This window comes from Arvicola amphibius, chromosome 5 (assembly GCF_903992535.2).
Source record: "Arvicola amphibius chromosome 5, mArvAmp1.2, whole genome shotgun sequence".
NCBI lineage: Eukaryota > Metazoa > Chordata > Mammalia > Rodentia > Cricetidae > Arvicola > Arvicola amphibius.
Genome location: NC_052051.1, coordinates 8,164,308 through 8,235,446, shown reverse-complemented (window position 1 = coordinate 8,235,446; position 71,139 = coordinate 8,164,308). Strand labels below are relative to the sequence as shown.

The 71,139-nt window shown below is 46.7% G+C and overlaps 2 protein-coding genes across 2 annotated transcripts; one reads left to right on the top strand and one right to left on the bottom strand.

Moving 5' to 3' along the window:
- Nucleotides 1–32,037: 32,037 nt before the first annotated feature.
- LOC119815492 (1,25-dihydroxyvitamin D(3) 24-hydroxylase, mitochondrial) lies at nt 32,038–47,322 on the bottom strand. The gene is made up of 12 exons (XM_038331637.1): nt 47,065–47,322; nt 46,712–46,902; nt 45,820–45,913; nt 43,457–43,553; nt 40,528–40,619; nt 39,470–39,581; nt 38,051–38,196; nt 35,067–35,233; nt 34,237–34,315; nt 33,440–33,637; nt 33,222–33,341; nt 32,038–32,104 (listed from the first exon to the last, which is right to left on the bottom strand). Exons 1-11 carry the CDS (start codon nt 47,320–47,322, stop codon nt 33,231–33,233), a joined length of 1,545 nt encoding a protein of 514 aa, XP_038187565.1. The 3' UTR covers nt 32,038–32,104; nt 33,222–33,230.
- Nucleotides 47,323–62,121: 14,799 nt separating this feature from the next.
- On the top strand, nt 62,122–70,302 carry Pfdn4 (prefoldin subunit 4). The gene is made up of 4 exons (XM_038330672.2): nt 62,122–62,149; nt 67,429–67,536; nt 68,410–68,550; nt 70,116–70,302. Exons 1-4 carry the CDS (start codon nt 62,126–62,128, stop codon nt 70,245–70,247), a joined length of 405 nt encoding a protein of 134 aa, XP_038186600.1. The 5' UTR covers nt 62,122–62,125; the 3' UTR covers nt 70,248–70,302.
- The last annotated feature ends 837 nt before the right edge of the window (nt 70,303–71,139 follow it).

Below are 71,139 nucleotides of genomic sequence, written 5' to 3'. Positions count from 1 at the left end.
AGGTGTGTCACTGGGGGTGGGTTGTGAGTGTTTGAAAGTCCATGTCATTCCCAGATAGTGCTCTCACTCTGACGCATGATTGTTGTCTCGAGCTGGCTCTCAATTACTGTTCCCGCTCCATGCCTGTCTGCCCACAGCCACGCTCCCTGCTGTGACGATCCTGGATTCGCCCTCTGAAACTATAAGCTCCTAATGAACTTTCTTCTCTGTGTTTCCTGGACCACGAGGCTTTTTCTCAGTAATTGAAAAGTAACTAAGACAAGTTTCACAGGAAGAGTTGTGACTGCACTGTGTGTCACTGTGTGTGTGGTGGGGTGGTGGTGGTGGTGTCTATGGAAAAATGTTGAAGTTCCAAGAGATGTTTTGAAATGACAGATTTTATACTATGCTGAGGGGCTTCCTGCGGCCAAGGCTCTCAGGACTTGCTCGATTCCTGAGTCTTCCACCATCTTCGTCAGGGATGAAATGTTTCAGTTTTACGGTAGCAGCCACACAACATCCCACACACACAATGTGTACAAACACATGGTCATGATTCCATGGCTTACACTGTGGTGATCCCTTCACAGTGGTCACCACTCTCTCCTCGGAAAGACCTTGATCCACATCTGGCTCTCCAGAGGCACATCTCTGGACCCCCACTTATTAGCTAGGTCCTCTTGTCAACGTACTGAGGTCTCTGTGCAAAATGACCAAGATGCCTGAGCTGTCTGAGACCATGAGAGGATTAACCATGTAGATACATCCTAGCACAAAGACCCATTGGTACTGTGACCCAGTGAAGGATTTCACACCTCAGTTCTTATCTTATGGAAGGAAAGAATTCAGCCAAGAGACACAGTTTATTTATGTAAAGTTTATTTAGTAAAGGAGAGAGAGAGAGAGAGAGAGAGAGAGAGAGAGAGAGAGCCTGAGCCCCCCAGAAGGTAGTCCACAGGGCTGGGTTCTTCATGGCAGATTTTTAAAATGTTTTATTGACTATTTATGAGGTAGGTGTCATATTCATGAGGGTGAGGTGACCCCTTCTCCCTCCTAATCCATGATAGTGCAGAACCCGGCCCCCCATACTTAGGGTATTTGTCTCTATGATTCCTTTACAAGCCTGGAAGGAGCACTGGAGGATCTCTAAGGTGAATGATGGATGATGTCAGAGAAGACATTTTTAGCTTGTGAGTCACAGAAATTGAAAAAGTGACCTCCATTTTATTTTTTATTTTATTTTGGTTTTTGAATACATGGTTTTTCTGTATAACAGCCATGGCTGTCCTAGAAATCCTAGTGTGGCCTCAAATTCACAGAGACCCATTTGCCTTGGCTTCCCAAGTGCTGGGATTAAAGGCCTGTTCCCCTGTGGCTTGGCCGCATCTTTCTTTTGATATCATGGGGTCCACACAGCTGCAGCATCAGGGACAATTAGCTGTAGAGGGGTGTCCTCATGGTCAGGAGACACATGGACTGGGGCTGAGCTGAGCCTCTTCATTTCCCTCGTGTTTAACTCCCCGCATACGTGATCTCAGTGCCACTCACTAAATATCATCCCCTTGGTGTCAAACCCACCAATTTCCTTCTCATTGCAATGTTAGCAAAGCCCCATCACAGACCTTAGGGACTGTCCAATTGATGAGGTGAATATTCCCGTGAGAGGAATATGCCACATCTGTGCTGACCTTCAACTGAGTTAATCGAATACAGATGGTATCAGTGATACAGGGTGGTCTTCATCTTTGAGTGCAATCCACAGACTGGGTGAGCCGATGTCATTGGCTAGTCTAGTAGGCTGCTCTGAAGAAGTAGCACTTGACCTTTGACCTGCAGCAACAGTGTGTGCTCCCTGGGCAGGCACACTGCCAAGAGTCAGCTAGGGATTATCAGTCACGGGTGTGTCTCAGTGGGGAGAATGGGGCATCCCCAGGCAGGGTCACTGAGGTTTTGGGGATGGTTGTTTTCTCCAGGTCATTGCGGTCACTGAGTGTGGAGAGCGTCCCCGCCTGTCACTGGGATAGACTGATTGTGATACAAAGTTCCCTCCCGAGTCAGTTTGTGTTTGCTGAGGGAAAGTGCCAGGTGTCAGGGCACTGAGTGCAGAGCCAGGAGGAGACGATAGGCAGGCAAGGGTCATCAGGTCCACAAGAAGTGAAGCAAATCTGCTTACTGAGGACCAAGTGTGCAGGCCAAACGTGTTGTCAGGGATGCCATTGCCAGGCGAGGAAACTGAGTCATGGAGATTCTGCAGCAGACCCCAGGACAAACCACCATGGTAGAGAAACACCCAGATGTAAGACCACAACTCTTTCTGTTTATGAGACATGTTTATGTAGCCCATGCTGATCTCAACTGTCTCGTGTAGGATGACTTTGATTTTCTGATCCCCACCTTCCAAGTCCTGAAATTACGAATGTAGCCATCAAGCTCGGTTTCATGCAGGACTAGGGACCAAAGCCAGGCTTTCACACTTGGTAGCCAAGTACTTGACAGACAGAGCTCCATAGCCAGGCCAAACCTGCCTTGCTTACTGAGTGGTGAATGGAACTGACAGCCAGGCTTAGGCTCTGATGCTGTAATGTCACAGAGTGACCATGGGGAGCGGGACTTAAGAGCCCAGAGAGACAGACGAGGAGTGATCATTCAAAAATCCGAACTGAACTTCACAATGACCCACGCAGGGATGTGAGAGCAGAGCTCGAGCCACCACAGGAGAGGGTGGAAGCTGAGAGTTGGATAGTTTCCCATTAAGGTCCGGAAACTGGGTGCTAGAATCCTGAAGGAGAAAGAGAGGAGTTCAAAGCAAGCCCTGTGAGCACACAGTGGGGAAGAGCCTGTGAGAAACCTTGAAGTCAAAGATCTATGAACATACATATTTAATTATTATTTATGAATATGGGTGCTTTGTTCAGATGATGTCTGTGCACTGTGTGTGTTCCTGGTGTTTGTGGAGGCCAGAAACTGGCACTGGATTCCCTAGAACTTGAGTTTAAATGATTGTGAGCTGCCATGTTCTGGGAAACAAACCCTGTCAGCTGTGAGAGCAGCAGGTGCTGTTAACCATATAGAATTTCATCTAGTGAAGGAGTTCTCACCTCGTTTATTATCGTCTGGAAGGAAAGAATTCAGTCAAGAGACATAGAGAGTTTAAAAAGAAGTTTCTCTAGCAAAGCAAAGGAAAAGAGAAACACATACAGACTGATGGAGAGACCATGGAATATTAGTTTAAGATGTATTACATTCATTTATGCTGTGGAACATTTTTTCAATGATGCAAAGATGTGTTACATTTGTTTAACTCTCTGAAGCTGTTAAAACACCTAATTGGTTGGATAAGGAGCTGAATGGTCAGTAGCTAGGCAGGAGAGAGATAGTTAGGTCTGCTAAACAGAGAGAATAAACAGAAAGAAGAGAGGCGAGTGGGAGAAGGAAGAGAGCGAGAAGGGAGAGAACACCCAGGGCCTTGTTCCCAGCCGCCCAGCCAGCTATGGAGTAACAATTAAAAGACAATATAGAGTAGAGAAAGGTGAAAACCAAGAGGTTAAAGGTAGATGGGAAAATTTAAATGAAGAAAAGCTGGCTGGAAACAAGGCCGGGCATTCATAACTAGGAACAAGACTCCTTGTGTTTATTTGGGGGTAGACGGGCAGTTCCCCGAAGTGCAAAACGTAACAGTGAAAAACAACCAACACACACACACACATACACACACATACACACACATACACACACATACACAGAGAGAGAGACAGAGAGACAGAGACACACACATACACATACACACACATACACACACATACACACACATACAGAGAGAGAGACAGAGAGACAGAGACACACACACATACACACATACACACACATAAACACACACAGAGAGAGAGACAGAGAGAGAGACAGAGACACACACACATACACACACACATACACACAGAGAGAGAGAGAGACAGAGAGACAGAGACACACACACATACACACACACATACACACACATACACACACACACACACAGAGAGAGAGAGAGAGAGAGGAGTGAGAGAGAGAGAAGCAGACAATGAGTGAATCTCACAGAGACACAGAGAGCAACAGAGAGGGCACACTATGTTTTCAGTGTGGATTTTTAAGGAATTTCAGTGAATACTAATGAGTTGGGTAGCACATCATGGAGGGAGGGGTCTGAGGTAACTCTTTCCGGCTCTTAAATCGTGATGAAGCAAATCTCACTTTTGGGTATTTCTATCCAAAATTCATTGAGAAGTGTACAGAGGGCATTGTGGGAAAGTACAAGGCAAACACCATCCCAAGGAAACACACACGCACAGATAGCACCGTGGCAACTGGGAAAGTGCCCCACATCTTTCTTTTGATATCGTGGGGTCCACACAGCTGCAGCATCAGGGACAATTAGCTGTAGAGGGGTGTCCTCATGTTCAGGAGTCACATGGACTGGGGCTGAGCTGAGCCTCTTCATTTCCCTCGTGTTTAACTCCCTGCATACGTGGTCTCAGTGCCACTCATGAAATATCATCCCCCTTGGTGTCACCCCCACGAATTTCCTTCTCGTTGAAGTGGAAATAAACCTCAGAGATGGTAAAATTGATGAGAAGAGTAGTCTCATGAGCCAAATGTGTCACATGTGTGCTGACTTTCAACTGAGAAAACCAAGGACAAATGGGAACGGTCATATAGGGTGGTCTTCATCTTTGACTGTAATCTACATACTAGGGTGAGCAGATGTCATTGAATATTCTAGTAGGCCACTCTGAAGAAGTAGCTTTTGACCTTTGACTCATAACAACAGAGTAAGCTCCCTGAGCAGGCACACTGCCAAAGAGTCAGCTAGGGTTAATCAGTCACGGGTGTGTCTCAGTGGGAAGGAGGCAGCATCCCCGAACAGGTTCACTGAGGTTTTGGGGACAGTTGTTTTCTCCAGGTCATTGCGGTCACTGAGTGTGGAGAGTGTCCCCGCCTGTGACTGGGATAGACTGATAGTGAGATACAAAGTTCCCTTGTCAGTGCCTGTGTGCTGTGGGGGAAATGCCAGAGTCAGGGCACTGAGTGCAGAGCCAGGAGGAGACGATAGGCAGGCAAGGGTCATCAGGTACAAGAAGAGAAGCAATCTGCTTACTGAGGACCAAGTGTGCTGGCAAAACGTGTTGTCAGGGATGTCTTTGCCAGGTGAGGAAACTGAGTCATAGGGATTCTGTAGCACACCCCAGGACAAACCATCATGATAGAGAAATATCAAGAATTTTTTCCATTTTTGAGACAGGGTCTCATGTAGCTCAAACTGATCTCAAACTTCCTGTTTAATGTAAGATGCCTTTTAATTTCTGACCTTTCTGCTTTATCTTCCTAGTTCTAGGATTCCTTTGTATCCCACCCACACTCAGTTTGTATGTTCCATGGGATGCAGTCCATATTTTAGCATGCTTGCTAAGAAATCACTGTTCCAACTGAACCATGCTGTAGATAATGAGATGCAAAGTCCCCTAGAATACTTATGGGGATATCAGATGCTGTGACCCTGATGGAGACCCATTTGGTTTGCTCTTACTAAGGCTTGTATGCCTGTGACCTTCAGTTCCCTAATGACCTGACAACATACTCACAGGCATGCATGAGGAATATGTTTGACAAGACCATGAGAGATAGAAGCCCAGGCTTTCGTGATTGGTAGCCAAGTCCTTCACAGACAGAGCTCCATGGCCAGTCCAAGCCTGCCTTGCTGAATGAGTGTGTGAATGGGACTGGCAGCTAGGTTTAGGCTCTGATGCTGTAATGTCACAGAGTGACCACAGGGAGCTGGACTTAAGCACCCAGAGAAACAGTCCAGGAAGGACCACGGGAAAGAGCAATCTGAGCTTCACAATGACCCAGGAAGAGAGAGCACACAGGGAAGTGACAGCAGAGCTGGAGTCACAACAGGAGAGGGTGGAAGACCAAGGTTTCCGGTTTTCCATAAAGGTCCAGAAAGTTGGAGCTAGAATCCTGAAGAAGAAAGAGAAAAGTTTAAAGCAAGCCCCGTGAGCACACAGGGAGGGAAGAGCCTATGAGAACCCTTGAAGTCAAAGATCTCTGAATATATACTTAATGTATTATTCTATGGAGATGGCTGTTTTGTGTGCATGGTGTCTGTGTACTGTGTGTTCCTGGTGTCCATGGGGGCCATAAGACAGCATCAGATCCCTTGGAACTCAAGTTTCAGATGGTTGTGAGCTGTCATGTGCTGTTGGGAAATAAACCCTGTTAGTTGCTAGAGCACCAGGTGCAGTTAACCACATAAATTTTTTCTAGTGAAGGATTTCTCACCGCAGTTCTTACCTTATGGATGGAAAGAATTCAGCCAAGAGACATAGGCAGTTTAAAAAGAAGTTCACCTAGCACAGCAAAGGAAAAGAGAAACACAGACAGACTGATGGAGAGATCATGGACTATTAGTTTAAGATGTATTACATTCATTTATGCTGTGGAACATTTTTTCAATGATGCAAAGATGTGTTACATTTGTTTAACTCTCTGAAGCTGTTACATTGCCTGCCTAAAACACCAGATTGGTCTGATAAGGAGCTGCATGGCCAATAACTAGGCAGGAGAGAGATAGTTAGGTCTGCCAAACAGAGAGAATAAATTATAAAAAAAAAAAAGAGAGGCGAGTGGGAAGAGCAAGAAAGGGAGGAGGGAGAGCACACCTAGGCCAGGTACCTAAATTGTGATGGAACAAATCTCACTTTTGGGTATTTCTCTCCAAAATTCATTGAGAAGTGTACAGAGGGCATTGTGGGAAAGTACAAGGCAAACACCATCCCAAGGAAACACACACTCACAGATAGCACCGTGGCAACTGGGAAAGTGCCCCACATCTTTCTTTTGATATTGTGGGGTCCACACAGCTGCAGCATCAGAGACAATTAGCTGTAGAGGGGTGTCCTCATGGTCAGGAGACACATGGATTGGGGCTGAGCTGAGCCTCTTCATTTCCCTCGTGTTTAACTCCCTGCATACGTGATCTCAGTCCCACTCACTAAATATCATCCCCTTGGTGTCAAACCCACCAATTTCCTTCTCATTGCAATGGTAGCAAAGCCCCATCACAGACCTTAGGGACTGTCCAATTGATGAAGTGAATATTCCTGTGAGAGGAATATGCCACATCTGTGCTGATCTTCAACTGAGTTAATCGGATACAGATGGTATCAGTGATACAGGGTGGTCTTCATCTTTGAGTGCAATCCACATACTAGGGTGAGCCGATGTCATTGGCTAGTCTAGTAGGCCACTCTGAAGAAGTAGCTTTTGACCTTTGACCTGCAGCAACAGTGTGTGCTCCCTGGGCAGGCACACTGCCAAGAGTCAGCTAGGGATTATCAGTCACAGGTGTGTCTCAGTGGGGAGCATGGGGCATCCCTAGGCAGGGTCACTGAGGTTTTGGGGATGGTTGTTTTCTCCAGGTCATTTTGGTCACTGAGTGTGGAGAGCGTCCCCGCCTGTCACTGGGATAGACTGATTGTGATACAAAGTTCCCTCCCGAGTCAGTTTGTGTTTGCTGAGGGAAAGTGCCAGGTGTCAGGGCACTGAGTGCAGAGCCATCAGAGGGTTCAGGCAGACAAGGGTCACCAGGTACGCAAGCTGAGAAGTAAGTCTGTTTATTGATGAGCAAGTGTGCAGGCCAAATATGGTGTCAGGGATGTCTTTGCCACGTCAGGAAACTGAGTCATCGGGGTTCTGAAGCACGCCCCAGGACACAACATCATGACAGATAAACACTGAGGTGTAAGACCAGAATTCTCTTCATCTTTGAGACAGGGTCTCATGTAGCTCAAGCTGACCTCAAACTTCCTGGTAAATGTAGGATGTCTTTAAACTTCTGAACTTTTTGCCTTACCTTCCTAGTGCTGGGATTCCAGGTGTGTCCCACCCATGCTCAGTTTGTATGCTCCATGAAGTAGAGTCCATAGCTTAGCATGCTTGCTAAGAAATTAGTGTTCCAACTGAACCACGTTGTGGATACTGAGATGCAGAGCCCTAGAATACTGATGGGGACATCAGATGCTGTGACCCTGATGGAGACCCATCTGGTCACTTTTACAAAGGCCCTGTGTGCCTGTGACCTGCAGTTCCCTAATGACTTGACAAAGTACTCACAGGCATGCATGAGGTGCATGGACTATATATGTGTGTGTGTGTGTGTGTATACATACATACATACATACATATACACAAACAGACACGCACACATCACACACAGACACACGCATCACACACACAAATATAAGACAATGTGAGATAGAAAACAGAAACAAGCTGAACATTCAGCATCAAGATAATAGTGAGTTCAGTCATGCAGTCGATATTATGTTCAAATTAAAATCAAATGAATCTCAGGAACATCCCAGCAAGGTAACATTGTTAAAGCAAGATGCATTTAAAAGCAAAGGAAGACAGGCCAAATGAAGCCCAGAGACAACGCCAGGTACTGGTGATGTCCTGAGCTCATGGACTTGCAGAAGTGTGAAAAAGGCTCTGAAGGCTAAACACCACAGTCTGGGATTGGGATGGGTGTGCCTCTGGAAGAGAGACAGGGGAGGGGCTTGCCTTATGGAAAGATGCAAGCTCTGACCACATCTGGTGTATTGTATTTCTCATTGAAGTGCTGAAGTGTGAAAGTCCAAATAAGGCAGATGACCACTTCTGTATGCTGAACATGTTTCTTATTTTTAAACAATCCTGTTTTATGACTGGCTTTTGCTGTCTTTTTATGTGTAATGGGGCGGGCAGGGGAGTGCATGCCCTTGGAGATGAGAAACAGGGAATGGGGTCTTCTGGAGTTCCTAGGAGTTACAAGTGGCTGTGAGCCTGCTGCCACAGGTCCTGAAACCACACTCAGTCCTCTGGAAGGGCAGTAGATGCTCTTAACCAACTCCCTAGTCACTTCCCTTTTTGGGGTGTGTGTGTTTGTGTATGTGTGTGTGTGTTTGGAAAAGATTCATTTTGTGGCTGGAGAGATGGCTCAACAGTTAAGCATTGATTCCTCTTCCGGAGGACCTGCGTTTAATTCTCAGCACCGACACAGCAGCTCACAACTGTCTGTGACTCCAGTTCCAGGGGATCCCACACCCTCATGCAGACTCACATGTAGGTAAAACACATGGTACCTAAAATAAATAATTAGAAAACAGATTTTCATTTTATGTGTGCCTGTGTGCATGTATTAGGGGCTCCAGAAGAGGATGTCCATGGTGATCTCTCTCCACTGGTTGTTTGGGATAGGATCTGAGTCATCCTCCTGTCTCCACCCTTCTCAGACCTGAGACTTCAGGTGTGCAGGGGACACCAGGATTAGTTGGTACTGAGATATGAACTCTGGTCCTTGTGATTGCCTAGAAGCTCTCTTAACTTATGGGCCGTGTCTCCAGACCCTTGTTTTATGTGGCTTGTTTTGAGACAGGATGTCTCTGTGCATCTCAGACAGGCCTTGGACATGCAGCAATCTGTAGTGTGGAGCTGCGGGCCGGCTTCCCGCTGCCCGGCTCCTGGCTGCCCAGCTAACTTTACCCAAAATAACAACACACAAATTGTATTCTTTTAAACACTGCCTGATTAACCCATATCTAATAATTTGTGTAGCACCACAAAGTGGTGCCTTACCAGGTAGATTCTAGCGTGTGTCCATCTTGGGCTGGAGCTTCATCGCATCTGGCATCTCTCTGGGGAGAGGCACGGTGGTCTGTCTAACTTAAGAGAGGTGTGGCATCTGACTGAGCCATCTACCTCACTTCCTTCTTCCTGTTCTGTCTACTCCGCCCACCTAAAGGCTGGCCAATCAAATGGGCCAGGCAGTTTCTTTATTAGCCAATGGGAGTCCTCCATCATTTCCCCTTTTTCTGTTTAAACAAAAAAGAAAGACTTTAACTTTAACATAGTAAAATTACATATAACAAAACAGTTATCAAGTAAGAATTACAGTTACAATATTTATATCTACTTTATCTTTTATCATAACAAAGGAAAACAACTATAACTATCTATCTATTCTTCTTCAGCTCCATCAAAGACTCCAGAAGGACACAATATTACCTAAGTAAATAAGAAATATGCAATTTCCAAACTCTAGAAATGATAGAGACATCTCACTGCCTGGACAGTCACCCAAAGTTCTTTTGTACTGTTGGGGCATCCATCATCAGCCTACAGGCCCATAGTTTCCAGCAGACATTTCCATGATCAGGAAATTTCAAAGGTAGTTCAGTCACTATCTGCTGTGTCCTTCAGAATGTCTCACAGACTCTTTCTTGAATCAAGAACCCCAAAGAATCATCTCACATTTAGGCAAGTTCAGCAGTCCTCTCTCGTTGGGTTCTTTGTGTCCAGTTTCTGCAACAGTCCAGGCAAGAGCAGTTTCTTGCCCAAATGGCTATCAAACTCCATAAGGAGCCTCTTTGATGCCCTTCTTCCTCTTGAAGTAGATTGGTATTGCCAGAAGCAGACATGTCTCATTGTCATGAACAGTCCTAACTTATTAAAACATTAAATGTCATATTCTGTAGTCTTTGGAAGGTATGAAGAATGTCTATCTAAAATATATCTATGCACATCTAGAAAATCTAACTACCATGACTACAAACTTAACTATTATCAATGATTATCCATTAACAACCTATATTTCCTAATTATACATTACATTTTTAAATGAATTACACAATCACAATACCTTAATCAAGAGCAGAAATACATATACATATGCCAAAATTGACCTTAAAATCTATACTAATGCAAATTATTCATATCTATATCATATCCCCCTTTAAATGTAAAAGAACATTTATAAGCAATATTTGGGAATATGGGCGCAGTTATTTCTCTCCAAACTGCTTCCTGCTGAATGGGGACGCTGTTAATCAGATCTTTCATGGTGTAACCTGTGTGCCAGGTTCATCTCAGTCATCAGTTGGGTAAAGTAATTTTCTGAAGGTGTTCACAACAACCTTTCAGGAGGGCGTGGTCTATCATTCCATATTGGGATAGAAGCAATCCACAGGGTTTCGTTTTCTGTAATAACAAAAGAAGAATCTCTTTTCCAAAGTATCATATCCTTAGATCCAAATTCTGAATTCAAGGTATTTTCAAGGTATCTTTCTTGGATTAGTTCAGCAGCATTTATAAACAAATATCTTTTAGCAGCTGTTGCTTCTTCCTCAGCATTCAAATAATTTAAAGAGAGCATAATAGCATACAGTATCAAGATTCTCTGTGTATTTTCCATCTTTATGCAGCTTTATTTTAACCTCTATTTCTTTTTTTTTTAAAGTTTATTTATTTAGTATACAGTGTTCTGTCTACATGTGTACCTGCTGGCCAGAAGAGGGCACCAGATCTCATTATGGATGGTTGTGAGCCATCATGTGGTTGCTGGGAATTGAACTCAGGACCTCTGGAAGAGCAGTCAGTGCTCTTAACCACTGAGCCATCTCTCCAGCCCAACCTCTATTTCTTTTATTTTTACTTTACTTTTATTTATTTATTTTTTTTGAGACAGGTTCTCTATTTATCTTTGTCCTGGAATAACTCTTTAGACCAGGCTGTCCTTGAACTCACAGAGATCCACTGTCTCTGCTTCCCAAGTGCTGGGATTAAAGGTGTGTCCTGCCACACCTTGAAGTCACAGAGGTCAATCCACCTCTGCCTCCCAAGTGTTGGGATTAAAGGTGTGTACCAAAACACCCAAACTACCCTCTTTCTTTTTCTTTTCTACCATAAGAACTTTAACCTTTAGCCTGCATATATTTTTAACACACTTTAAATCATTTAGAGGTTTTCTTCAACTTTGAATCTTTCTTTACTGTATCTCTCTCTCTTTTTCTGACCACATGAATCTTTAATTTACTGAGCAATATGGGTAGGATTCAAGCCATGGCTTTGCCAGCTAGATCCAGCCCATTCCTTAGCTTTCCAACCTCATAGCGGAGGTACCCGCTGTAGCCATGTTTATCACAACTCTGTGGCAGTTTAAGGTCCCTGCCAGCAAGCAAGCTGCAACAGTGTTAAACAACACTCAAAAGCTCCATAGTTGGGACCACCTGCTTGAAAGAGTCAGAGTTTGCCCTGGCAGGAAGGCCCAGAAAGCTGGCACTTCAAAACGGCACAACCTTTTTCCTGCTACGGCCAAAAACTGAAAAAACACACGTTTTTCATAAACACCATTTAAATGTTTCGTGGCAGGACCTCTTAAAAGAGCTGCATGGTTTTGCAGCTAAAGCTGAGTCAGGAAGCCTCTCTTAGATGAGAGTGCTTGCTAGCCTCTAGCAAGCAGAGCCAGACCCGAGAAATTGCTGTTACCAAGAAAACATGCTTTACTCTATTCTTTCCCAAGCTTTCTCAAGCTTTCTGTGGACCCAGTTATCCACGTTGGGTGCCATTCTGTAGTGTGGAGCTGCGGGCTGGCTTCCCGCTGCCCGGCTCCTGGCTGCCCAGCTAGCTTTACCCAAAATAACAACACACAAATTGTATTCTTTTAAACACTGCCTGATTAACCCATATCTAATAATTTGTGTAGCACCACAAAGTGGTGCCTTACCAGGTAGATTCTAGCGTGCGTCCATCTTGGGCTGGAGCTTCATTGCATCTGGCATCACTCTGGGGAGAGGCACGGTGGTCTGTCTAACTTAAGAGAGGTGTGGCATCTGACTGAGCCATCTACCTCACTTCCTTCTTCCTGTTCTGTCTACTCCGCCCACCTAAAGGCTGGCCAATCAAATGGGCCAGGCAGTTTCTTTATTAGCCAATGGGAGTCCTCCATCAGCAATCCTTCTGCTGTGGTCTGGTTGGCTCTGGAATTAAAGACAGGCGCCTCACTCCACTCTTTGACTCTTTACTGCTTCGGCACTGTTTCGTACCTTCTGGAGCATCCTGGGCACAGTTCTAAGCCTTTCACAAAATGTTTTGGTTTTACAGATTCCAGTTTGGAGGGCTGAGACTTATATTCTGGGTTCAGAAGTGAGGGCTGTCCCACAGGCTGGAGAGGGGTTGGCATGTGTTATCTCATCAGTTCCCATGTAGCCCCGTGTGTTTGGGAGCCCTTTTGCCAAATGACTCACACATTCAGAGCCCAGAGGAGCATGTGGGAGCAGAACTCAGAGGGCAGGCCCACAGCATTCCCCGCTGCCAATCACTTGCCACTCCAGGACATCCTACCGCCCTCTTCAATGAATGAATCAACTGCCGATTCTAGTTCAGAGGAAGTGAAGTGTGTGCAGAGATCACTGACCTACTGAAAGAGGGGTCAGAGAGGCCAGGGAGGCCTGTGGCTTCCCGGTTAAAGTGTGACTTCAGCAGAGGAGGACACAGGGCATTGAGTTCACAGAGTTGTGTCAATGGAGCGAATCCCATGTGGTGACTCGCTCGGCGTGTGCCTAAGCCATCCTGAGGCGGGCAGCTTCGGCTTGAGGACTGAATAATCTTCAGGCTCAGTGGGCTGTGAGGTGTTCACACACGGTCTTAGCAGGCAAAGACTCATGTTGGGTGCCCCTTACCACCGTGAGGAAGCCAGGAAGGATCAAACCAATTATTCCCTCTGATGGATTGGTGGTGATTAAGTCAATCCATTTCATTATTTTTATTTAAAGTTTTGTCTTACTGTAGTGAAGATGCTTACAGAAGAATCGATGCTCTTGGCCAACTTGCTTGTTTGTCTTAAGGCAGGGTCTCCCTGTGTAACCCAGGCGGCCTGATGCTCTTTCTTCCTCTACCTTAGCCTCCTGAGTGCTGAGATTTTAGTTATTCACTACATACCCTACCCTGACAGCCCTTTGAGTGCCGTCGTTGCCTATAGGCATGATGCACAGAGGGCAGAGGTTGCCAAGCTTCATTGTGCCCAGCATTGCCTCTCTGGCAAGTCCTTTCAGATGCAGAAGCCTGGCACAGAGATGTACCTCATATGCACTTATTCTGGGGTCCACAAGTTACATTTGAAGACAATTTGGGGTGTGTGTGTCTTTGTGTATGTTTGTGTGTGCGTGCCTGTGTGTGTCTGTGTGTGCCCATGCTCACACAATGACTCCCAAAGATCTGCCTGCATCTGCTTCCCAAGTCCTAGACTGGATGGTGTGCACCATGCCTGGCACAATCCGTATATTAAAGCGCCACACCTACTTTGTAGAGACATCAGTGAGGTGGGAAAGAAGCAGGGAGATAAGATCCAGAATGTTCCAGGGAATCGTGGCTCTGTTTGGTCACCAATGTTTCCCATTGACCAGTAAAGATGACTCTGTGTTTGTGGCATGAATGAATGCCTGGTTGGATGGGAGAACGCAAAACTACATTCAGTCATCTTCACGTTCAAGTGCAGAAATCCCTTTTCACTGATAACAAATTTGCCCTGAGCTATGATGGGACTGTGCTCCTCTGAATTAAGTCTCTTCTCTATTTCCTGACTTAAGTAGTCCACAGAGGAAGTCTGCACAATTCAGAAAGGGAAGCAGAAGAGCAGCCATTGTAAAGCCCTCTGGAGGCCCACAGTGGAAGAGCCCAGCTCTCACAGGCTGTGGCTGGGCCTGCCGGCTTCTTTCCTTGGCATTGGGGCAGCGACGGCTACAGCTCCAGACATCCGTGTGCCTCGCTGCCTTTTCTCATTTGAATCCTGTTCTGTGCAGATAGCTATTTGACTTCACGGAGAGAGGGGCCATCTTTCATGCAGGTCACACACATGGGCATCATTGAGAGATGGGGAGGAGACACACAGTTTCGGGGCATCTTGGAGGTTTGGGGTTGTCCCCTGTCTCTCCCTCTTCATGTCCATCTTCTCTGCTGCACATCCTGCTGACCTCAGGAGCCAGCTAGGATAGAAACATGTGTCTCAACATCTTCCCCATCACTCCCCCAACAATGTCCCCCTACCCTGACAATGTTCCCCTCCTCCTCTGCTTCCGAACACACCCTGAGCATAGTAACCAAATCGATGTACTTATTAATCCTGTAGTTTCTGTGTTTTTCTATTTTAACGTTTTTAGAAAAACGTTAAAAATAGTAAGGAAAAGTAACTCTTAAGCTCTTAGTTGTGCTGACACCAGTGAATCCCAGTAGTCATCAAGAAGAATGTTCTAGTGGGAGGGCGTCTCTCTCTCTCTCTCCCCCCTCAGGGTCTCACAAAGATGTCTGTGTTGTTTGCTTGCCCAAGAAGGATGCAAGGCAGCGTCTCAGGTCTGGTTTTGCAATATGTGAACCCAGTGACTCCCGGATGAGCCCAGAAGGTGATGTGGCTCGGCAGGTAATCATTGACAGACCCGCCCCCTGCAGGGCTTGGCTTGGAGGCTGCTGCCTTGCACGGCCTTCCTGTGACTAAAGGTCAGGCCCAGTTTGAAGCCAGGTGTAACAGATTCTAATTATCTTGGATGAATGAGAGAAAAAAAATGGAGCTTCGGAGTCAAGCAGAAGCTTGCAGGTCAGATGCCTGTGTTTTCAAAGACCGGAAGAGTGGAACTCACGTACTGATGAGCAATAGGGGACCGGGGGCAGCTTGCAGAGCTTAGACCTGCCCCATGGGAGCTCCAGGTCTGCCTCACCCATTCTCACATCTGGTCCTGGCACACACAAGGCAAGGATTCGACCATTGACTTCCATAGGCAGCAGGAGAACATAATGAATTAGTTGGCACTGGAAACTGAATGTAGCATTTCACATGCACGAGGCAGTGCTCAGCCATGGGATTCTCGGTTCTGCTACTCCTGCTTTGAGGCCGGGTCTTGCTAAATTGCTCAGGTTGACCTTGAACTCTGTAGCTCAGGCAAGACTTGAGTTTGTAATCTGCCTCCCCCACTGACTTGAGTCTCCTCAGTAGTAGGATTGTGTATTTAGGGACCAAAGAGTTCAGATCAGCAAATTCTAGCACCCCACAAACACCTAGATTGGCACTCTGATCTCTTTACCTACTCCAGTTGTTATGGGGAGCCCATCAGATTGTTAAGAACCAATTGAAAGTCTTTACTCCAGCTGGCTGGGACTACACACAGGTATTTGGGACTCAAGTGTAGTGCCCAGTGTTTACAGTAAAGGGTTTCTAAAGGCAAAAACCCCAGCCTGGTATCTTACTAGGCAGCTACAGGGAGAGGTTTTGTGCAAGCAAGCAATTTAACAGGCACTAAGATAAATTAGCTGGGGCATCTTGACCTTGGCTTCCTAGAACAGAGCTGGGTAATTTTCCACAGGATTCTCCATCAAGGAGATCAAATTCCAGTTATAGTCAAACCTAAAATGGCCTCATCAGGGATACAAGATGGAGGAACCTCTGCACTGTCGTCTTGCCCTGTCACACGGGGATGTCCTTTGAGACTGTAGGGGATGTCTCCTAGCTCAACAGAAGTGCAGAGGTCGTTCTCAACTTTTCTTGCTTGTTTGTTTGTTCTTTTCTTCATTTCTGAGGTAAAAAATATGGTAAAAATCGTAACGAACTAACAAAACAAGACAAAAATGAAGCACAATTAATAAAAAACCCAGAGACAGATATTGGAGTTCAACCTGAAGACCAGAAAAGCAAAACAGCCAGCCACTGGCTCTTACCTTGACCTTGGCCAGAAAATGGAGATCCTACCTCCAGGCCTCCCCAGAATGAGACTGATACTGAGAACTGTCTCCTCTCATTTTAAATTCCTCTCTAGTTCTGGGTAGTGTGCACCACTACCACCTGGATTCTATGGCAAACTAGTGTGGCTACTGGGATTAAAGGTGTGTGTCATTGCTGCCTGGTCTGTAAGGCTGCCCAGTGGGGCTGTTTTACTCCTCTGATCCCCAGGCACGCTTTATTTATTAAAATACAAATGAAATGTCACTACACAAAAAACCCAACCTTCTCGTGACTTGTAATTTGCTGGCATCCCCAGTGTCCAGAGAGTCAGGGAAGAGAGTTGGAGAAGATGGACCAGCGGAAGACATGGGCACTATAAAACCGGGCAAGGAAGCTTTTGTTAGCCAGCAGTGAGCAGGAAGCGGGTTCACACCTACGCAGACAGATAAAGCCTTGAATACACAATACAAAACTCAGATCTGAAGATGAAATTCCTGAGTTTCTAGGACTTCCTGATGAAGTGTAACACACGTCATGTGAGCTAAGCAAAGGATTTCTGAGGGCCACATGTGGCTGGGAACCTGTGTTAGTGACTGCCGCTGAAGAACCTTCTAGTGCCTCGCTCAGCTCCAAAACAGGGCACGCATGCTCTCCTTCCCTCCCCTTCCTCCTCTCCCTTCTTCCTCTCCCTCCCCTCCCCATCCCTCCCCTTCTTGTCCTGAACTGCCAGTACCTCTGCTGTGCACACTTTCTTCACCCTGACCCAGGCCTTGGACAAAGATAATGTTTCACTTCTGTTTCCTTCCTGCCATTCACCAGCTTGTGTTTGTTCAGCCAGGAATTCAGGAGCTGTGAAGAACCAGAGAACATTTGAATTTTTCATGCCAGCACTTTTTTTTATTATTAAAGAATTTTCTTTTTATAGTAAACTAGATGGAGGATGTTCAGAGTCCGGGTTCAGAGAGTACAGAGGCTTTTTGCTCAGCAGAACCCAAAATAAATTAGAAAAAAAATACAGCTTGGCAAATCTTTAATCCCCCAGCACTACCCCTCTCTCCACTGCCATGGCCACCGCGATGCCGGCTCCCTCCGTACAGGGAATCCAGCACTGACTTGGGGTCTGGAGGTCATTCCACTTTTCACGTCTAGTTTATTTTGTCTTGTCATCCATCCATCCATCCATCCATCCATCCATCCATCCATCCACTCAAACATCTTTAAAGCAGAGCATATGTCCAGCTTGACTCTAAGTCTGCAGACTCGTGAACTCCAGCTTCAAGAGCAGACAATTCATTTAAGACGGTTTCCCTAGGTGACAGCCCCCACCCCATTTAGTGAACACACATGCCCACTTTACTAATTAAGTCACATGTACAAGGCATGCATATTTTGTTTACACAGAGCAAGGCATTTTTAGAACGATCATACTTTAACCTGTTCAGAGTGGGAAAATTTATGGGAATAAACATTAATAGTCTGGGGTTGTAATTCATTGTCGGAATACTTGTCTGACTTGCATGGGGCCCTGGCTTCATCCCCAGCATGGCAGAAACCAGGTGTCATGGTGCACACTGTTACCCCGGCACTCTGGGTGGAGACAGAAGTAGCACATCGTCTCACACGCAAGATTCAGGTCCACCATCGAGTACTGCCGTTGCTATTGTGTTTTTAAATCTTCGTTATTTGTTATTGTGTGTTTGGGAGAGAGGACACAGGGGCTGACAGGTGCCATGGCAACGGTGTAGTGTTTTGAGTCACTTCTCTGCGTCTATGCTCTGAGGCAGAGTCTCGGGTGTTGTTTCTGCCCAGCTGCACTCCCATCTAGCTGGTCTGTGAGCTTCCAGCCTAGTCTTGGGGTCTCTGTTCTCACCTCATCTTAGGAGCTAGGGATTACCTGTATGTCCTAAGGCACCCAGCTGGGCTCTGCAACCACCTCACACTAGGAACTCTGGGATTGCAAGTCTGCTCCAGTGCACTCAGCTGTTTTATGTGAGTCCTAGGGCTCGAACTTGGGTCTTCAAACTTGTGTGCCTAGTGCTGTTAGCAGCTGAGAGCCATAGCATTGATCTTGCACTTCTAATGTCTTTGTATATTTTTAAAGATTTGTTTTATTGTTTTTATCGTGTGTGTGTGTATGTGTGTGTGTATGTATGTAGGTAGATATGTACACTTAAGTGTGGATGCTCGGGGAGCCCAGAGGCATCACACATCCCTGGAGCTGGAGTCGTAAGCAGCTATGAGATGCCCCCACATGGGTCCTGGGAACTAAATTTGGGTCCTCTGCAATAGCACTACACACTCTACCACTGAGCCACCTCTCCAGCTCTCCCTAGAGACTGCGCTTCTAGCTGCTCAGTGAGGCAGCTGGTTCATGCTCCCTTCATCACAGCTCACAACTAAGATAAGTCACGAGACATTCCTGACAGAAGTATACTCTGCATTGTTAGGAAAAAAATCCTAAGACAGCCGCTCCGCCAGCACACAAAAATCCAATTAAAACAAATTAAAAAGCCCATGTTTTATTAAACGCAGCGCTCTCGGGTGGCCGAGAGCATGGCAGGGAAGATAGAAAACCCGAGGAAGCCTCCCAGTGTCTCAGTTGACTTCCTGTTGCCTGTAAGATATAGGACTCTCAGCTACCATCTGACTGCATGCTGCCATGCTCCCCACCATGACTGATAATGAACTGAACCTCTGAAACTGTAAGCCAGCCTCAATTAAATGTTTTCCTTAAAAGAGTTTCTGTGGTCATGGCACCCTTCAACAGCAATAGAAACCCTAGCTAAGACAGATATGATAAGCCTATGATAAGCCTCTACTGTAAGCACTTTAATGGTTTATTTTTTATTTTTTATTTTTGATATTTTGTTGTATCTGTGTTTGCATTCCAACAAGGCCACACCTCCTAATAGTGCCACTCCCTATGAGATATGGGGGACAATTTCAAGCTACCAGAGCTGTAAACCTTTAACAAGATTCACTGATGGTCTCTTCTTAGCCATGCACCCCTGGGGAAAACTGGGGTATTTTTATTATCTCATTGTTTTAGAAAACACCCCAAAATAATTCAGAAAGGAATGTTTACATATGTAAATCATCTTGGTCCTGGACAGGACAGCCATGACAAGAAAAATAGACACTGCGTGAGGGAACCAGACTGACTTTTTAAAAAGCATGGTTGAAGGTTCTAGTATTTTATGAGGAAGACTCCTTCATGTTAGTGACACATTCTTTTTTTTTTTTCCTACAGGAGGAGAGAGAAGAATTTATGGGAGAATTTATGCCTGACCATGCTGGCCTTGCCCAGTGGGGACAGCAAAAGGCTTCCTGTGTGTCCCAGAGCGAGCTGGAGAAGGGACTTCTGAGTCATTTGTGTCTAGACACATCAGAGGTCCCAGACACTTCTGTACCTGTTTGCCTAGTGCCAAACCCAGCACAGGGAACCAACATGGCAACCCCCCTCCTACTCACTGAGTGGAGGGGAGTTGGCAGGGTAAAAAGGTTGATGAGAGCTGGTTTGCTCCACACAGGCAACATTCCTTCCTGTGAAGGCGAAATCATGTCGTCTCTTGCCAAATATGACCAGGTAATGCGATGACGTTGGGTTTTGTCTCTGTCTCCTGGTGCCAGAGCAAACCCAAGATAGCTTTGAAAATGTTGATGAGTCTTAATCCTTATGAAGAATGTGACTGTCACTCAACAGTATAGGCAGGCAGTAAATACCTGGGCATGAATTCAAACAAGCCACAGCTAATTAAATTAAATTAGCTCTGACAATTAATTAAAATATATTACTTAAAGGAATATGGAAAAAAATAAATAGCCAAGATAAGAAGATGGCTTTGGGTTCCTTTTCAGAATAGTAGTTCAACATGTACATGTTTAAACCCTAGACTCTCTTGTTTCTCTCAAATTTCTTTTCTTTTTTTTAAAAAAAGATTTTCTGTATTTTTAAGTAAGTGTATGTGTGTCTATATGGGTATGTGCACATGAGTGCAGTACCTGCAGAGGCCAGAAGAGAGCGCCAGATCTCCTGGAGCTGGAGTTACAGGCCTTTGTAGAAGCCTGCTTAGGTGGGAGGAAACCAAACTACTCTTCTGCAAGAGCGACCAGTACTCTTTATCACAGCTGTCTCTCCAGCCCCCTGTTGAGTTGCTTTTGATGAGTTGTATATTCTATTTTTAGAGATAGCGTGTAAGTCATTTTTACTCTTTTTGTCCTTTATAAGTTATCCAGAAATTTGGATCAAGGAAAGGAAGGATGTATATTACATTTTTAAGAATTGCTAGTAAGAGTGGTCGAGCTAAGCTTCCAGCATCTGCAGCCTGCAAACCCTTGGTTTGAAGAAACAGTCTCCTGAGCTTTGTTCTGTAATCCAGTCTTGAAATCGCCACCCTCCTACCCCAGCCTCAGGAGTCCTGGAGTTATAGGGGTGTGCCACAAGGCCTGACCACACTTTCTCCTTACAAATGTGCAAGTGTACTTTAGTGATGTGTATGATCACATGGCATTTTGCAAAGTTTTGCACTTGGAGAAGAGAGACGCAGGGGCTGCAGTTCAGGTTGCCACCGTCTACTTCCTATGTCTCATCAGACGCTGGTGGATATATATGTTCATCTCTACTGCCAATGCTGTGTCTGAAGGAACACTCAGAGAGGAGAAGCAGTGGGAAACACCTTCATGACACCCCCTACTGGAAAGCGCCTTGCAGGTCCTGTTATATACAAAGAGCTAATCTGCCCAGCCAAGGTCCTTGAGCATTATTGGTTCTTAACTGTCTCAATGTCCACATGAAAGAATGAACTCACTACCGCTTCAGCAATGGTTTTTGGAAGATTTTAAAGTTTTCATCACAAAGAGTCCAAATTGTTTCCCCTTCAAAGCGAGAGCTCATTTTCCTGGTTGACGCCTGGGACCATTCTGCACGTAAGGGTCCTGCCGGCTACAGAGCTCTGATCCTGGAGGAGCATGATTCCCACACAGGGGGAGTCACTTCCACACACTGTCAAGCCAGAGTCGCCCACCCACAGACACTGTGCAGCACATCATGGGGTGGAAAATCCTCATTATCCCTGGATTTGATCTTTAATGACTAAAACACCCACCTGTGGAGTGTGCACAGCTTGTGCCCCCATCATCAGGGTGAGGCTGCTGGGGAGTTAGTTGGCAATCATGTGATCGTATTAGATGCTGAGCACTCAGGATGGGGTGTGGAACAATGTATGATAGCAAAGTAATGAGAGATCATTCCTGTTTGAGTGGAGTTCTCTTTGAAGCCCTCAGGGAAGGCTTCCCAGGTAACTGATCACTGCTACATAGTGGGTTCCTAACAGACTGGGATCCGGTGCAGGGGTAGAGTATGAAGTTCCTTCCAACCTTATGTCCTTATATCCTTCCTTGTTAACAGACTACCATGCTATCCCCATTCAGGGTGAGGATTGTCCCACTGTGCCTGGCTGCCCTCCCAGCGCTGAGTCATGAAAGGCTGTTTGAAATCCTGCAAGGCGAAAGGTGCCGCTGTTCGCACTGCGGCTGCTCTCCCAGGGTGGTCAGTTATGCTCCACCTGGTGTTTCCTGTTGTCAGGACTTTGCCTTGTTTGTGTAAGCCCGGCTTCTAGAGGTTCCCTTGTTCTCCCATCTGCTCATTCACGGAGCTGTGGTTTATCTATGGCGATCTCTGTACGGATGGGGGCCATTGTATGCAATGGAGTAAGCAATGTGACTAACCAAGAGAGACTCCCCTGCCAACAAGATTCACAATTGCACAGCCCCCAGAAATTCAGGGGTATATGTGAGGTAGATGTATAGCCATCAGGTTGTTATGGTTTTGTGTTCTGGGGTCATAAGGAATGTTGTGTTCCTGGGCCAGGTTTATCATTCACTGAAAGGAAAAGTGTCAACACACAGGAGATGTATTTTCACAGGAAGGACAGAGGACAGCGAGTCAGAGACAGACACAGGAGGTGGAGGATGAGGGAGAAGGGGAAGGGAAGTAGAAAAAGGGAGCAGGGACATTTGTCCCAGAGGAGACTGACCTGGCACATAGAAAAATGGCTGTTTATAGCCGGGCAGTGGTGGCGCACACCTTTAATCCCAGCACTCGGGAGGCAGAGGCAGGCGGATCTCTGTGAGTTCGAGGCCAGCCTGGTCTACAAGAGCTAGTTCCAGGATAGGCTCTAAAAAAGCTGCAGAGAAACCCTGTCTCGAAAAACCAAAAAAAAAAAAGAAATAAGAAAAAAAATGGCTGTTTATAAAGGCAAAGGGGAACCCCCATGTTAGGATGAGGTGTTTAATTTTAATTGGGTATGCTAATTACATGAGCCAAAGGGGGCTTTTGATTGTTGGACTTCAATACTTTGATAGCTGGACCTTAGTAGTCAGCCTCAGGAGGAGGAATTGGCCAAATAAGGGAATAGACCTTGGTGGCTGGCTTTAGGAATATAATCTAATAGTTTTTTTTAGCAAAGCAGAGGGAATGGGGGAGAGGGGCATGTGAGTTTCTTGCGGTTTCATAATGTTCGTTCAGGATCCCAGGTGCAAGCCTGTCCTTCTTCTGTTGGGTAAAATTTGGCAGGCTCAGCGTTCATCCTTCCCTGCTCAGGGGCACCGCAATCCAATCCCAGCGCAAAAGTGCAACCAGCAACCAGAGTCAAAAGAATAGTAAACTAATGACTACTGGAAAGATAGTAAGAAATGAAGTTTTAAGTTCTTTCGGTGAATCTTCTAGAAAATAGGAATCTTCTAGAAAATAGCTACCTACCGTTGGTTCATTTGTTTGCTTGAGACAAGCTGGCTTTGAACCCGTGGTCCCTCAGACTTCTGAAAGCCAGGATTTTAGGAGCCACACACAGCTGACACTAGTGAATCTTTGACTACCACCCGTTAGTTCAGGCTCCTTAGCACCTACTGTATACACATTAGCTTGCAGGCTCAGTTGGGTGAGTACCTTAGAAGCATATCTGCGCCCCAGTCTTCATGGTTAAAAAAAAAGATGACATCAACAGCCAGACCAAACCTGCAGACTGAGGATTCACCTTGGCACCTCAATTTTCTACAAACTGTCAGAAGTTGCTGGAAATTTGAGGGGGTATCCATTGGGCCACGTAAATGCATGACAGTCACCAAGGGCAGGGTGGGGGATCTTTATTTTTTCCTACAGTAGCATTTACATCCCATTAAGCAGAGGCTCCTAGTTATGTAATAAGAAATAAAATGTTTTAACTTATTTAAATATGTTAATTTATTTAATATATTTAACGAATCTGTCTCTAAAAACCACACTAACCACATCACCATTTCCCCCATTGACGGGGAGTGCTGATGTAAGGTCCACAGAAATGGCTATTGGAAGACATGACTTACTAATCAATACATCTCCAGAGGAATTTGAACATTGGCAGGAAAGTCTGTGCATTCCCCAAGCTTTGCCTAATACCCTGGAAAGATTCTTTCTAGATGGGATAACGGGAAACTACAGTTGGGGGTCAGGATAAACTTAATTACCTTGATGGGTCACAATTTGGTTGGCCTAAAGAATTTGGCCAGAAAGCCAATTCTACTGTCAAGCCATATTGAAAAATGTGATCACCAGCAATTGGTAACTATTTCTACAAATCTCTGGGGTTTCAGCTTCTACTGTGGACATTTGTGAAGTCTCGGGGGAGATATAAACGTGTGTGGGAAGAACACATATTCATTTTGGCCCTCCTTCCCGTGAACAGAGTTAGCATCGGATGCTTGGTATTTTGTCGTATCCTTCAAAGGTAGTTACAGTCCGAAAGTGTTAGTCATGGAGCTCTAGATTGTACCTCCCAGCCAGGGTGCTGTCACCTCCCGGGAGATGTGTGACGTCTTTGGTTGTCGTAACTGAAACAGGGTACCCTTGGCTTCTAGTGTGGCTGAGGCCGAGTGGCTGTGGAATGTTCTATCATGCACAGGGTAGTCCCTCAGCAAAGAACCAGCTGGCCCTAAATGCCAGTCGTGCTGAGGTCAAGACACTCCGACCTGCAGAGAATACGTGCCGAGGATACGTGCTGGCCTGCGGTGGTGTCTCCTTTGTGCTGCAACAAATACAGCTCACCAGAGGATCAGAGAGTGGAGGCCCCTTGCTTCTGAAGATTTCGGAGAGGTAAGAACTAATGGCTGGCTCTTCGCCCCTTAATATCTGACTCCGGGTTTTAATTTACTAAGACTAATTAGTACTGTGTTGAACTGTCCTGGATAATTTATTAAAAGTAAATACTATGCAGATTTGGGGCAATGGCTCAATTTGTAAAGCATGAGAACCTGAGCTTGAGTCACCCCCCCCTCCGGTGCCCCATAGGAAATCTTGACACAGTGGCTTGCGTTTGTAATCCTAGGGCTGGTGAAGGCTGAAGACAGGAGGCTCCCCCAGGCTCCTTAGCCAGCATGCCGAATCAGAGAACTCCATGTTCAGAGAGAGACCCTGCTTCAGAAAGCAAACTGAGGGAGGGACTGAGGCAGATGCGTGACGCTGAGCTCTGTCCTCCACACACAAGCACATGCATGTACACATGCATGAACACAAACACGGAAGCCTATGCAATGTAAATAATGAAAGGGCAGTGTTCGAGACCTTGGACTTTACAAGGGCTGTCGTTGACTGTCCTGATCTCCTGGTCTTAGGCACATGAGCACAGCTGCTGTGAATTCACAAGGGCACAGGCGTGTCAGATTCGGAAGACACTTTTAAAGCCAGTCTCCCCATCCTCTGGCTCTTGTTACTTTCCTCCTCCTTTACATGGTGTTCTCTGAACCCTGGTGGTGGTGTGTGTGTGTGTATGTATGTGCATGTGTGTCCTGTGTGTGCGTGCATATGTGCCGTGTGTGAGTGTATGTGTGTGTGTGTGTGATATGTTAGTTTTTGCCAACTCACCGCAAACCTAGACATACCCAAGAAGAAGAAACCTCAGTTGATGAATTGCCTCTATCAGGCTGACCTATGGCCCTATCTGTGGGACATTTTCCTGCTTGCTAAATGCCATAGGTGGGCTCAGCCCTGTGTGGGCAGTGCCTTCCCTGAGGGAGGCCTGGACTGTAGAAGGACCGTAGTTGAGCATGATTCTGGCAGCGAGTCACTTACCAGTGTTCCTCTTTGGTTTCCTCTTCAAGCTCCTTCCTTGGGGGCCTGCAATGGCACCCATTGATGATGGACCCATAAGCCGAGGCGCCCCTTCTGTCCCTGAGGGGCTTTTGGTCTGGTCTTTATGACAGCTACAGAAAAGCAGAGGAGTCATATAGGCCGCCTCTCATTTTTAAGTCAAGTTTTATTAAGCATTTGTTATTCTCAGCTGTTAATTCTGTAACTCTCACCAAACATTTTAGAAGGGACATTTTAATCTTTTCTAAAAAAATCTTATTTGCAGAAATTCTGTGCCTAAGTGGCGACACAAGTGTGAGCAACTGTGTGTGAATGCGTCCATTGTTGAAAGGCCGAAGCACGGATTTGGGCCCCACAGCAGTTTCCCGAGAACAGCCTGAAACAGACAGCTGTGGCTGAGGTCGACATCGTGGTTGCTAACCCGTCCTTTAGCACCCCAGTCTTCTCCTCCATCCCTGTGATCTGTTTTAAAACATTGAAGATAACTTTTATGTCATCTAGTTTTGGAAAAAAAAGGGTTCAACTCTTGTGTCTTCTGCCCAGGCTACAGAAATGGGGATGGCGTGGGTGGGTGGGCAGGGGAAAGATAAGCTAAAAGAAACATAGATAAATGAAATACCCAGGAGAGAGGGCTCAGCAGTTCAGAGTGCTGACCGCTCTTTCAGGGGACCCTGGAGTTCAGTTCTCATAATGCTGGGCAGCTCCCAGACACCTGGAATTCCAGCCCCAAGGGATCTGATGTTTCTGGTTGCCGCAGGCTCCTGTGCACACAGTCACACATGTACACATAGTTTTAAAAATCAAAATAAATCTTTAAAAAGAAATTAAGACATTTACCATTGAAATGAAGTACAGACCCCAAAGATTTGTCCTTTGAAAAACTAAAAACTTTAGTCTGGTTTTTGAGGCATAGGGGAAGCCTTAAAGGCAATGCTAAGAGCCAGGCGGCAGTGGTGACACACACCTTTAATCCCAGCACTCCTGGGAGGCAGAGGCAGGTGGATCTCTGTGAGTTTGAGGCCAGCCTGGTCTACAGAGTGAGTTCTAGGACAGCCAGGGCTATTACAAAGAAAAACCCTGTCTTGAAAAACCAAACCAACCAACCAAACAAACAAAAAACAAAAACAAAAAAAAACGCTAAGAATAAAATCCCTTAGAATTAGAAGGTGTTTTAAAAACCACAAGAAAATATACCAAGCATCTCTGTGACATGTTTGTAAGGCTGAGGCTGACAATCTTCTACAAAATAAAGCAACTCATTTAAACTGACCCCAAAAGACAAAGGAAACCTGAACAAAACCGCAGCCATGAGAGAATAGAAGTGGTTGCCAAACACCCATGGGGCCTGGACCAGGGCTGGCTAGCAGGCAGATGTGCTCCCAGGAACCCAGGGCTGGCTAGCAGGCAGATGTGCTCCCAGGAGCCCAGGGCTGGCTAGCAGGCAGATGTGCTCCCAGGAGCCCCAGGGCTGGCTAGCAGGCAGATGTGCTTCCAGGAGCCCCAGGGCTAGCTAGCAGGCAGATGTGCTCCCAGGAGCCCTAGATTGCATTCATTGCTCAGTGGCTGCCATACTGAAATTCTTAATTTTTTTTAAATTTAGAATCTCATATTTATTTTGTTCTGGGCACTACAGATTATTTTACAGGCAAGATTCAAGTTATGTTTTAAGGTACAGATAATTTAAAGCCTTAAGAAAAGAAAAAAAGTTACTGAATTTGTTTTTGACAAGATCAGTGTTACTAGTGTTCTTTACAAACTCCCAAGGTCTCTTGGTAAAAGTCATGTAGAAATCTGTGGGTAAAATGTGATTTCATTGGACTTGCCAGGGTAGGAAGGACCTACTGAAGTGTTATACTGACCTATACAATAGATGTCCCCTCTTTCAGGGATGTTTACTGATTTTCTTCTTCTGCTTCCAACAAGGAATATGCTGGACAGGCTTTCTGTAGTTCATGCTAGGGAAGTTGATGAGTTAACTATTTTAAGCTTTTCCGGAACTTGGAGACTTTTAAAGTCTTAATACAAATTTTTTTTCCAGGTCACTGGCTAGTGAACCGTGGAAAGCTTTGGCAAGTTGACATGTTGATTGCCCAAAGGAGGATTCAGCAAGACTCTTCCGGAAGCTCTAAGAAAGCAGTTTGAATCGTAGCGTTAGGAACCTCAAGCGGTTTTCTGTAGCTATGGTCTAGCCAGCGCTCTTCCTCTAGTGCATGGGTTGATTGTGGCAGATCTCTGTGAGTTCAAGGCCAGCTGGGTCTACAGAGTAAGTTCTAGGACAGCTAGGGCTGTTTCACAGAGAAACCCTGTCTTGAAAAACCAAAAGAAAAGGGAAAAAGAGAATTTCAGTTGTTCAGTTGAATTAATAACCTGCTTAAGTTACTGAGTGAAAATCCACATCACCACGAAATAACCTGCTTAAGTTACTGAGTGAAAATCCACATCACCGCGACCTTAAAGCCCCGTGTCTCACCTTTTATCCACTTCTGTGTTTTCCTGCTTGCAAGGAGGATTTGTAGACCGGATTTTCTGTTCGTTGTTTTGTCTTTTTGTTTTGTTGAGGTAGGGTCTCAATATGTAGCTCTGGTTGGCTTGGGACTCACTATGTCTGGAAGTCAAGGGTGGTACTACACATTAGTACTCGAAAGGTAAGGTGGGAACCACAGGTTCGAGGCCAGTCTGAGCTACATGGAGAGACCCAGTGGGCGCAGGATAATGGCCAGCTGTTACTTCATAGCTCCAGCTTTGATATCAAGAATACTAGATAAGCAAATAGAAAAACAGGCTGATTCCCTCTTCCAGTTCTGTTGACAAACATTGCCCAGAACTTGGGAACCTCTATCTTGCCTTCTCACCTAATTCCAGAAGCTTCTCTGGGCTTCTCTGGGCTGTTTCAGAGCTGCCACCAGCCAATTGGTGTTGGTGTGTGTGTGTGTGTGTGTGTGTGTGTGTGTGTGTGTGCACGCACGTGACTTTCCTTACTGCTGTGCTAAAACACCAGACGAAACAACTTGAAGAAGGCAGGGTTTGTTTTGGCTCGCGATTGAGGCTGTGGTCCATCCTGGTGGGGAAGGCATGGCTGGCACCAAGCATGTGATGGGGCTGCTCACACTGTGTCCACAGTGGGGAAGCGGAGGGATGGGTGCCAGTGCCCAGCTGGTTTCCTCTTTGTTTGCTCCAGGACCCCAGCCCATGAGATGGGGGCCACACAAATTCTCTACTCAGTCACACCCAACTAAAAACACACCGAAGGATACGCCCGAGGTGTTGCCATGTTTACTCAAAATTCCAGCAAATGACTGAAGAAGCATTCACCATAAATGAATTGAAATGTAAATTAATGTAAATTCTACTCGTCGAAAGGAAAACAAATGCTTGATGAACATGTACGATGGAAATTGTAAAAGAGAAAAATCTTTCAAAAGGGAAAAAGGGGGTGACGGATGCAGAAGGATAAAACAAACCATCCATTTTCTGGGCATGTTAGAGAGAGCTCTTGGCTCCATATTAATCCATATTAATTCTTATGTCCTGGCCCTTAGCCCCTCCATCCCCCAGGGCAAATCTGTCACCTCCTCACTTTGTTCCAGGTTTGCTAAGTGCATCACACGCCGTTTTCACTTGGGAAAAGAATGAATACATGGCAGGAAAGGCCAGTTCGCAGAATTGGGTCTTTATGTTAAAGGAGTGGAGAGCCAGTCACAGAGTAGGAATGAGATGGAGTCGAGATTGAGAAGAGCTGGGCATGGTTGTATGTGGCTGTAACCCCAGCACTCAGGAGATGGAGGCAGGATTGTTAGTTCAAGTTTGGCTTCATAGCAAGTCTGAAGTCGGCCTGCATTACCTGAGGGCAGAGCAGAGCAAGAAGGACAGAGACAGAAGGACAGAGAGACTGGGAGAGGCAGCCAGCCAGCCAGCCAGCCAGCCACACACACACACACACACACACACACCACACACACACACACACAGATGGAGGACAAGAATTGATGGTGAGTTGCTGGAACTATAATTGTGGCCGAGGGGAGAAACAGTAGAGGCTACAGCCGGCAGGATGGCGATGGTGGTTATACTATATTAATGTAAATATAAACAAACGTAAAATACCAGGTGTCCATGTGTTTGAACACTTGGTCCCCAGCTGGTGCTGTTTTGGGAGGTGGGATCTGGCTGGAGGACCTCTGAGGGCCGTAGCCTGGCCCCACTTCCTTCTGGTGTGCAGAGATGTGAGCCGGCCATTTTCTGCTCCTTCTGCCCCAGCAGACACAGCCTGGTTTTTGCCTGTATACCTTCCCTGCCTTGAGGAACTGACTGTATCCCTATCACGCCAGATAAGTCCACCTCCCTTACACTGACTCTTGTCAGGTCATGGTGACCACATAAACGCTGACATTGTGGTAGGAAATATGGACAAGTGACTTGAAAAGCCAGGAAGAGCAGAAGCTGGAGTTAATTTTGTTATTAAGGGGCCCTCTTTCAGTCAAGGGGCTGTCAAAATCTGAACTTTCGTACTGGCAGTGAGGGCTTGTAAAATGACCATACACCACACAGTTTCTACTATTAAAACAACGTTCAACCCTTGAAGAGCAGTCATCCGAGGCATAACAAAGAGAAAAAAATCTCTCTGGTATTTAAATTAAAAAAATTCATTCTTACTTTCAAAGAATTCTAAGATATAAAATATAAGGACTGGCTAAAGGGTTCGGTGGTAAAGGTGCTTGCTGCTAAGCTTGAGAACGTGTTTGATCCTGAGCACATGCATGCTAAAAAGAGAGAAACACCCGCTAAGTTGTCTTCTGACCTCCCATGTGTGATGTGGCAGGGGTTCCCTCCAATAAATGAATAAATAAATAAAGTAATTGTTTTTAGAAAGACAAACGTGTAAAAACAAAATCTGACAACAAGGGTGTACTTGTTTATTTTACCTTTTATTTTCTGGCAGTCCTGGGGCTTGAACCCAGGCCTCACATAGACTAGGCGAACACTCTTGCCACAGAACTGCATCTTTAGTCTCTGGATTGATAACTCTAAAAATAACCTCAGAAGAGAGAGAAGGCACATACCGATACTAGCCGTACACACATATTCATTCAGATGTACATATGGATGCATATTTCGAATTATCCTAAAACCATAACCTAAAAGGGAAATCTTTACCAAATATACAGACATAAACAGTAAACTTCTATAGAAAACAGTGCTGGTTAGAAAATGCGCAAGTCACGCGTAAACATTTCTAAGTTTGTGAGCAGTGCATAATTCCACATTTTGCGCTGATGACGTCATGCTTTCCCGGGGGGGGGGGGGCGCTCAAGTCACACTGCACAAGCTGCACAGGTAGTCTCGAAGTACACATCTATTACCGTTATCACCTTGAATAGACAAAGAAATTAAGGCACGGAAAGTCCCATTCTTAGAGTTTTAATGAATACCTTTGAGCGGTGTCTAAATCTCAGGACACAGCCCCGCACCCTGTGTCTTCTCTGTGAAAGCAGACTGAAGCCTAGAGCCCACAATCACACATATATGTACACTCTCACACATGTGCCAGCACACACACAGTTTAGAAACTGCTGATTTCATTCATCCACACTCCAAGACCGTGGAGGAAAAGGGTACTAATGACATAAAAGCTACAGAGTCCCCTGCATGAGCAAGGCATTCTCAAACAAGGAGCTGGCTTCACTAAAGAACTTCTCAAAATAGTCAGTTTGTAATCCCTAACCACATTTCCCCTTGTGTGCAGGAAAATTAGCTGTAGAGCCTTTCCTAACGTTTAGCTCTGTTGACAGCTGACGTTTCCGCAAAAATGGCATGAAACAGAGCTATAATGAATGGGCTGTCAGACCATCTCAGATCCCCAGACAATTAAGCCATAGTAGGACTTTCTTTGTAAACTGGCAATGAGAATTAAGGATGCTTTTTTGGGTTTCATAGCAAAAACGCTTAGCAACCTTTGCTAGAATGGCTGACCATCAGGAATGGCTGACTGTTGGCCTCCCAGTGACATCACAAAAGAGGGATGGGCAGCAGGTTAAGTCCACAGAAGGGAGGAGGGTTGTGATTGGCCGATGTAAACCAATGGTAAGGTCTTGAACAAGTCCACAGAAGGGAGGAGGGTTGTGATTGGCCGATGTAAACCAATGGTAAGGTCTGGGGGTGGGGCTGGCATGCCCACACTTCAGGGGCTTCCCTGAGCTGACGGCCTCTGTAAACATCATCGAGTAGACAACAGCTTCTAGAATAGTTCTACAGAAGGCACTGTGCGCCATCCATGGCAGGCTGTCCCAGGCTCAGGTCCTTGATGTTTGCCATCTAGGAACACCGAAGCCATAAGCACTGTTCTTGAAGAAAGGGAAAGATTGTTGTTCTTGATCTCGGTGGGAAAAAAAAAAGTCTGGAAAATCAAGTAGACACCCATCATAGGTCACACAGGATACTTCAATCATCTGAAAACAAAAAACTAAAATTAAAATTGCCACAGGTATCTGCCAAAAGTGTAGCTGACTGAGTGAAATGTGCCCTCCTGCCTTCCTGATGCCTGGGGCTTGTAATTAACACTCCTTCCGCCATCGCCACTTCATGTGGCCTCTCAAAGTTTGACATGTTTTCTATCACATACAGACACCATGGAAGTATTTCTGTATTTCTTGGGACCTCATTCAGAAGCTCCAACAATAACTGTGTTACTCTAAATAATCCACCCACCTCCATGGCTTCCTCTCTTGACCTTAATCACATTGTTGGAAAGACAGAGCGAGAGAGGCTGGCTTCAAGCACGAACATGTGGCTGTCAAGCCACAGGTTGGAGATGTCACCATCCACATCAGACAACAAAGTGTCCCCATATCACTTCTGGCCACATTACTGGTTTTGAGATCATTGTAATGTGCATTGGGAGAGACCAACCAGACTGACAAAGCTCAGAGTTTACTGCAGAAGCAATTTCTTAGCATAGGGCTTGAGTGACATTCTCAGGCCCAAGCTAAAAGAAAGAAAACAGTTCAGTAGTTTAAAAAAGAACTAGTATGTGGGGCTGGAGAGATGGGAGATGGCTCAGTGGTTAAGAGCATTGCCTGCTCTTCCAAAGGTCCTGAGTTCAATTCCCAGCAACCACATGGTGACTCACAACCATCTGTAATGGGGTCTGGTGCCCTCTTCTGGCCTGCAGGCATACACACAGACAGAATATTGTATACATAATAAATAAATAAATAAATAAAAAGGAACTAGTATGTGGGGCTGGAGAGATGGCTTCATGGCCAAGGACACAGTTGCAGAGGACCTGAGCTGGGTTCCCAGCACCCACGTCATCTGGGCAGCTCATAGTCACCTGTAACTCCAGATCCAGGGCATCTGATGCCCTCTTCTGACTTAAGTGGGTATCCACACGCCTGGGGCACACAAACACACACATTCATAATAAAATCTATTAAAAAGAAAGGAAGGAAGGAGGAGAAAGAGGGGAGAGGTAGGAAGAAATAAAGATAAGTCTAGACATCTTCAAGCTTGGCTCGCTCCTGGCCAGGTAAGGCACCTAAGGGCATCAGGGACCCACACACTCACCTTAGCCTCCTACCGTGGACAGAATGCAATGGGCAGTTCCCGGTTGGGTACCAGGATGCCGAGATGCAGCATCTCGACAGGTTCATTGTCTGTAGCCACAATCTTATATTTTTGGATGATCTGTAACACACATTGAGACAAAAGCAGAATTAACTCTCTCTCTCCATGCCTTGTGGAATAGCCCAGAATGTGTTTCTAAAAACCCAGTGAACTTTTACCCAGCAAAGAGCCAAGTGGAGCTGTAGCTCAGCCAGTCGTCGCCCGATGCACATCCTCTTCCCAAGGCCAAATGGGAGGTGGGCAAAGGGATTGATCTTTTTCTCCTTTTGAAGCCAGCGTTCAGGTTTAAACTGACTGGAATCTTCAAAGTTGTCTTCATTGGAGCCCAGCACCTGGGTATTTAGCATTAACACCGTCTAAAAAACACACAGAAAGAGATGATACTTTCAAAAATCAGAAGCCAAAATAATTCACAGAAACACAGTAATGATGGCTGTATTGCTTGCCATGTTAGTGAGAGTATGATGTATGTTTATATGTGTGGGGTAGCACATGGACCCGTGTGCACACACAGAGGCAAGAGGAAGGCGCCTGATGTCCTCTATCACACTTGACCTTAGTCCTTTGAGGCAGGGTTTCTCCATGAACCTCGATTTACGCTGGCAGTCAGCAAGGCCCATGGGTCCTCTGCCTGTCCTGCACGATGCTCACCCAAACAACCACATCCGATTTTCTACACGGGTATTGGGGATTCAAACCCAGGTCCTCACACATGCACAGCATAAACTGACCTACTGAAACCCCTCCCCAGTCCCAGAGCTCTTCATGTTTGGGTTTCATGCTCATGATCACCTCCTCTCTCTCCGTTTTCTGGATGAAGAGGAGGGTGAATCTTTCTATGGATCTCCAGAATGAATGCTTTCCTGGTGAAAAGTTTCGGGAAGATGGGATAAACACCTGGGAAGTCTAACCTTGTCAGGTTTTGCTAAGGAACAGATGTGTAAATTCTACTTACTCCTTTGGGCAAAGTGTATTCACCCAGTACTGTCGGCTTGTCCAGAGTCCGAGTTGTAAACGGCACACTTGGGGTAAGCCTGAAAAATCACAACTGGAGCTGTAAAGGTGGCCACAGACCACACTCGGATGTGGCATTAGGAACAGAATGAGAAGTGGAGGTGCTGTCAAAGTCCAGTCAGGGTGAGAAAGAAACCCTCTCTCTTATCCTGAGGGGCTACTGGCCACCGACAGCTGCTGGGGAACTGAGGGAAGGCGAAGGATCTGTGTGGAGTTGGGGGAGGGGTGAATATGATCAAGATACAGTGTATGAATCCACAAAGAATTCAGTTTTTTAAAAAAACAAGTCCCTCCTTCTCAATGTTTGCCTCTTCTTTCTTATAACATTAGTTAAATCCCTTCTACAAGGCTGGCTAGTGGCTCATCGATTATTCTGTTCTCTTCTACAAGGCTGGCTAGTGGTTCATTGATTATTTTGTTCCCCAGGAAGAGCTAGAGGCTAAAAGACCAAGAGGTCAGTCTCTGTGTCTTCTTGCTCCGCCTTAATCTCCAACCCTACAACCAACCACAGCAGGCTCCCTCCTACTGACAGCGCCCATCACAGGCAGGCTGTAGGGCTGGCCCCTGAGGGCTGTAAAGTGAAGAATAGAAACCGAGGCCCTTCTCTCTAGCTTGATAGATGCCTATAATCAGCCAGGGAAGGGAGCTTGAGGAGAGCCATCCAGAGGTGTCACTGTTATGGTCTAAGAGAATTCTTTTCTAGTGACATAATGTATTGCCCAAAGCAAAAGAGACCCTTTCTTAAGTATTGACTCAGAGGCCTGTCCTTACCTCATGGACTCTTTTAGACAGGCTTTTAAGTAGGGCATATTCCTCACATCTTCCCCCCGGGGCATCTGGTTCCCGGGCAACATGCTCTGGATTTCCAGAAGAAGTCTCTCTTGCACATGGGGATTCCGGGATAGATTGTAGAGAACCCACATCAAGCTGTTGGCTGTCTGAAAGGCAAACAGATAAGAGAGTCTGCCAATCAATCCGCCATCAGGTGAGCCAAAGGTCACATTTAGAACCACAGTGGAACTGCTTGAGCGCGAACAAATGCGTACTACTGACAAGAGCTGGGTAAATGTAGGGACTATCGGGGCTCATTTCAGACCTAAACGTGATTCCAGCATGGCCTCAAAGTAAAAATTGAAGTAGAACTTGCGTAGTGGGCAAAACTTGATATAAAACTTGAGTACAGAAAGGGCAGAAACGCTCTAGTGGGGCCGGTGAAAGCCTTTCTAAAGATATTTCCCCAATGCAATTGAAGGCACAACGCGTTGCCTTTCTGGAATCTAATACAAGTTCTTCTGGCTACACCCTAAATTATCCACGGACATGGAAAGGGTTCTAGCCGCATGCAAAATTCTTCATTTGAGAATGCAATACCCTGCCAAAAAAGGATGGGGGACAGGAGATAAATTCTAATATCGAATTGAGTACGCTAAGAAGCCAGAGGCAGTTTGTGACAAAGGCTAGTGACCTTTTAAGGGGATCTTTGGTGTCATTCCTGGAGGTAATAAGGAACAGTCACCATAGTCACCAGCAGGAGTGAGATGCACGTGGGGCTCCTCAGCTGACTTAAACCCAACAGGCTCCTAAACATGGCGGTCATGTCCTCCCTCTGCAGACACAAAGGCGCTGGGACTGATACCGTGGCCCGCTCTCACACTATTGGGCAGAGCACAAGACGGGTCAGAGCCAGCTGGTATTTATTATTTTTGGAAGAACATGCCTCCCAGGCAGGCTTCTTCATGTCAGAGGGCCAGTGGCTTTGGTTGCAAATAAACCGTGGATGGCATTATTACAGAGCAGGAAGAGGGTGGGGCCTCCACATTAAAGGCAATCGAGCCTCTCTGATCCACCCAAGGTGGCTTTCAGAATAAATGGGACTGGAAAGGAAATGGATCAGGTGTATAACCATATCAGCGAGCGGCTCACCACAAGTGTCAAATAGGGCTCCATGGGGCTGGGTAAGTGCAGTTTACACCACATCCAGGGGACACTGTCTGGGCCCCTCAGGAAGACGGCAGAGCTTAATTCCAGGGGAAGTGGGTAAGGAAACCTCAAGGGCTCAGCCTGTCCTGGCACGACCTTGGTTGGGAGGGGCACCTGTCTCCTTAACTGACCTCTCTAGCAAACTTGCTCTCCACCCACCAGCTATAGTCCACTTGTCAAAGCCTAAACTGGCCAGCTTACTCCCTTGCTTAGAAAATGTTCCTTCATGGTAAATACCACTATCTGAAGTAGCCATGTGTGCTTTCACATCCGCTCTCTCCTCCCCGCTGCCATCTAAGTTCTAGAGAGGAACGAGACTTTGCCTCTCATTCCTAGAGGTTTTTTAAGGGCCGGGCACATAGTAGGGGCTCTATAGTTCTCGACCTTTTTCATTTGCTCAGTAAGCTTTTTTTTTTTTTTTTTTTTTTTTTTTTTTTTTTTTTTTTTTTTTTTTTTTTTTTTTTTTTTTTCTCTGCAGCTTTTTTAGAGCCTGTCCTGGAGCTAGCTCTTGTAGACCAGGCTGGCCTCGAACTCACAGATATCCGCCTGCCTCTGCCTCCCGAGTGCTGGGATTAAAGGCGTGCGCCACCACCGCCCGGCTCAGTAAGCGTTTGTTGACCGCCTTATAAAGGCCATGTGCTCCTTTGTGTCCCTGGAATGACTCGCTGCGGACAAAGCAAGGCAACAGCTTTCATGGAATTCACACTTCAAACAGAGGAACCATGGCCCTTGTTGCTCTGTGGAAAGGCCTGCCATTCAACCTCACAGGGAGGTCAGATCACTGCTTCTGTCAGTCTCCTGCAGTGAGGGGGAGCAAGGGGTGTGCTCCTAAAACAGGGACCCTGCCTTTCTCCTTCCAGAAGCCTTGAAAGGGGGAAATGCAAAGAAGCAATCAACCGGGGAGGTTTCTGCCTGGAGGCTTTAAGGGGCACAGAATGTGGGACTTTGAGGAGTCTGAGTACCCGTCACACCAGTGACCGCTTTAGACAGGAGTGGGAGGCGGCTGCTTGGAGAATCTAGGAGAATCAGCTGGTGGATTGCACATGAGCTGCTGCATTTAAATCAAAACCAAGCCGCCCCAAGCTCATCTTGTTGGTACTTTGAAGCAGTAAATGTATTATTGGTCTGGAAGACTGTATTCCGATTTTTATCTCATCTTATTTAAAATACAATCATGGGAATAGTCTGAGTTATTACTAAAAGACATCCGTGTGTGTGTTCATGTCGGGGCACATGTATGTACATGCATGTGGAGGTTGGAGGCTGACATCAGGCATCTTCCGTAACCACTCTCTACCTTATCGTTTGAGGTGGGGCTCTCACTGGACTAGCTACACTGCCGGTCCCCTGCGGCCTCCTTTCTCCACGTCCCCAGCCCTGGCATTACCCGTCTGGGCCACCTCACCTGGCTTTTTTTTTTTTTTTTAAAATCAGGTCCTCATGGATGCACAGACAGCACTTTACCAACTGAGCTATCTCTCCATCCCTCAAGCTTGAGAAACTTATCTTGTCAGATCATTGGCTTCCAAATTCCCCGGTCAGTTCCGATATCCACCAGGGTGCTGGCCAGAGCCTACTCAGTACGCTATAGCCCCTGCCAAGCCCTTAAGCACCAAGAGGCCAAGCTTTGCGTCCCCCACGGCGCTCACTATGGGATGCTTACTGCTGATTTCGCAAGACTGTAGCTACTCGGGTAATTCTGGTGGAGAGAATGATTTCCACAGCTGCTTAAAAACACTCAGCGTTTAGCCAACCGAGTCCCCTCCCACCCTCACCGTCTCCACCGCAGCCAGCTGGAGCTCCGTGACAGCCGCGTACAGTTCTTTCTTGGAAAGATGATTGTGGTGGTAAATGTCACAAAGGAAATCTGTGCCAGGCTGCTGGGAATATTTCTCCAGGCGGTTGTCGATGCAAGGCTTTACTGTGTGACAGAGTCAGAAAGGAGAGAGAGCCTGAAAATTCGGGTGAGGGTGAGAACCCAAGAAGACTTTGCAACACTGAGTCTTTTCAGGGACATTGACAATTTACTAGACAGGTGCCCAGTGACTATTCTCGCTACACTGGCAAGGACTGGTCAAGGCCGACATGGATGGACTTCTCAGGATCCGCAGGAGCATCTTCTAAAAGTGTTGATTTGGAATCAGTGATTGGGGAGCCTGAAGCCAGTCTCTCTCTTTCTTCAGACTGGGACTCACTATGTACCCCTAGCTGGTCTGGAGCTTGCTCTGTAGCCCAGGCTGGCCTTAGCTATCTGCCTGGCTCTGCCTCTAGAGTGCTGGTACCACCCACATAGTGCACACACCACTATGTATGGCCTTGAAGTCTGCATTTCTATCAAACCCTGCACAGGTGCTCCTAGTCTATAGTCACTTTCTAATGAACAAGAGCTCAGCGCCCAGAAGGAATCAGCATGAGAGGGGATGAAAACTGGCCTTATGTGCATATTCTAAACTTGGCTGTGGACATTACTAACCATACACACAAGTACAGTGCCTGGGAACGCTGTTGACACTCAAACTATTTAGCATTTATGAAACACTCAGACAACTGTCTCACTCCAACTCATTATGTGGGCAGACACCAAATTAAAATCACCATGGAGCTAGTGGACAGGGTGATTGCCTGTGGTGTAGCTCACATTTCAGACTGAAGCATGTCCTGGTCTTGGGAAAGCTACTTCAGTGTGTCTCAGGACCATTGCTTGGGGACTCTTGGAAGAGTTGACGGTGTGGGTTTACGTAAGGGTTAAACATATACACGACTCCTAATACCCCATGTCATGGAGCAGAAACAGCCCTAACCACCAAAATACTGTAATCTACCCAATGTTTGTGCGCACTAAACGTTGTACCAAAGTGGGAATTGCTGCCAGTCATTATTTTAAAGATGGCACAGTCAAGGATGAGAAGGTGGTGACACGCAGGCCTAAGCTACCACACACGGACTCGAGGCTGTCTCGGAAACTCTTCCTTGAGCCACCTTCAGCTGGCAGAATGGGTGACAGAAAGCTGCTTCCCGCTGCCCCTCCCCCCGCCCCACTATGCTCATGACTTTGGAAAGCTGTAGAGAGGAACAGAAGCATTGTCATGGGAAGATCATGACGACCCAGTCAGGTAGAGCACACGAGGCCTGTCCTGGGCACAGGGTCAGGACAACTGGATTGCCCTGGGCAGTGGGAAGGGAGGCTCTTTCACCTGATTTGAAAATGGTGTCCCAGGCCAGAGTGTGTGCCTGCCACACTTTGGTGTTGAGGCTCTTGTGCAGCTCCACGGGGGTCACCATCATCTTCCCAAATGTGCTCATCATCTGGAAGAAACACAAGAACTTGGACCCTGCATTCTTCTCTCTAAGCCAGTGTTCTCTTGGAGAGGGAGGGTCCTAAATCAGACTCCTGCATCTCCAAAAGTTCAAAGGCCCTCTGGCTCCCTCATATCTCAAAGATGGCTTTGTGCTCTGTGTTTAATGAAAAGTATAAGTCTCATGACCCTTCTGATACATACACACACACATACATTCACATTCAGACATATGCACACATACACACAAACATAAACACACATACATACACACACACACATTTGGTTATATTAGGAATCAAACCTAGGGCCTTTTGGTTGCTAAAAAGGCATCCATGATAGAGCTAAGCTATATTCCTTTTATTTTATTTTTTTATTTTGAGACAAAGGATCATTACATTGCCTAGGCTGCCCTTACACTCACTGTGCGGCCCCAACCCGTTTCAAACTTGGAATTATGTTGCCTCAGCACCTCGACCATGCAGCTGGTATGACAGGCCTGCGCCACCACCCCAGTTTTTATATGGTCTAATTGCAAAGGAAGAAGAAAGAGCTGGAGAACTATAATTTGTCTATTGAGTCCAGCTTCTGAATACCACAGAATCCTTAGCTGATCCCAAAATCAATTTCACTGCTACTATGATATCTCAAGATACCCACACTATTGAAAAATATAAAATCTGAAACATTCTGAAACTTTAAAAAGGTACCTTTGAACCAAGTGACCATTAGTCGAGACACCTTAAATACATTTAAAACAATTTTTTTGTAGTAAAATAACTTTGCCTAGACTGATAAAAAATAGGCTTTTTGTATGTTTGTGATTGGTGCACATGAATATATCAAAATATAGATATCAAAGTGAATGGACTAATATGAAAATACGTAGGCGTATACACTCCTCCTTGGGAGACGCAGGGACAGGCTCTGTTAGGCTGCCCAGAGAGACGGCTTACCGTCTTGATGGCCGTAATGAAGGTCAGAGCTTCTTCCTCAGCATTCTTCTGGAGGAGCCCAAATCTCTTCTCATACAACACGAGGCAGATGCCTGTCATTGAGAATAATCGTTCCTGTTATTTAATCATAGCACACCAGAGTCTATGATTAGCCGGCTATTAAAGACTGAGTCCTGTGTCTCATGACATTGTGGTCTCTTCTGGAAGGAAACCGACATGTCAAAGAGTGAGAAAGGAGGCCAGGGACACTCTCTTCTCCCTCGAGACATCATTTCTGGGAACAAATGACCCATGAGCTTCCCATCCTGACGAGAGACGCACCGTCCCATCAGTCTCGGAGAGGTAAGGACAGAGGTGTGTATCACTGGCTCAGAGACCTGCGCCGCTTTGACTCAGGCTGTTGGGGATGCAGAAGTCGCCATGAGAAAAAGGGCTGGAAAAGGATGAGCTAAGGACTAAGGTCCCGTACCTGCCAGGAACTGGGCCAGCACAGGACAGGCGTTTCTCTGTTCTGTTTTTCATTTAATAATGTTGTTTAGGTTCAACCTATTTTCAAATAAGATTCCTTAGTCTTTAAAACTTTTTACATAGAGAAAATTTGAATTCTAGGGTACCCATGCCCCCTGAATTAGATGTGGTGATTGAACATGTTGTTTTAATTACTTTCTCCTTGACTGTGTGTCCACACGGGGATGTATGTGGGTTGGTGTGGGTGGCAGCATCTGTAACAGTGTTTAGTTCCCATGATGCTTTGCATCTGTACCATAGCATTAATCTAAGAATGATGACGTTGCCCTACATGACCATGACACATTACTAATGTCCCTGAGAGCTTGGCCTGTTCTTTACTAGAGCCACTCACTATGTGGTTGTTTAGAAAGCCCCCCACTTGTCTTAAAGGGTACCTTCTGTAACTGTTAATTTTCCTGATTGAATGCATCCTGTTTAAGCTTTCAGTAGCCTTTTTATCCCACAAGGCCTGACTTGGGTACCACCAGGAGCCTGTGGCACAGCTCTGGGACGTCCCCTGACTGCGAAGCAGTGTCCCTCACTTATTCTTACAGCTATGCGCACAATTGTGAAGCTGATCTTGAAGTTATGAGGCGTTATTGTTTCCCTTCAAGGTAAACTTAGATCAGTGATTGGGAATGTTCCCTAAATGCAGAGGCTTTAAGTGGTCATGGCAAAATCCTGTATAGGAAGAGTCATGAATGGATAAAGATCGTTTAGAAAATGACCATTCACAAAAACTACAGTAAAATCAACATCAAACTTCCTTGTTTATGAACACCTAGGATTAATAACTAGTTGGTCCTCTCTGGGAAAGTTCCTTAAGATCGCAGGGTTTGGGGCTTATCAGCACAGAACGGTACCACGGACCCAGCAGTTCTGACCCACTCACACAACCCTGTGGTTTTGAAGACAAGGCAGAGAGGTGGATTCAGCCAGGAAGTACTGCTTTCCCAATTGTGGGCATTATTTTGGGTGTACATTGCAAACTCATGCCACGAAGTTTGTATGCCTGCGCAAATGCAGCTGCTGTTTGTACAAGGTCAACTCTTACTCTTGCTCTTACCCCAGTTTACCCCTGACTTGTACAGCGCTTTTCCCATAACACAACTCCAGTTTTATCCAGGGCATCCAGTTAAGAAATCAGGTCTATAGGCAAGAAATCAAGGTGGATCTGGAATTTTGATAATAATCCTGAGGCCCCAGGACAGCTTCAGTAGCTACGTGACCCAATTTTGGAAAAAGGGAAATAAACTTTCCCCCTGATTTTTGAGACAGGATATTGCTGTGTAGCCCAGGCTAGCCTTGAGTTCATGTCCATCCTCCTGCCCCAGTTTCCTCAATGCTAGGACTACAGGCATGAGCTAGCACACCAATCCTACCAATCTACTCTTTTGACTTTTTAGATCTCTCTCTCTCTCTCTCTCTGTGTGTGTGTGTGTGTGCACATGTGCGTGTGTGTGCCTGTGTAAAGTGTGTGATTATAGGGGCATGTATGCCCCCCCACACTGAGCACGTGGATATTAGAGGACAACCTTTGATGCTGGTCCTCCCTTCTACTTTGTTGGAGACAGGGTCCCTTGTAGATTGTGATTTCATACACCAGTCTAGCTGGCCTGAGAGCTTCCCGGGATTCCCTTCCCCCTGCCTCCCATCTTGCCACAGGAGCCCTGGGATCACAGACTTGTGCTCCTGTGTCTGACTTGGTGTGAGTTCTGGAGATTTGAACTCAGGTCTTCATGTTTGCACGCAGACCTTTTTCTGCTCAGTTACCTCCCCAGTGCTCTCTTTGGTCTCTGGATGCAAAGGCAGCAGAGCAGTCTATTTTTATTTCCTGGTTTCCCTGTTGTCTCTGTGTAGAGTGCAGAGGCAAAGGGAGGGGCAGCTGCTGTTGCTTTGCCTCCAGCCAACACGCTAAGAGCATCCTTCACACCTGTGCCTTCACACCTGTGCCTTCACACCTGTGCCTAGGTGGGGGCTTTGCACTCCCGGCTCCACTGTCTGGAACTCTCATCCAAAGAGGCCTTTCCAGCTTCCTCTTTTCCTGACTTTCGTCTCCTTAGTGAAGAGGACTCCCCTTAGCAAGGTCCACTCAAGGCCCACATGTCGGCTCTTTGGTCCTTTAAATGTCCTGTATCTGTCACTCTAGAATTGTAGGTTGTAAAGCCAAAGACACGGTCCACTTTGTCCCTCACTGTGTCCCTAGTACTTAACAATGGCTGGCATATAGGATTTGTTTAATAAATGCTTGTTGGATGACTTCATAAACAACCTATATTACAAGTCATAACTAAAATGGGTTTGTATGGGTTAGTCCGAGTTGTTGATCATCTATCGTTACGGAAGTATAAGAAGAGCTCAGTTTCATCCCCCAGATCTCTGGCAAACTTAAACGAACAGGACTACAGAGTCAACTTACTTTCAAAGGACCATTTGTTCAGCTCACTGTACAAGTCTGTGATGCGGCCTTCTTTGTCACACAGCTCGTCTATCCTCCCCATAAAATCAGCCAAGACCTTGAAAGAAAGCAACCAGGAAAGACACATCTTTACGTCACTGAAGGGACAGAGAAAGTTCAAGCTGGGGCGTTCATTGGAGGGTATCTCTGCTGTTGGTGGTGACTGGCACTAATTATACACTGTCTTCTCCAGGTCTGTCCCTCACTGTTTCCTAAGCTCTTCCTGTCGCCACTGAAACTCAAGTTTTAGGCTCATCTCAAGGGTATTTCTGGCAATTGTTTTATGTTCACGAGTGTGTGTGTGTGTGTGTGTGTGTGTGTGTGTGTGAGAGAGAGAGAGAGAGAGAGAGAGAGAGAGAGAGGTATGTATGTGGGTGGGTGGGTGGCATGTGTCAATGTGCTCACGTGTGGAGGGCAGTGGTTGACATTTGGTGTTTACTTCTGTTGCCCCACATCCTAATGTTTGAGATAAGGTCTCTCATTGAACCTGAAGTTCTGAAATGTGGCTGACCAGCCAGGCCAATGAGCTCCTAGGGATCCTCCTGTTTCTACCCCCACTCCCGCACACACCAGTACTGGGATTTGAACTCCATGACTGGAGTACACACACATGCACCAGTTCTGGGGTTTGAACTCAGGTCTCCATGAAAGAGCGCAAGCCCTTTACTGGCTGAGCCATCTTCCCAGCTCTGGTTCTGATCCTCTAAGAAGAAAAGCATCCTTTGTGGGCAGACTGGGTGGGTGAACCCGAGGGCAGAGTCAGACTAACTGGAACAGCCGCTCAGGTATGGTGGCGAAGTTGGGAGTGGCATCTCCACGCTGCACTTCCACATCTGGGCAGAAACCCGTCTTCCCACCAGCTGTTTGTGTGAAGTATGTGGAATTTGGAGCCAGGAAACCTACAAGTTCTAGACATAGCTTCCTCAGTAGATAGAACTGCAACTTTGGGACAGTTATACAAGCTGCTGGACTCCAAAACCAGAGCCTGAGGTGACAGGCCTCACACTTGTGAAGTGTGTCTGGGACCACACGTGGTTATAAAGTGTGCTATCTTAGCTGACCTGCACTGCAACCTCGCAAGGCAGGAGGCACAGCCATTGCTCCCATTTTCCACATCACAGATGAGAAACAGTTCAGAGATGCTATGTTACTTGTCCCAATAACTGACGACCTGCTAAGCTATACCCAAGAGAAGGGGTGAGTGGTTGGAGGCCTGCAGGTAACAAACGGGCATGCTTAGCTTGCTTATGTAATGCATTTAAAAGTAATTTGAATTTTATATGAAAAAGCCAAGGGAAGAAAAAAGGAAAGTAAGAAAGAAGGAAATCTGAGTGTGGGGGTTCACCTTTAACCCAAGTGCTAGGGAGGCAAAAGCAGGTGGATCTGTATGAGTTTGAAACATAGAAAACTCCAAGCCAGTAGAGACTACATGGGGGGAGGCCCTGTCTCAAAGAAAAAGGAAAAAAAAAGAAAGAAAACCCAAGAAATTTCACATGTATGGATTTCCACAACCTGGCTTATTAACACATCCCTATTACTACCACAAGATGACCCTGGGTGTGTACCACCACATGACAATAGCTAGCTGGGTTTGGAGCAGTTATCCCCTCTAGAAAAGGCTTAATTATGCAGCTTGTTAAACGTCCGACTTGGAGCTTGCATTACTGTGTTATATTAATTATCCGGTTTTCTAGAGCTCCTAAGCTGTAGGAGCCCATCTGGGTCCAGGTCCAACTCAAATCAACCTCCAACATGAACAAGACTAAGAAGAGACACTGTATCCTTAAGCCTGCTGCATGGCCCCCTGTTGGCTCCATGCTGTTGCTAAAGTCCTTTAGCATGGTATAAAGTCATTCTTGGGGCTGGCTGGTGAGATGGCTCAGTGGTTAAGAGCACTGACTGCTCCTCCAGAGGTCCCAGGTTCAATTCCCAGCACCCACATAGCAGCTTGCAGCTGTCTGTAGCTCCAATTCAAGAGAATCTGACATCATTATACCAATGTGCATGAAATAAAGTTAAATAAAGTTTTTAATTAAAAAAAAATAAAGTCATTCTTAAGGGTAAGGTTTGCCCATTGTCGGGGATCTTTTCCGCATCATCCATCGGCATGGAATGTGAAATCTCCGGACACACCATGCCATTTTATCCCACTCCGTTGTCAGAAGACTAGCCTACAGGAGTACTCCCCACCCCGTACCCTCATTCTCCTCTCTGTGTGCCTATTCTGACTGCAAAGGCCCCTCAAAGGTTGTGCCCCAAAGACTAATCAGCAGCCCTCTGTCCTGGAGAGCCCAGGGAAAGCTGGCCCCAGTATACGCACACACCTCATTGATCTTATTGTCCAGTTTCATGATCTCCACCGGCTTCATCAGTTTCTTTTGGAAGGCGCTGCGGATCCTCTGCCACTCTCTTCCTTCCCTGCGGAGACGGATTGGGTTTAGGGCGCCCCGGAAAGAAGCAGCGCAGCGATTCGCGGAGCACCGGGAGTAAGCTAACCCTGCAGGTTGCCAGGGAAATTCTCAGGAACCTTAGCACGCTTTGAATATGCACAGCTGTCCATTAGGGACCCGAGAGGGGCTCCCAGCGTTCTTCTGCTACCTAGGGGAGCTGATGGCTGTTAATGGTTGATGGGGAAGGGATAGTCATTTTTCTTCAATAGTGTAGGCTCCGACCAAGTTGACAGGCTCTAAATAACCCCACCCATGCTCGTGCAAGCAACCTCAGGGAATCATAAACACCAACAAAAGCGACATAAAATTAGAATGGGGAGTTGTTGGGATCAGGGAGAGTCTCCGCGGGAGTGAGAGGGGGGATCAAAGAGAAGACGCATGATGAAAGCGACCAGAAATTTTATATGTGTATATAATATATATATGTATATATATAATATATACGTTATATACACTTGATTTGACATTAGGGTTAAATCTTGCCTATATTAATACCAGGAACATGAAGCTAAATTAAAAGAGATTGGAGCTTTAGGTATGTCCTGGTGGGGAGGCTGGCATGTGTGCATCCCCTCACTGTAGGGCTCTTTGGGGAGACCCACGACTACACTATAATTTAAGGATTGCTCAGGCGCTCATTGGAGCAGGGGCTTTTGTATTCGTTCTGCATAAGAAAAGTCCAACCCTAGGAAACTCTAACTACCCCCTTCCCTACTGTCCCGCATGTCCTGGCCCCCACCGTCTCCACCCCGCGGGGGACACTCACAGGATCAGCAGCCCGTAGCCCTCGTTGCGGTGGTCCCGATAGGCTTTCCAGGGTTTGATCTCCAGTCTCTGGGGATGCGCGCTCTCCGTCCGGTATAGAGCTTCTAGCAGGCTCGGCGAGCCCAGGTGCACCGAGTCGAAGGAGCCCAGCTTCATCCGGAAAATCTGGCCGTACTTCTTGTGGTACTCTACCTGCAGAGGGGCGGGCCTAATGCCATCAGCACGCACCCTTTGGTGCTGGGGGCGCTTTTTCCTTGAGCCGCTGCCGGGCCGCCTGAGCTCCCTTTCCCCTCACCCCCGTCTGGCCACTCCGACCGGAAGGAATAGGGAAGAGGGGAGTGACAAGTTATTTACCAGAGTGTCATGCTGTTTCTTCAGGCCACCTTTCCAAAGAATCTCCAGTAGACTGCCTAGCAGTGGCCAGTTGGTTGGTCCAGGCAGGGAGGTGGCGTCCCGACTCTCACCACCTGTCACCAGCGGGCAGAGGGGTACCTCTTTTGGCTCTCGGGAAGCGTACGCCTTGGATGTCACCCCTCTAGGGGGCTGCCCAAGGTCCCGCAGCCGGCTCAGGAAGGCGATCAGAGAACGCCTTTTGTCAATGGGGCAACTCATAGTAGCAGGAGACACGTGGGTTACGAGGAGAAACAGGCACTGGAAGGGGTAAAGTGTTTTGGAGGTGGTGTTGGGTTCTGAAGTCTTGGCGATTTGGGAAGAGAGGCAAACAGAACCCGGTGTGGTGGAGTGGTGCAGATGCCCAGGGATGCTGCAAAGTTCAGCGGCTTAGGGCACAGGTGACTGCCCTGAGCTGGCCACAGGGGCTGGAGAAGAGCAGCCGGGGTTTGGTAGCTCTGAGTTGAGTCCTCAGTGGGTCTCCAAATTTGACTTCTCCGGTCTGAAGCCACACGGTGTCAAGGAGGGTAGAAGAGATGCCGCCAGGTAGGATGTACCTCGGTGTGCCTTCTCAAGCTCCCAGACGCAGGGACCTCGTATTTATGGATATAGGGCATGCCGGGATGGCCAATGAGCATGCTGAGTAGGGCGGAGGGGGACCTGTTGGCAAAGCTGGGAGGGACGCGGGGAGGGGGGGACGGGAGTGAGAAGAGGATGGAGTCAGCAAGGTGAATGAGGGCGCCAAGGCCTAGGGTGACCGGTGCGCTCCGCCACCGTGGACTCCACCCCGGAGATAACCCGGGCAAGGCGCGTCGAGCCCAGGGTTCAGCGAGTGCGCTGCGAGCGCGCCTCCCTGCCCTCCTGCAGGCTGCAGCTGGCCTTGCAGCTGCCCGAAGCTGCGCTTGCACAATCGCCAAGCAGGGCGGGCAAGGTCCCCGAGGACAGCCCGGAAGGCCGCCCGCGCCTGCCAAGCGAGTGGAGAGCTCGATTCTTCCAGCATCCCGGGAGATAGGTTTACGCAGCCTGAGCTGGACTACCGTTGGACGAAAGTTGCCTTTTTGAGCGCCTAAAGGAGGAGGGGACTCGAGACTAGTATAGAATGCATCAAAAGGGAGGCTGTGACCTTCTTACCGTGGGTCTTAAGTTAGGCAGGAAAGTCCAATACTGTTTGCAGAATTTCTTTACCAGATTCCTAGATGCTTCAGAGAGGGTTGTTAGGGAACTGAGTGAATCAATGCGTGTTACATAGGTGTGTCCGCAGTTCCATCAATAAAGGGTGCTAGTGGCGTTAGCTCTTCTGGAGATTGAGGAATGCGCTGGAGGGCATGGCTTAGTTTCCTTTGGACAGCTTCCCTCCCTTCCCCTAAGCCTTTCCTGGCCATCCACCCACCCCGTGCAGAGCAGAGGCACCCACAGATTCCCAAGAACCCCACTCCCCACCTAAAGTCCACCTAAAGCAAGCGGAGCTATCCACAGACGCAGTTGTGCTTTTGTGGCTGACTACAATAGGATAGAACTCACTTTCTTAATTCTGGAAAGGAAATTGCTCTTTGCTGGTTCCAAGTGACTCACATTGTTTCCTGCAGATCCAGTGCAAAGCCACCAGCACCCAAGCAGGAGTCAGATTTCCTGCTTTCCAGTCACCTGACCTAAGGTTATTGTGACCCAAGCTCTAGCAATGTTTCCCTGTGAAGTCTTCTGTAAACATCTGCCGTTTCCAAAAAATCTTTTGCAATGTGATTTGTGATTTGGGCTCCAATACTGTCATTTCAAATTTGTCTTAAGAGACCAGGGTGAATCAAAAACAGTAGCTATACATAAATAATGACTTAGATGTAATCTACTAGACCAATTCAAATACGCATGGCAGTGTACATATGGCACAGCTATAAATTTATATAGTCTTTTATGTGTTCATGAAACATACATCTTATTATATGTAATATAGTGCAAACCAGATACTGTACGAAGGTACCATACGCTACATTTTTGAGAGCTTGTGACAAAATAGGAATTTTGCATCAAAATTTCTATTTAGAATTTCACCTCAGTTCAATGTGGAAAACACAGGAGCTGAAAGCAGATGCAGCCTCACCCCCCCACACACACCACCACCCTTAAGGAATTAAACACCCTCCCTGCCCATTGTCACAGATATCAGCAGCTCCAGCGACATTCACACCTGGCAGTTTCTGACCCAGCCTGACACCCACATGCATCATTATTTCTATCGCTCTCATGAGACAGTGTCTCATAGCCGAGGCTAGCTCAGACTCCTCGTTCTCCTGACTCCACCCCTAGAGTGCTAGAATGACCGGTTTGTCCCACCATGCTGAGCACCACCTATATGAGACTACTGGAACTCTTCCTTCAACGACAATGTCTTTGCCGAGAAGGATGGGGTTAGAATGCTTTCCTTTGGGTATCTGGCATAGAGAGTGGTGTAAGTGGTCTCATGCTGCTGGTGATGGAAAAGGACATCCCTAGAGGGAGGGTCTGTTTCAGCATCTCTTCTGACAGTGGATGCTGTAAAGACTGATATGTGGCAACTGTCTTCCTAGTTCAGCCAGTAAGCTATTTTTCCTCATTCTGTTTTTATTTTGTGTGCTCAAGAAGGAGACAAGTTTCAGATGACGTAGGTTTGACTGGGGATTGTAGCAGTGCTTTCTCCTCAGGGCTGCCAGCTCAAACATGGAGACTTCTGATTAATTACGGAAGCTTGGCTTTAACTTAGGCTTGTCCCACTTAGATCTTATAACTTAACCCATGTCTTTTAACCTACGTTCTGCTGCGAGGCTTGCCACCTCATCTCTCCATACTGCCCATGTTGCTTCTTCCTCATCTGATTGGTGACTCTGCCTTTCTTTCTCCCAGCGTCCTCTCTGTCTCTGGAAGTTCCGCCTATACCCCATGCCTAGCTATTGGCCTTTCAGCTTCTTATTACACCAATCACGGCAATGTATTTTCATACAGTGTACAAATATCCCACAACATTTCCCCCTTTTGGTCTAAATGAAAAGAAAATGCTTTAATGCTAATACAGCAAAATTATATACAATAAGAACAATTATCAAGTAAGAGTTACATTCACAATGTCCCCAAAGAGGCTCATAACACCGGATGATTATGTTGTACAGTCTCAGGGACTCATTTTTCTCCATTGGCTTCATGCCTACATTTTTCATAGCCTCTGTGAGTCATGCAGCCAGTCATTCTTCCTAATGAAGAATCTGGAAGTGGCTCCTAAGTGCCAACCTCATCTCCAAGACTGGCCCAGGCCACCTCTATGGTTCCGAAAAGTCTTAACCAAGTCCTGAAAAGATTAATTAGACCCCAGCCTTTCTACTATGCAACCACACATGACATTTTGTTTGTGTGTATGTGTGTGTGTGCATGTGTATGTATGTATGTATGAGTGTGCATGTGTGTGGTATGCTTCTGTGCAGTGTGTGTGAGCATATATGCTTATATATGTGAATGTGTGTGTGTGTGTGTGTGCTCACACATGTATGTGGAAGGCAAAGGCTTGATCCTTTGTCCTAGGAAACACAAAACTCTTTTAAATATATGGATTGGCAATACAGCTTCAAACTTCAAACTTTGACTGCACTAGGGCGAGAGTTTCAGAGCTACTTTTTGACTGTGGAAAGTCCGAGGGCTGACTTTTCATTTCTTGAGCAGAGACTGTTGGAACCAACACTGCAGCCAAACTCAGAGAAATGAGGACGGTAGCAGCAGAGGCTCCTGTGAGGACCCTGCAGATAAAGTCCTTAGCAAAATGAGGCGTGCAGGAACTCACCGTGGGGCGTGCATGTATAGCAGGCCCTGCTCTTTGAAGCTACATGGAAGGCAGGTGTTGCGATCATTATTTCCGTGCTCAATTAAACAGTTGTAATTTGTGCTTGTGATGCTGGGCTTTGGAGACATGACCTCATGAACGCCAGAGAAGCGCCCTTCCAACTGAACAAGGTCTCTAGATCTTTAACTCTTTTGAGACAGGGTTTCACTGAGTTGCTTAGGCTGGGCTCAAACTTGCCATCTTGCCTTGGGCCACAAGCAGCTGACATCACATTGTTTTGTTTAGCAAACTGCAGTCTAGTTGAGCTGAAGTAGAGGAGTAAAGAGGGTCCCAGTGAGGGCAAATCTAAGCTCAGTCATTCAACAGCGCATACGCCAGCATCAATTTCCCCTCGCTTGAAGCCACAGTGATGCTTCCTAAAAACTGTACTTGCTCCGCAGGAGTTTTTCTGAAAGCGACAGGAGCAGGCCCTTGGCATGAATCTGACTGCCCATCGAATTCATAACTATAAAAAACAGACTCTTGGGTCATTGAAGCCATAATATTTATGGCTTTTCTCCTGTGGTTTTTTTCCTCCCAATTACTTAAATTTCCTCGAAATTGTAAGCTGCTGGGTTTTTGTTTTTGTTTTTGTTGTTGTTGTTGATTATCTCCCCTGTAACACATGACACAAGCTGTTTCTGTTGAATAGCACCCAATAAGTAAATAATAGGCAATTGATTACTGATTATTTCCTCATTCTCCAGGAAAACCCAAAGAGTTTAGTAACAATACACCCTTTGTTTTCTGAGGAAGTTATTGGTAAACCCTGAGGATGCTCACAGGGCACCTTACAGAAAGCAGCAGTTTAACACAACAAAAATAACAGTTTGGGCCTCATCGGATTGGATTGAAACAGTGTTTCTCTGCCTCACTGGCTGTGTGGGCTGGGTAAGGTGTCTGGCTTCTCTGAACCCAGTTTCCTCATTTGTAACACTGGAGGGCATCGCAGGCTCTCCCCGGTAGGCTAAGAAGAGGAATTAAAAGTCCAGGTGAAACGCGGCCTTTGTCTTCATGGAGTCCATTTGGCATGGGAACTGGCTCACTGGTTTCTGAGCAGGAGTAGGTCATGTTGGTCAGTCAATATTTTTATTCCAAGTGTGGATAAAGGTATCTGGCAACCCCCAATACGGTCACACGGGAGGGGGATGGTTTTGAATGAATTCATTGCAAAAAGAGTTGCCTTTTTTTAAAACAGAGGAAGAGCAAGGCATGAATACCTAGGTTAAAAAGTCAGGGTTTTAAAGATTAATTTATTTGTATATGTATATATGTATGTGCCTGTGTCACATGTGTGTAGGTACCCATGGAAGTCAGAAGAGGGTGTGTGTCCAATCTGGATTTACTATTGATTGTGAGCCTCCTCACATGGGCACTGAGTTCTGCAAGGGAAGCACACACCATAACCACTTAGCCTGGTAGGACTGACATTATTAATATTTTATAAAAAATAACACACAGTCTCCTTCTGTAGTTGAAGCTGGCCTGGTAGTTCCTAAATAGCCCAGACTGGCCCAGAACTGTGGCATTTCCCATCTCAGCCTCTCCATTGTTGATACTACGAGGCCACCATGCCCATTAGCTGTCATTAGAAACGGAGACTTTGGAAGGTTCTATTGCAGCTGTCTGATCCATAGGCCAGTTAAACAAGAGAATGAAAAAGTCCACAGATTTTTTTTCTCCTTGTTTAGTTTTGTTTTGTGAGACAGGCGCTCATGTAGCCCAGGCAGACCTTGATCTCATTATGCTGCTGAGAGTGGTTTTAAACCCTGTCTGATCTTGAATTGATTTTTCAGACTCCTTCCTTCCTTCCATCCTTCCTTCCTTCTTTATTTCCTTTGGTACCATATACATTTTATAATTTTTAAAATTGCATCACTGCACAGGTACCTATTCTGTGCGTTTTCCTGCTTGGTATGACTTGCTTAATCTCATCCATGTGTAAATTCAGGGAAAATTCATGCTGGGATTCCTACTGCAAATCCTTTAGCCCTGAAGCAGTTTGGTTTGTTCTCGTATGCCAGGAGCCTGCCTTGACGCATCTGATGGGCTGTTGACTCAGATGGGCCTCCTGAGCACTGACTAACCTTTTCCAGAGCTCTGCAGTGAACCACCGAACATTCACCTTGCCAGGAGATGATACACGAAGTACCTCTGTCGTCAGGGAAAGGAAATGCCCTGTGGCGCAAACGCGGATGCTCCATTACTGTTTGTTGATCGTCATACAGAGGACCACCGGAACAATTCCAGATCAACTCTGGAAGAGTCCCTTTCTCTTAAAAAATTTAAAAAAGCTCCGTCAACTGAGTATGTACTCAAACTTCGTGTGGTAGCAATTGCCCAACTGTTCGTATGACAGAGGTTGTACTACTGGCTAGTCCACCCAGGGAGAGCAGCTATGAGAGCCCTTCTGTTCTCCTTCTTAGGAGTGTGTGGCAATGAGGAGGGGCTGGCTCCAGCTTCAAGGTCACCACAGTGTGGGTAGGACAATTGGAATCCTATGTGTTTACACTTGAGCATCCAGAGTCTTCCACCGTGGTGGCATTTCCCATTGAAAATTAATTTAGGAGATATCTCCAGAGATTGCTCGATTTGTTTTCACTCTCTCCAGTCAGAATGGAATTCTTTGGAGGAGTCCTCAGCAGACCTGGCTGAGTGCCAGGCACCAGCCCCAGCCAGCACTGTGTGTCAGGGATGAGCAAGGATAGGAGGCCTGTTGAGTGAGGGTACACCTTCTGCACTCTAACCAAAGTCAAATACCACACACTCACACTTGAAAGATAGGAACGAGCAGACCGCCATCCTCCTGACTTCTGCACTCTAACCAAAGTCAAATACCACACACTCACACTTGAAAGATAGGAACGAGCAGACCGCCATCCTCCTGACTTCTGTAGTGGATGGGTTTGCGTCACTGCCGGGTGCTCTTTCTCTGCCACACAGAGATGGGAAACAGCCATCTCTTGTTACTGTTTACCTTCCACTCTGGTAGGTCTGCTGGACCAGCTACAGCTGTCCTCACCGAGGGTCCTACAGCTAGTGGCTGGAGCCGGATTCCTCTTGAAGGCTCCTCCTTCATGTCTGTCAGTGCTCACCAGCTGAGGTGGGGTGGAGGGTCTCAGGAGTCTCATTGTCTAGGATTCACTGTTTATGGCAGTTCAAGTTTGTTTCAGTTTTGTGGAGACAAAGACATCCAACTGAAGCATCACATTTGAACTCTTGGAAGGGAGGGTTGAGAGAATGCACAGTATAAGCTCACACACACACACACACACACACACACACACACACACGAGAGAGAGAGAGAGAGAGAGAGAGAGAGAGAGAGAGAGAGAGAGAGAGAGAGAGAGAGAGAGGAGCCTGAACCTGGTGTGGGTTTTTGAAACCTCAAAGCCCACTCTGAGCTTCACACCTCCTCAAGGCCACACCTCCTAATCCTCCCACACAGCCTACCACCTGGGAAGCATTCCAATCTGTGAGCCCATTGCGCCCAGCCCATTCTCATCCAGAAGGCCACACCCATCAATGACGAATCTTAACAAAGCTTAAAATAAGCAATATGAATCACCCACCACCGTTTCCAGTTAGGTGGAATTGCTACAAAGCTTTTATGGAAATTTAATATACACTGAAATAGAATCATTTTTTGAAATAAAAAAATGTGCTAAGCACAGACTACTTAATGTCATAAAATTAGACATAAAGGTTCTATTTTGGGGTATGAATTAGAGATTTATCAAAGTTCAACACACATCAATTACTTCTTTCCTTCTGTTTTAAGTGGGATTAGTAAAGAGGATGGTTTCACTTTAGAATTAAAATACTCAGAGAGATCCATATGATTTATTTTAGTCAGAAAAGTAAGTCAGATGTCTTCAGGTAAATGAATTCCTTGACTCCTGACCCTAACAGATTCGCAGAGATACTCAGCTCACGCCACGCGGCCCTATTTTCCTCTCCTCCGTTCTTCAATTTACCTCTTGTGCTGGCTCCGTTCCCAAGTGAATTCACGCCTATAGCAAGTGCAGCCCCAAACTGAAATAAAGGATATTGACTGAGGGAGATGGAGCAGATGCTAGGAGGAAAACATTCTATTCCGCGGGAGTAATTCTCCAGTCAAAAATCAAACAAAGAATCTGATCTACTCAGTTTTGTTTCCAGCCCCCATCAGCGGAGAGACTTAACAAGGCAAAGCCTGCAATGAGCTAAAATAGAATAATACATCTATCAAGAAAAACAATGCATGCATTACTTAAGATGTTTTAGTGTGTAAGAAAATCACACTCAAATAAATCTCCCTTAGTTTGCAAACTAAGTAGCAACCACTCTAACGCTGGTACCCCTGGAGAGTAAGGTTCTGCATACATCTGGATTCTAATCTGTTAAAGTCAAACTTCATTTGATTAAAAAAGAAGAAAATGGACGTGTGAGCCAGAAACCTCTTTACAAACAAGAGAGCATATGCCTTCACATATCCATATCCTAAAATAAGGTGAGTTAGTTATCAAAAGCATATGCATATCATTAGGCAACAGCTTAAGTGAGCAAAATAATTCCCAATAATAAAATGTATAGATTCATGCATAACTATAATCTCTTGTAGCATCATGGTTTAGGGGATCTGAGCCCATCACACAGATGATTATACCCGTGGGCACGAATTGTAGTTAATTAGTGGCTTCTTAGAAACCCCAGGCAGACACAAAGGGCTGACTTAGATGTTATTTATCCCTTGTCTTTGATAACTGGGCTCTATGATTGAGCCCAATTGGGGTGTGAGTATTAGCTGAACTTCTCTGCCGATTTTTGAAGAACAGATCATCCTGTAGTGAACTAGAAGCTTCCTATGTTTTATGGAAATAATGTGTCAACATTAAAAGAAATTTGAGAAAGATCAACTAAGAAAAAAAAAATAAGCCACCCCTCTTAGCAACTGTTAAGAGTTCTGTGTATTTCTTCCTGTGTATTCTATTTATTGTTAGGTTTTGAATTTTTAGTTGGGATCACAACATGCAAAATTTATGGCTTGCTTTTGTTTTGTATCATTGTGTACGGCATATCATATTATACACTGATTAATATTAGTATTAATTTTTATCTGAAAGTTTAAAAATCCATAGCTACCACGCTCCACACCTACGGGTATATGGACAGCACAAATGCACTAGATAGGTGAGAGAGAAGAGAGAGGAGAGAGAGATCTGTTTGCCTCTGAGGACTGGGATTATAGGTGTGCACCATCAATGCCCATTTACCTGGTACTGGGTGTTGCGAGTATTTCGGCGCAGGGCTGTGGGTTCACACGGGTCCGTGAAATGAAGACTCAGAGACACATGGGAAAGAACTTGGCTTCTGGGGCTGCGGGGGGCTCAATTGCGGTAAACTGAGGCGCTTTCCCTTCACTTCTTGCCATTTTTATTTTTTTTCCTATATTTACACTTTAGCTACTAGATTTCCATATCTCAAAACAAACTGAATGAAGCCTCCGACAATACAATGCCAGGTGCAAATACCCTATTCATGAGGTACCCAGGTTTTCCGGGTTTCCTCTAAACTAAGTTTTGCATGGATTTTAAATCCATGGGAAACTCTCAGACAAGAGTCACACAGGGCCCACAAAAGGTATCTGTAACACAAAGGATGGATTAGGTGTTGACTTAGCTTTTCTGTCCAGCCCGGTCCTGCAGTTGTTTAGTCCCAAATAAACACATAGAAGTCTACGTTAATTATAAACTGGTTGGCCTATTAGCTCAGGCTTCTTATTAACTCTTACAACTTTTATTAGCCCATAATTCTTGTCTGTGTTAGACATGTGGCTTGGTACCTTTTTCAGCAAGGCAGTCACAACTTGCTTGCTCTGTGTCTGGGTGACAACTACAGACTGACCCTTTTCTCTTCGCAGAATTCTCCTGTTCTGGTCACCTTGCCTCTACTTCCCGCCTGGTCACCCAGCCTACACCGGTCAATCAGCGTTTTATTAAATACAATTGACAGGATACCATTGTCCTGTAGCAGATTAGGGGCTGAGTAAAAACTCTGGAGCTAGGCCAAATAGCCCAGCAGGGTTTCATGGCCAGTGAGGGTTACTTGCTAACCTTCTGGTGCCAGACCAGCATGAATTTCTGCCAAAATTGGGAATTCGAATTCAGAGCTTTCATGCTAGGCAAGCATTCTACCCACTGGGCCACATTCCCAGGCCAGTTCACTTAGGGCATCCAGGACAAGCCCAGATCTCGCCTGCTCTTCTCTTTCTCTTGTCTTCCCTCTGGCGCGAGTACCGCCCACTCATCCCTACTCATTGCCATTGGCGCTTGTTCCATTCATTATGCTGGTTGCTATTCTGGCACCGGCGCTAGGCTCAGCTCTGATGTCCTCTCTCAGCCTGTCGCTCAGCATGACCTGAGTCCACTTTACAGTGTACACACTGAACAAGTTCCCCAAGTGTGGGGTCTGTAAAGCAGGAAGCATGAACATGAGCACAGTGTGCAGACGCTCTGTAGCAACTCACAAAGAAAGGGCGGCTTTCCCCCCCTTTACATAGAATTCCACTCCAGAGCCGGCTGTTTATCCACACCTCACCACAGCCTCAAGAATATTGCCACATTCCCCGGTCTTCTTGATTTTTTTGGCTGGAGTTTTGAGGAATAACATTTTACTACATGTAAATTAACCTCTTCATGGCGCTTCGTGCAAACAGCACAATACCCTCTAACAGGACCCGTCAGAGGAACTAGGAAAACGATGCCTGACTGTATACAGGCTCTGGGGTTGGGGGCGCGCAGGGACAGCAAACCTCGGGGAATGACACCGAAGGCACCTTGCTCGCTGGCTGGCTCCTAAAATCTCCCCAACTCTGGGTCCAAGTCCCTGAACTCAACATGCTTTCACTGTGGCTTCTGAGAGCTCCTGGTCCCTCTGCCCGGGCACCTGGGCTTCAGGGAACCCATTCCCTGCCGTGCCCCCCTCGTTTCCACTGTTTTTCCGGATGCTTTCACTGCCCTGCTGAATCTGATCGTCTTGAGCTGGGCTTGCAGTGACTTGGCGAATCTGACTGACTTTCTCTGAACAGGTACAGTCTTTGAAGGACACTAGGTAGCTGAGGTCTGGCTTTTAGAATGCAGGTGTAAGAATGAACGCTAGAAAAAATCCAAAGTGCTTTAGGAGAGTATACATATCTAAGATGTCCACATCAGTGCAAATCAGACCTGTGTGTGAGCCACAGCCCTCTGCCCGAACTGTACACAGAGCCAGGGAATGAATGGTCTATTCCACACAGGTCTAAAAATCCCATATATTCAGTATATCTTTGAAAAAAATACGTATCTTTCCTGCTAAAAAGAAATTACAAACTGAAAATAGCAAGAGGTGACTATATTTTGGCCCTGAGAGTGGCTTACTTGATTCGGGGTCCTTCTACTTTGTAGTACTTTGTAGTACTAAGGCTTTGTACAGAAGAAAAATTAAAGTTTGGAGTCATGGTGCCCCCTGGTGACGAAGTGAGGTTATTCAGGAGACCAGCCCACAGGCCAACAGTTTGTGTGAGGCTCATGGTACTCCTCCTAGGAGAAGTTAAAAAAAACAAAAAGCAAACACAAATATGGACTCTTGAACACTGTAATTCAATGAATGCCCCAGCGGCTACCATGCATTTCACATTACTCTCTAATCCTTAAACACACAGCTGCTTATTCTTAAATTCTTTCATGCATTTATTTACTCATTAACGAACAGGTATGGTCTGTTTCCCTTAGCACTCTGGTTTAGTAGAAGAGAAAGAGTTCCCAGGGAAATGGCCAGAAAGAACTATAAAGTTGCTTGCAGGGATGGGAGGCAAGAGTCTATATTCATCTATGCTGTTATAACAAAGAACCCCCTGAGACTGGGTAACTGGTAATTCATAAGCAATAGAAATGTCCTTCTCAGCATTGTGGAGAGGAATGAGCCCAAAGCAAGGTGCTGGACGGGTCTGTATGTGGAGAGGGGTCTAGCCTCTTTATCCAAGATGGTGCCCTGCTCCTGTATCTTCTGGAGAGAAAGGACCCTGTGTCCTCTTAGCAGAGGTAGGAAAGAAAGAACCCATAACCATACATCTTTTTGTAGTTAACCTCAAACCTGGGTCCTGGGAGCTGTAACCCTTGGGCCAGGCTCAGATGGAAGAGCTAGTGTCTGGCTGCGGTGGTCAGTGGGGGCGGGGAAGGACTCTGAAACCATGGCATGCTAACTGGACCAAAGGCCTTTAAGTTCTCTATGTTCCTCCCAGTACTCCCCCCCCCCCAGTCCTGTAAGGAACCTCAGCAAACCCATTGGTTCACTAAATTGGACTCTTGTGGTGTCCTTACTTTGTGTCGTCATTGGTTCCCTGTCTAGGTGAGTAGATGTTTGTCCATGACTCTCACACAATAATCAGAGAGGAAGTCTGGCCTTGATTCCTAGTTTGAGTTAGACACTACGTGCTGTGGAAAGACATGAGTATTTCAAGCCTTGCCAGGGCAAAATATATACAAAAAAATTTAAGCCAGATACAAATTCTCAGGAGGTAGACTTGACAGCCTGGGGAATACAGTCATGATCCTTGGGCGCCCCCTGCAGGCACAGGATCAAATTACTTCCTGCTAGCGAGATTTGCCCATTCCTGACATTCAGACTTATGGGCTCCCTGGCCAAGCAGAGTGAGCATAGAGCCATGCTGCAGATTTTTTTATTTTTTATTTTTTAGGGGTGGGGGAGGGAACACCCACATACATACTGCCACAAAACGACGAATACACTCGTTATCCCCGTGTGACATACTCTAAAGCTGGGGCGTGTTTGCACACACTAGTAAATGTTGGTTTCCAGTGGACTTTGTGTTTTCTGTATCTTTTTTCATGCCTCCCCAGCGGAGTTCTCATGACAGAGTTGCATGTGTTCCTTATCTTTTTGTGCATGCTTGCTGGGGCACACGATCCTTACTTAAGTGTTTGGTTCGGTCTGTCTCCTATCGCTAGATGGCAAGTTATAAGAGGACAGGGTGTTTTATCTGTTTGGATATGCAGCGTCCCCGGTGCCTGGCATCCCTTCGGTCCAATCAACGTGCGCCAGTGGCTACAGAGTCTCCCATGACCTGCAGCCAGACACTAGCTCTCCCTTCTGAGCTGCTCCAAGGGTTCCAGAGTCAAGGATTGTCTGCGGTTTGGGGTGTTATACAAATGAGCTCCTTGAAAGAGGAGCCACTGGGAGCCACAGGTGCCGAGATTCAACTTTCTGTGTGCAGCTGCTAAGGAGCAGAGTGCAAAGGGCAAAGACTCCTCGGGAGGGTGGGTTAGAACTTCTGTCTGAGGGGTCTGAGTTCATTTTACCCAGAGAGCCTGCTGGTAAGCTCACAAGGAGCAAGGAATGCAAGGAATGTAATCAAATACGTACATATATTATATACTACAATAACAGTTCTCAACCTGTGAGTCATGACCCATGGGGGGGGGGGCTGTCGTCGAAGGACTCTTTCACAGGGCTCACATGTCAGTTATCCTGCATAGTAGATATTTTCATTACAATTCATAACACTAGGAAAATTACAGTTATGAAATAGCAATGAAATAATTTTATGGCTGGGGGTCAGCACAGCATCACAATACGAGGAAGTCTGAGAAACACTGCACTGTAAGCAGACAGGTGAGCTCTGTCCCCCTCCCTCCGTTGCACACCCTTGTGTGAGGACCGATGCCTGAAGAAGCCACGGGAGGGACGGCCAAAGCACAGAGTGCCCAGCCCGGTGCCCTGTCCGGTGCCCAGCCCGGTGCCCTGTCCGGTGACCAGCCTGGTGCCCTGTCCGGTGACCAGCCCGGTGCCCAGCCCGGTGCCCAGTCCGGTGCCCAGCCCGGTGCCCTGTCCGGTGCCCAGTCCGGTGCCATGCCCTCACTGTCTGCTGCTCAAGCCCATCCCTGTCCCACATCACTTGGTTGGTAGGTGAGATGGTGCCCCTTGTCCCAGTGTTCTCAGCTCTTTTGCCCTCAGAGCTCAGAGCTCTGCGATGTCTCAAGGGTCAAGGACATTAACAGTGGTCCTGGTCACTGAGGAAAGCCTCATGCCCACCCGGCCTCTGGGTGGACAGCCTTCTCAGGCTACCAAACTTGAGCGAGTAGCAGACATGTTGCTGAACCAGTTTAATTTTAAATACTTAAAGAATTCATTTCAGCTGCCCATGGTGGAACTCACTTTTCATTGCAGCACTGGCAGAGGCCAGAGGATCTCTGAGTTCAAGGCCAACTTGGTCTACGTAGCTAGTCCCAGGAAAGACAGAACTACATCAAGAGACATCGTCTCCAATAAACAAATACTTAGATAAAAATAAAAATAAATTTAAAATCCAATTATCTTCCGGCAAGCTATCATCTGAGCTGTTGAGTCTGTTATATTGCTCGAGAGCCTTTTGGGGTCACTGCCTTTGGCTTCACCCACTCCTGGATGCTCCTTCCATTCTAGTGTGTCCTCTGCAGTGGCCAGGGGCACACAAGTGAAGGCCAACTTCAAGTGTTGTCTGCATGCCAGTGCCTTCAGCTTGTAGCTTTCCCTGGCCCGTCCTTCCTTCCTTCCTTCCTTCCTTCCTTCCTTCCTTCCTTCCTTCCTTCCTTCCTTCCTTCCTTCCTTCCTTCCTTCCTTCCTTCCTTCCTCCCTCCCTCCCTCCCTTCCTTCCTCCCTCCCTCCCTTCTTCCTTTCTTTTTAATGTGGGCGCTGGGTATCGAACTCAGGGGCTCATGCTTGAGTGTAAATACTTTACCAGAAGAGACGGAGCCACGCCCCCAGCCTCTGTAGCTCCTTTTTTAGGTAGCACTGCCACTTCAAAGCTTGTTGAAGAACTGGGAAAAGAATTTCTCCCTCCTCCCGACCCTCCCAGCTGGGTAGCACCCAGAGCTCCCCCTGCTGCTCGTGGCTGGACTCTCTGGCTGGACTATTGGCCGCACTTGGTGTTTATGCCGGCCGAGAGGAAAGCCGCCTGTCCCTTTAATTGGAAGGTACCAACTCTTTCCAGGTTATAGTTCCTTCCTGAGTCCTTGTCCTTGGAATTCACCGTCAGAGACCTCGTTGGAAGCAGTGTGGAGACAGGGCTGTGTCTCAGAGGGGCTTGGCTCATCGGGGCCCGAGAGGGACCTCGCGGGGGTGGCGCGCGCCCGGCTGGTCTTCCCCCTGCGCCCCGTGGTCCAGTCCAAGATGGCGGCCACCATGAAGAAGGCGGTGAGTGTGGCCGGGCCGGGGTCCCGGGCGGCGTGGGCGCGGCGGCGGGGGGCCTAGGAGATGCGGGGCGTTGGGGAGGGGTTCGAGGAGACGCGGGGTGCTGGTGGCCGGGGTTCTGAGGAGATGCGGTATCTGAGGGGCCGGGGCCACGGGATGCGCAGTGCGGGGAAAGCGTCTAACCTGCCCAGGCTCGTGAGTCTTCTCCTCCGGGACCGGGTTGGTCTCTGCATCCCGGGGGACCCGGTGCCGCAGCCTCTGGGCTCCGTCCACGCTCCGTGCCCAGGTGCCCTTCAGGCGAAAGCTGGTGTTGATTGGCGTTAGAGGAGCCGGCCCGAGGGAGCGCGATGCTTACCCCGGATTCCTCCAGCTCCTTAGGAAGGACGCGGGTCTCCCCATCCCCCCACTCCACTCCCCGCACTTGACAGCCATTCCTTGGTGACTCATCTGGCAAGGTGTAGTGTCAGGGGATTTGGTCGGTTCCCAAACCACTGCTCTTTATTATTTTATTATAAAACGACACCCGATAATTTGTGCCTGGAGCTCACTCAGTGTGGTGTCTTATCACACCTTTAGAAGACTTGGTCTTCCGTGTGTGTTCCAGCCTGAAGGATGATTTTGAATTTCTGATTCTTCTGCCTCCACCACCCAGCTTGCAGTTGCTGGGATTACAGGTGTTTGCCACCACATCTGGCTTTTGGTGTGCTGGTGGGGTGAGTCCAGGGCCTCATTCATGATGGGCAGCTAAACTACATGGCTATCCGATCCTCTGCTCAACTTCCACATGGGCATTATAACCCAGAGGGATTTCCATGTGTGCAATCTAAGTAGAAAAAAGAAAATAGCAGGAAAAAAAATAACAGTTGGGGTTCTACGGCGTGTTCGGTTCTGTTCATAGTGTTTGCGTGTTGTTTATTTTTATTTACTATTTAAACCTTTGGGGATTCTGTTTTTATCCTTATTTAGCTGATGAGGAAACTGAAGCACAGAAGAGAAGCTGGGATTTAAACAGCGTTCTCACGCCAGGCTCTTAGTTTTTAAGTGTGTGTGTGTGACACGGTTTCTCCGTAGCATTGGCGCCTCTCTTGGAACTAGCTCTTGTAGACCAGGCTGGCCTCGAACTCACAGAGATCCGCCTGCCTCTGCCCCCTAGTGCTGGGATTAAAGGTGTGCGCCACCACCGCCCAGCTCATCCCACTTTTCAGACCCCTTTAGAATGCTGTTGGTTCTTGCTATCCAGTGACCGCTGAAGGGTGATGGTCAGCCCTTCCAGTTTATGCAAGAGTGGATGATCGCAGAGACTGGAAGGCTTCAGGATTAGGAGGAGTTGCTCACCCTCCTGGTCTGTCACGCACAAAGTGTTAGACAGTAGCAGAGTAAGGTCCAGGACTCTGGTGATTTGGCCAAGTAGGAAACAGGTTCCTCTTGCCTTCTTTTGTTAGATTGGGCCCCCAGATGATATACTGTTTAGTTACATGATAAACACTCAGGTTTGTCCTTGGTTGTGTGGATTTTTGTTGTTTGTTTGTTTTTTTGAGACAAGGTGTCACTGTAGCCTTGGCTGGTCTGCAGCAGAGGTCGGACTGTAATCTGAAGTTGGTGAAAACTATTTTTTTCTGGGCACCCAACTCTCAGTGCCTAAACTTGGTTTGATTCCTCTGACACTCCCAGAAGATGCTATAAGAAAAGGGTATCATCAGGGCTCGGGGCATTTTATTTTTCTCTTGGCTCTAGAGCAAGTCATGTCTCTTACACCTAGCAGAACTCCCTTACATCTGTAATGATCCCTTCTGCCATTCTTCCCTTCCTGCATTTCCTTTCAATGGGGTTTCATTAGCTCAGGCTGGCCTCAGAGTCACTGTGCAGCTGCGGATGACCTTGGACTCTCAATCCCCCTGCCTTCACTTCCTGACTGCTAGGCAGCTGCAGGCTTGTTCCACTACACTGATTTTATACAGTTCTGGGGGTGGGACTCGGCTTCACATGTGCTGGATGAGCACTTCACCAGCGGAGCTAGCCTTGTATCGAACGTAGGAAGCAATACTGAGCGGACAAAGCCCTTAGCTATTGTTTGTTGAAGGGTGATTGCACACCCAGGCAGGCCCTGTGCTTGGGACTCATTTTTCTATCCCTGCAAAGGTAGAAGCACCTTCTTCATTTCACAGATGACAGACAGATCAGGGGTAGCTCCAGGGTCTGAGCAAATTACCTAAAGTTCTGCATGCGCGGTTTGGAGTGTGCCCTGCCTTTCTTTCACTGCTGCCTTCAGTACCAGAAAAGAACTGGTCTCAGTAGTTGCTGCAACTGGCTTCAGTTAAGACAGGAGTTGCTTGCCCTCTGATGAAAGCTACCAAGACCCTTCCAGAGAATGTGCATGCTGTATCCTGGGCATGCTCACCTTGAAATCTTGATCCCAGGATAGCTGTGAATGTGGCCCAGTACATCTGTAGATGGCATCACATCATGTCACAATGTCCAAAGGTTGGACACCCCTGCAGTGCTTACCTATTGTGCATATGATGTGGGGGCTAACCCAGCTTCTTGATGTCTTTGCATCCCAGCTAAAAGTTACTGTCTCCCTGCCAGAATGCAGTTCAAGAAATGTAGAAGCAGGGTGGGGGGCAGCTGTATGGTAGCGTGCTTGCCTAGCTTGCCACCTTGGTTCTTCCCCTAGCACCTTAAAAAGAAACAAGATGAATTGTAGGAGTGTCTGCCTTCAGGGCTCACAGGTGCCAATTTCTTAGCTGCTGCTGGGGACCACCCCTCGACTCAGGGTGAAGTAGCACCCTGCCTTTAACTTACTGACTACAGTCTTTAACCACTGGGAGAAAAACCACTTCAAGGACCTGGGTCCTAGGGGTGCCAAGTGCCTGCTTGTGGCTGCTGTTTGGTAGGGCTACACCAGGAAATGCCTGCTTTGGGAAGATAGAAAATAGCCAACCAACTTGAAGCACTCTTTGTCATCAAAGATTAACAGTCTGATCTGTCATATTCCATTATCAGATCAGATTCCAGTTCAGAAACTTCTCTGCCCAGGTTCTTGTCAAACAGGGCCTGCTAGACCAGTGGTTCTCAACCTTTCTAACTCTGCGACCCGTTAATACAGTTCCTCATGCTGTGGTGACCCCAACCATACAATTATTTTTGTTGCTACTTTCTAATTAATTTTGCTACTGTTATGAATTATAATATAAATATCTGTGTTTTCCGATAGTCTTAGGTGACCCTGTGAAAAGGTTACTCAACCTCTTCCCATGGGGGTATGGCCCACAGGTTGAGAACCACTGCATTAGTGCCTTTCACTTAAATTACTGTTAAAGACTTCATGGTGATAGAGTCCTGTAAATGCCTTCTAGGGCTTGGAGGCTCACTGTAGAAACAAAACACTGTACATGCCCAAGGTAAGCAGGAAGTCTTCAGGGTTCTCTGTCTAGAGGATTGGTAGTTCTCATAGGCAAAGCAACCAGGATGGCGGTCTGTCCGCCTCGGGGTTGCTCAGTGTCTAGTGCTTCTCCTTGTGTTGATAGAAGCTACAGTGTTGAACCTTCATGCCGTGCACACCATGGTAGGAAGGGCTCTTCCGGCATGCAATTTGGGTCTGATGCAGAGCTGCTTCCTAGGTTGAGAGCCTGATGACCTGTTGCTGTCCAGACCACTGAGTTATGCTGCCTTTCATCTCCTGGAGAAGTCTGTGTGCATGCACCTCGTGCCATAGCTTACCGGAGACGGTGAGCTGGTGCAGTGTGGTTGTTGAGAGTTAGTGTCGCTGCTGACAGAAGAACCAGCCGTTATTGCTGTCCCTGAATTGATTCGTTCCAATCTGAGATATTATTTATAAGTGTGAATATATATAAGTGTAGCTTCATTGAGAAAGTTTTATTTTTGTTTGTATGTGTGTGCATGTGGGCACACGAGGGCTTCGGGTGCCCTGGGGCTGGCGTTACAACAGTTGTGAGCTGCCTGTGTGGGTGCTGAGAACCGAGAGCAGCGCAGGTCCTTTGGAAGAGCAGCAGGCGTTCCTACCCATGGCATCTCTATCTCTAGTACTCTGAGCTTTCTGAGACACGGTTTCTCTATGTATCTAAAGCTAGCTTCAAACTTGTAATCCTCCTGCCTCAGTCGCTCATGCTGAGACGGGCATCATGCCCAACTAGCAGGACCCTTCTTTACACACACACTCCCTTTTAAGCTATTGTCGAGTACTCCTGTCCTTATTTTAATAAATACTCTGTAAGGAAAGGTTGGTATTTAGTTTCCTTTTTGAATACACTGGAACCCCTCTAAGATTCTGAAGCAATCTAAGAATAGGATTCTAACTGAACAGGAATTCTCATACCTGAACGTGTATGGGCATGCATATGTACACTTGACTCAGGACAGATCGCCTGCATTTAAATCAAAGTCTATTCATTTACTGGCCTTGTGGTTGGCACAGTTATCTGCACTCTGGGGTCGCTGGTCATCTATGACGTGGTGACATTGGTGAAACCCTTCCGGGTGGGGGTTAGCAGGGTTCTCAGCCTCCGGAGGAGCTCAGGCAGCGTTAGCTGCTCTGGTTATTTCATACATAATTTGTCGTCTATACACTTAGCTTTGTCTCCAGCTCTGTCACATCAAGTGTTAGATATGAAACGTTCAATTTTGTCACCTTGTAGTGGGCTCACTACATTAAAATAAATGCAGATTTTAACTGTATGAACTAGAACCGCTGAGATGCATGGTGACTCTCTAGCAGTGTGTCAGGCTGAGAGCTGGAGAAGCGCGCTCATATGATTTGTACCTCAGAGACAACCTGCGAGGTTCACTAAGGGGGTTTGACTGTGGAACATTTTGCTTCCTGGGGATGTCTTGGTGAAACAATGACCCAGCTTGGGAAATTCTGCCTTTGGGCAAGTTGTCTTTTCTTTTTATCATCATTATCACCACCACCATCACCACCACCACCATCACCATCATCATCATCACCACCACCACCACCACCACCATCACCATCACCACCATCATCACCACCACCACCATCACCATCATCATCACCATCACCATCATCATCATCACGACTTTGCTTTTTTATATTTCAAATATTTGTTCACATTGGTTCTTTAGAATAATGGAGAAGATGGTAGAGTGGAGAACAGCTCATGTGACACACTGCCGTGTCTCATGGCCTTGAGCCCTCCGCTTTCTTAGCACGGGTGGTGTACTGGCTCACTGCAGCACAGCGTAAGTGGCCGACCTATAACTTCCTGATTGAAATTCTACAGAAAACTAAATATCTTTTTCAGGCTGCAGAAGATGTCAATGTTACTTTTGAAGATCAACAAAAAATAAACAAATTTGCTCGAAATACGAGTCGGATCACAGAGCTAAAGGAGGAAATAGAAGTGAAGAAGGTACCGACGCACACACCTGTGTTAGAAGGCCATCCTGCAGCCTTAACCCTGAGCTGTGGTTAGCAAGTGTTTGCCTCCTCGTGGCTCCTTGTCCCTGGTGACACTGTCTATCTGATCAGTTAAATACAAAGTCTGTTTTTGTTTGTTTTGAGGTAGAGTTCTGCTTTGTCAAACTGTTCTACAGTTTACCATATAGCTGAGGCTAGCCTCAAACTCATAGTCATGCCTCAGCCTCCTGACTTGTGGTTATAGGTGTACAAGCCCAGCTCGAGAGGTCATTTGTGCTCCTAAGGGAGGGTGGGGGTTACAGTGAGCGAGACTTTTGAGTCTTGCGCGCTGTATCCTCAGTGCAGTTCTGTACCCATGCCTGAGGACTTGCCTGGGGGTAAACTGCTCTTGTGTTTACTGATCCTGGAGCCCTACAGTCAGATGCAGGGACCTGAGCTGCTGCTGCATGTCCTGTGCTTGGCTTTCCATGTAGTTCTCTGAGAGGCTCCAGTCCCAGTGCACACATTGGTTTTCATCATTGCGTGCTACACCCTGTTGGGCAAGCGAGACTGAGAGGTGTATCTGTCGTCTGGTGTTTTGGTCTATTTCTGAGGGATGACAGGATTTGCAGTGTGGGGAATTGTTAGATAAAAGTGAGTGGCCATGGACCCTACTAACCACCACAGAGAAATAAGAGCCATGGTTTATTCTAGAGCTACCCAGAAGATGCTGTGCTGGCTCCTGAGCGAGTCCATGGACGCATCTCCTTGTCTGAAGTAGCTAGGGTGCTGGTTCCTCAGAGAGCTTGTGCCCCTGCATTAGTCTACTCTTGGTTCCGTCAGGAAATCTTGACCGTGTTTCCATGGCTGTTCTCTTGCCTGACAGAAACACCTTCAGAATTTAGAAGATGCCTGCGACGACATCATGCTGGCCGATGACGACAGCCTGATGATTCCGTACCAGATTGGAGACGTTTTTATTAGCCACTCTCAAGAAGAAACCCAAGAAATGTTAGAAGAAGCGAAGGTATGCTGGGGTCTTGCCCCAGGTGACGGAATCTAATTCTCAGATTGGGAAGCCTGGCATAAAGAACACGTGATTGCAGGAGGAGGGAGTGGTGGTGCCTGCTAGCACTTAAGTGTTTGGTGCAGCGGCTCAGGCTCTGAGCACTCGCAGGTGTGGTTTTATTTAATCCAAATGGCACAGTTTAGAGTGAGGAGCAGAGGCCCAGAGAATTTTCAGGACTTAGAAAATGGTGCACGGCTGTGGTTGTCCGGCCCCCAGACTTTGGTTCCAGCTGAGAACATGGAGGATGCAGTAGCATGTTACACAGTTGAAATGAACCCCTGGGAGCTGCCCCATCTGATGGCACTGTCGGTGGTGAGCCTGCTCTGCTAGCGTCCCCTCCCCGTCTTCTCCCCTCCCCCTCTGTAACTGCTCTCTGGGTCAGTTAATATGGTGCCGGAGCATTTTCTCTGTTGGATGCTCGTCTATATAGCACAGCACACCGAGTGGGAACCATGCAGGCCTCCAGCACCCCACTGGCTTATGACTGTCTGACGCCATCTTAATATTGTGTTGATGGGCATTGGTTTGCTCACTGTGCCCTTAGCGTTAATTTGTTTCCGATATTTTACTGTAGTAATGTTCCACTGAGGGATCTTATGCATAAGTCTTTTTAGTTCGTTTTACATACCAGCGGCAGTTCCCCTCCCTCCCCCTCACTTCCCCCAGCCCCTCCCCACCCCCCACTCCCTCATGCCTCAGAAAGGGTAAGGCCTCCCATGGGAGTCAGCAAAGCTTGGCACATTAGTGAGGCAGGAACCCCCCTCCCCCCCATCAAGGCTGAGTAAGGTATCTCACCATAGGGAATGGGCTCCAAAAAGCCAGCTCATACATCAGGAATAGATCCTGGTTCCACTGCCTGGGGTCCCACAAACAGACCAAGTCACGCAACTGTCAGCTACATGCAGAGAGGCCTAGTTCGGTCCCATGCAGGCTCCCAGGAGCTTGGGTCAGCTGTCTCTGTGTGTGTTCCCCCGTCATGATCTTGACACCCCCCAATGCATAAGTCTTGGCTCACATTGAGAAGCTTGTTTTGAGGAAATAGGGAGAAGTGTGGTTCTGTGGTTCTGGGGTTGAAGCTGCTGCTTTAGCAGTGCCTAGTGAGAGGGCTTCCAACCCTTGGTGAGAAGTGGGTGACAGTCGCCCCCGACACTGTTGCTTCATTAGCTCGACTGTTACTTAAATCTCTTCAGATTTCTGAGTCTTCCAGAGATGGAATCTGTGTCTGATAAGCCTTGAGAAGGGGCTGGAGAGTTGACGGTGGTTAGGAGCACTGGCTGCTTCTCCAGGAGCCCCGAATTCAAGTCTCAGCAGAGACTGGGATGCAGCCATGACACCACGATGAGCTAGTACCTGCCTGAGTTAAATGTTTGCTCCTTCAGACTTTTTGGTCTTGGATCCAGTTACTGCTGTCAGTTTGCTCCTGACCAGTTTAGAGCTCTTTTCCTAAAATTCCTGTCAAATACAACTCCACCCATGTGCTTATAAGTCTTCCACCTGAAGCCAATTAACTGTTTCTTTTCCAGAGAACTTTGCAAGAAGAGATCGACGCCTTAGAGTCCAGAGTGGCGTCCATCCAGCGGGTATTAGCTGACTTGAAAGTGCAGTTATATGCAAAATTTGGCAGCAACATAAACCTTGAGGCGGATGAAAGCTAAACATTTTATAATACTTTTTTTTACCTTGTTTAATAAACTTGAATATTGTCTTAAATGATAATTTCCCTTCTTTAAATGAAACAGAAGAAAACTTTCTTTTTTTAAATTTTTCATTTAATTAATGGAAACTTGCCTATTTTCACATGTCTTGCTTATTTATTTTATATTTTTAAAAGAAGACAGTATTCATGTATGTATTTTGCATAATGATTATATCAATTTTAGGGGCTTTATGTCATGTTATTAAAAGCAGTTAAACACTCTTTGTTTCTACATTATCATTTTAAAATTCTTGCAATTTTCAATCTTAAGGAACCTTAGGAAGCTGGGCTAAAGGGATTGGTGACCTCAGGGCAAGATCCTGCCCAGCTAGGTTTTCAACTTACAAAGCAACTAAAGAAAAGCTTAGAGTGGGTGTGGCAGCAGAGTTGTGAGGCAGGAGGATCTCTGTTAGTTCAAGGTCTATAGAGAGATTCAGGACAGCCAAGTCTGCACCGAGAAACCAAAAAAAGAAAGAAAAGAAACCTTAGGACCGATCATTGGGTAAGAGCGCTCCCCAACAAGTCTGAGGGCAGAGTTTGATCCCTGGGACCCACATGGTGGAAGGAGAGAAGCAGCTCCCCCAAATTGTCCTCCACACGCACCCCCCATAAAATGTAATGAAGTAGCTTCAGATATTTCAGGCAAGGAGAAGAAGGATCATTTTTAAAAAGATTATTTTTATTCATGTGTGTGTGCACTGTGTGTGCAGTCCCCATGGGGTTAGAGGGTAAGAGACCCCTTGGATCTGAAGGCATCGGCAGTCGTGAGCCTCAGTATGTGGGTGCTGGGAACTAAACCCAGGTCTTCTCTAAGAGCAGAGTTAGCTCTCCTGCCTCCAGGAGAAGTTTAC

Excerpts from the sequence above, each read along its gene's own strand:
- LOC119815492 (XM_038331637.1), bottom strand. The coding sequence starts at position 47,322 with ATGAGTTGCCCCATTGACAAAAGGCGTTCTCTGATCGCCTTCCTGAGC. Across the intron at positions 43,554-45,819 it reads TGGACAATAAGATCAATGAG|GTCTTGGCTGATTTTATGGG; the intron begins GTGTGTGCGTAT and ends CTTTCTTTCAAG. Across the intron at positions 39,582-40,527 it reads TCATTACGGCCATCAAGACG|ATGATGAGCACATTTGGGAA; the intron begins GTAAGCCGTCTC and ends TGTTTCTTCCAG.
- Pfdn4 (XM_038330672.2), top strand. The coding sequence starts at position 62,126 with ATGGCGGCCACCATGAAGAAGGCG. Across the intron at positions 62,150-67,428 it reads CGGCCACCATGAAGAAGGCG|GCTGCAGAAGATGTCAATGT; the intron begins GTGAGTGTGGCC and ends TATCTTTTTCAG. Across the intron at positions 67,537-68,409 it reads AGGAAATAGAAGTGAAGAAG|AAACACCTTCAGAATTTAGA; the intron begins GTACCGACGCAC and ends CTTGCCTGACAG.